Source organism: Heptranchias perlo, chromosome 6 (genome assembly GCF_035084215.1).
Source record: "Heptranchias perlo isolate sHepPer1 chromosome 6, sHepPer1.hap1, whole genome shotgun sequence".
Classification (NCBI taxonomy): Eukaryota; Metazoa; Chordata; class Chondrichthyes; order Hexanchiformes; family Hexanchidae; genus Heptranchias; species Heptranchias perlo.
The window spans coordinates 22,945,537-22,997,748 of NC_090330.1; the positions used below are offsets into that span (position 1 = coordinate 22,945,537).

The window sequence follows — 52,212 nt, forward strand, 5'->3', positions numbered from 1 at the left end:
TCCCCCCCGTGCACCGGGCGGAGCTGCAGTAATGGTCTCCCCCCCCCCGTGCACCGGGCGGAGCTGCAGTAATGGTCTCCCCCCCCCCCGTGCACCGGGCGGAGCTGCAGTGATGGTCTCCCCCCCGTGCACCGGGCGGAGCTGCAGTAATGGTCTCCCCCCCCCCGTGCACCGGGCGGAGCTGCAGTGATGGTCTCCCCCCCGTGCACCGGGCGGAGCTGCAGTAATGGTCTCCCCCCCGTGCACCGGGCGGAGCTGCAGCAACGGCTCCCGTGCACCAGGCGGCGATGACGCAATGCACCAACACTGTCGGCGCGGACGCTCTTGTCGGCTCGAGCCCTCTGCCCTGGAACGTTTCCGCATCGGTGTTCCGCTGCCATAGGCTCGTGCGGTTGCCACGGTGCCGGTACCGAATGTTCCGCGGAGGGAGAGCGCGAGACGTCCCGGGTCCGGCGGCTGCAAAATTCCAGCAGGTCCGCAGGGGCAGAGCATGGAGCCGGAGCTATTTAAAGTGCTGCAGATCCTGGCTGCTCTCGCCCTGACAGCCCTGGTCCTGGTGAGTTCTGACTGTGCCATTTTACTCCAAGTCTTTTAAAACTGACGGCCACATCAACTTTTGCAAACTTTTTTTTGTTGTCCCCCCCCCCCCCCACCCCGGGGAGTTGTCAGTTGTTATTTTCTAGATGACCACCTCCTGACGTATCGAATTCATGACTTTTTCAATGAGATCCAATAGCCATTTCTTTCCTTTTTTAAAAATTCTAACTGGCACCTAGCCTGCTCCTCCCCATGTGTGGTGGCACAAAGGATTGGATGGGGAATTCATGCACCGTTTCCCCAGACGGTGCATCATTGTGTCGAAGCACTTGAGCAGAGAGGTATGGTGTTTCTCCGTGGGAACAGTGGAAAATTGCATCCTGCAGCAAGTTCGTGCACCTCCAAATGACTTGCTTCAAAAATGGAAATCTGGGAGCAGGACAGCTAGGCTCTCGTCTCTGAATGGTATCCACAAGATCTAAATGGAGAAAAATGGCAGCTTCCACATAACATCCAGTTTTATCTCTCCCACCACTTCTCTTGAGCCCTCCACCGCCTCTGTGCTATCAGACGGCTTGTCTGATAACACTCCTGGATGAGCCATCACGTCCTCAAACTAAGCATTGCGTAGATTGAAGCCATCATCTTCAGTCCCTGTTACAAACTCTGTACCCTCACCACTGACTACATTTCCCCCACCAAGCTGAATCAGACTGTTGGCAACCTGAGCGGCCTCTTCAACCTCAAGCTGAGCTTCCGACCCCATATTCTCCTTCACAAATACTGCCTACTTCTACCTCAATATCATGGCCCACCTTTGCCGCAGCCTCAGCCTATCTGCTACTGAAACCCTCACCCATGCCTTTGTTGTCTCCAGACTCGACAGCTCTAAAGCTCTCCTGGCCGGTTTCCCATCCTTCAGAAACTTCAGCTGATTCAAAATTCTGCTGCCTAGATCTTATCCTATACCAAGTCCTGCTCACATCCCCCCTGCCCTTGCTGACCCATATTGGCTTCCCCAACACTTTAAATTTAAAAGTCTCATCTTTGTACTTAAGTTCTTTGTGGCCTTGCTCCTCCATATCTCTAATCTCCTCTAGCTCTGCATAAACCCCACCCCAATTTCTCCCTTCATCTGTCTCTAGGCCCTCATGCATTCCCCCTCCTTGCATTCCACTATCTGTAGCCCTGCCCTCAGCTGCTTATATCTCACTATATGGAATTCCCTCTCTAAACTCCTGCCTCGCCATCTAGAAACATAGGAACAGGAGTAGGCCATTCAGCCCCTCAAGCCTGCTCTGCCATTCAATTTGATCATGGCTGAGCTGTACCTCAACTCCATTTACCTGCCTTGCCTCCATGTCCCTTGATACCCTTAGCCAACAAAAATTTATCGATCTCCGTCTTGGAACCTCCAATCGTCCTAGCATCCACAGCCTTTTGGGAGAGAGAATTCGAGATTTCTACTACCCTGTGTGTGGAAAAAATGCTTCCTGATTTCCCTCCTAAATGGCCCAGCTCTAATTTTAAGATTATATCTCCTCATTCTTGATTCCCCCATCAGAGGAAATAGTTTCTCCAAATCGAATCCTTTTAACATTTTAAATACCTCGATCAAATCACCCCTCAATCTTCTATACTCGGGAATACAAGCCATGTTTATGCAACCTGTCCTCATAATGTAACTCTCTAAACCCAGTGTTCATTCTGGTGAATCTGCACCGCATCCCCTCTAAGGCCAATATATTCTTCCTGAAGTATGGTGTCCAAAACTGAATGTGGTACTCTAGATGGGGTTTGCAAAAAGGTTCTATAGAACTGAAGCATAACTTCCTCTCCTTTGTAATCCAGACCCCTTTAGATAAAGGCCAGTATTTCATTAGCTTTGTGTACTTGGACTCCCAAATCTCTCTGCTCTTCTACCATTCCTAGTTTCTCACCATTTAGAAAATACTCCCGTTTTATCTTTTAGTTTTGTCCTCTCCCTTAATCTGTCTATGTCCTTTTACAACTTCCTGGTCCCATCTGCATTACTTACTATCCCTCCTAATTTAGTGTTATCTGCAAACTTGGAGATATATAACTCTCTCTTCCTTCATCCAAGTCATAAATACGGTGAAAAGCTGAGGCCCTAGAATAGATCCCTGGAAAACCCCACTTGTCACATCCTGCCAATCTGAGTACATATCCTTTTATTCCTACTCTGTCTCCTATCTCCCAACCAATTACTAACCCATGTCACAAGGTTATCTCCAATTTCGTGCACTTTTATTTTTGCTAATAATCTCTTATGCAGAACTTTATCACCTTCCTTCTGAAAGACAACATTCATAGTGGCCTAGCTATTCCAAGAACTGAGACTACCTGAAAAGTACCCCCTACAGCAACAATGTCCTTTTTAGTGGAGTGATCTTTTCTAGAACAAAAGAAAGGCTGAAGATCAGCCATAATCTTATTGAATGACAGAGCAGGCTCGAGGGGCCATATGGCCTTCTCCTGCTCCTATTTCTTATGTTCTTAGAATATTAAATTAGTCATTTTAAACAGCTTATTGGAAGTGGGTATATATTCAAAACTGCAAGAGTAAGCACAGCAGCTAGTATAATAAGCAAAACAATTTTTAGGTACAAGAAAAAGTAATTAAGCTACCAATCTCATCAGTTTTTGATAACCTGACCTCACCACATTCCTCATTCCCTTCAGCAATGCATCTAATCGTCTCATCCATTTACACCACTTACTTTAGTGATTTGCCATCAAATGTTTTTTTAGAATCATACAACACTGGTCATTTGGCCCATCACACCTGTACTGTGTCTATGGCACTATTCAAAAAAGAGCAGGGTAATTTTCTCAGTGACTTGGCCAATATTTATCACCAAAAACTGATTAACTGGTCATTTATCTCAGTGCTGTTTGTGGACCCTTGCAGTGTGCAAATTTGCTGCCACATTGGCTTACATAGCAACAGTGTCTAGACTTCAAAAGTAATTAATTGGCTGTGAATCTCTTTGGGATATCCCGAGGACGTGAAAGGTGCTATATAAATATCTGCTTTCAAAAAAAAAATCAGTTTTTACCAATTTCCACTGATAAATTCCTGATTTTTGTTTTGAGTGGTGAATTGATAACTAATTTCTTCCCAAATTTGAATAAAAAACCTTTGTGAAATTTCCAATTTTTTTCTTGCCAATTATTAGGCCTATAGATGTGCGTGCATTGTATCTGCAATATCGGAATGTGATTTGAAAAGCCTTGTTAATGATTACAACCATGTTAAAAACAAAATGCTAATAGGGGAAATTATAATGGGGAACAAAGAAATGGCAGAACAATTAAACACATACTTTGGTTCTGTCTTCACAAAGGAGGACACAAATAACCTCCCGGAAATGTTAGGGAACCAAGGGTCTAGTGAGAGGGAGGAACTGAAGGAAATCAGTATTAGTAAAACAAAAATAGTGCTAGGGAAATTAATGGAGCTAAAGGCTGACAAATCCCCAGGGCCTGATAATCTACATCCCAGAGTACTAAAGGAAGTGGCCCTGGAAATAGTGGATGCATTGGTGGTCATCTTCCAAAATTCTATAGACTCTGGAACAGTTCCTGCAGATTGCAGGGTGGTAAATGTAACCCCACTATTTAAAAAAGGAGGGAGAGAAAAAATAGGGAATTACAGACCAGTTAGCCTAACACCCGTAGTGGGGAAAATGCTAGAGTCTAATAAAGGATGTGATAACAACACTTGGAAGGCATTAACGAGATTGGACAAAGTCAGCATGGGTTTATGAAAGGGAAATCATGCTTAACAAATCTACTGGAGTTTTTTGAGGATGTAACTAGTAGAATAGATAGGGGAGAACCAGTGGATGTGGTGTACTTGGATTTTCAGAAGGCTTTTGATAAGGTCCCACACAAGAGGTTAGTGTGCAAAATTAAAGCACATGGGATTGGGGTGAATATACTGGCATGGATTGAGAATTGGTTGACAGACAGGAAACAGAGAGTAGGAATAAACAGGTCTTTTTCTGGGTGGCAGGCAGTGATTAGTGGGGTACCGCAGGGATCAGTGCTCGGGCCCCAGCTATTCACAATATATATCAATGATTTGGATGAGGGAACTAAATGTAACATTTCCAAGTTTGCAGACGACACAAAGCTGGGGTGGAATGTGAGCTGTGAGGAGGATGCAAAGAGGCTCCAATGTGATTTAGACAAGTTGGGTGAATGGGCAAGAACATGGCAGATGCAGTATAACGTGGATAAATGTGAGGTTATCCACTTTAGTTCTGAATGGTGATAGATTGGGAAAAGGGGAGGTGCAACGAGACCTGGGTGTCCTTGTACACCAGTCGGTGAAAGCGAGCATTCAGGTGCAGCAAGCAGTTAGGAAGGTGAATGGTATGTTGGCCTTCAGGGAAGGAAATCTGCCGTCCTTACCCGGTCTGGCCAAAATGTGACTCCAGACCCATAGCAATGTGGTTGATTCTTAATTGCCCTCTGAAATGGCCGAGCAAGCCACTCAGTTGTGGGAGAACCGTCACCACACGGACTGCGGTGGTTCAAGAAGACGGCTCACCACCACCTTCTCAAGGGCAATTAGGGATGGGCAATAAATGCAGGCCTTGCCAGTGACGCCCACATCCCATGAACGAATAAAAAAAAAAAGAGGATTTGAGTACAGGAACAGGGATGTCTTACTGCAGTTATACAGGGCCTTGGTGAGACCACATCTGGAGTATTGTGTGCAGTTTTGGTCTCCTTATCTGAGGAAGAATGTCCTTGCCATTGGAGGGAGTGCAACTAAGGTTTACCATACTGATTCCTGGGATGGCAGGACTGACGTATGAGGAGAGATTGGGTCGACTGGGCCTATATTCACTAGAGTTTAGAAGAATGAGAGGTGATCTCATCAAAACATATAAACTTCTAACAGGACTAGACAGACTAGATGCAGGGAGGATGTTCCCGGTGGATGGGGAATCCATAACCAGGGTTCACAGTCTCAGGATACGGGGTATGCCATTTAGAACCGAGATGAGGAGAAATTTCTTCACTCAGAAGGTGGTGAACCTGTGGAATTCTCTACCACAGAAGCCAGTGGAGGCCAAATCATTAGATGTATTCAAGAAGGAGATAGATATATTTCTTAATGCTAAAGGGATCAAGGGATATGGGGAAAAAGCAGGAACAGGGTACTGAGTTAGACGATCAGCCATGATCATTTTGAATGGCGAAGCAGGGCCGAATGGCCTACTCTTGCTCCTATTTTCTATGATCTATGATCCTATGATTAAATCCCCAGAGGGTCGTGAATCTTTGGAATTCTTTACTCCAAAAAGCTGTGGAGGCTGAGTCATTGAATACATTCAAGGCTGAGTTAGACAAATTTTTGATCAGCAAGGGAGTCAGGATATGGGGGAAAGGCAGGAAAGTGGAGTTGAGGTAAAAATCAGATCAGCCATGATCTCATTGAATGATGGAGTAGGCTCGAGGGGCCGAATGGCCTACTCCTGCTCCTATCTCTTATGGTCTTACTACAGTCAATGATCACAATATATCACACTCAGCACATACTACAAAATTATATATTTGCATAAACCATTACATATTTTCATCAGACTTCAATATTTATGCTTCATGATATGATGGTAATAATGTGCTACTTTAACCATTAATTTCAGCGGTCAATATTTTGTAGTGCATAGTCCATCCATAAATACGATAAATGTTTTTTGACTGCTAAAAATAACGTGTCAGTATTTTGTGATCTTGGAAACGTTAATTTTGCAACTTCTTTTGAGGCCGTGTGTGGATCGTGTAAATAATGGGGTCATTATTTAGCTTAACTGTGCCTTCATAGTCTTTTGATTGTTTTCTTGCAGTATAGTGATGTTCAAAATATAAACTGATTTCTCTCTAAATGTACTCTGGTATTATAGGCTCTAATTTTCTCACTTTTTAATTAAAATAAAAACTGATGTCTCCATGCACACAATAGTTCTGTGAACACCACCCCCCCCCCCATTACAAATATTCCAAGCCCTCCACTCCCAAATTAAAATAAAATGATTATTGACTTACCAGAATTGGTCTGATTGTTTTAATGGGATGTCATCATGCAGCAGGAGTAAGAAAAATTATATAAAAACTGTCTGTAATGAGCATTTGGATTCTTAAAGGCCTAAGTTACTGGGCTCAGAACTGTAATATGTTTGAATCTCAACCAACCATTATTAGGTGTGGTTGTAAGTAATACCAAGGTATCACCTCAGACTGGCAAAAGGTAGGAAGTGGCGTTCCACAAGGATTAGTGCTGGGACCACTGTTGTTCACCATTTACATAAGTGATTTGGACTCTGGAATCGGAAGTACAATTTCAAAATTTGCCAACGACACCAAATTGGGGGGTAAAGTTAATACTGAGGAGGACTGCGACAAAATACACAAAGACATTAATAAACTTGCAGAATGGGCATGTTATTGGCAAATAAATTTCAATATAGATAAGTGTGAGGTGGTACATTTTGGTAGGAAGAATAAGGAGGCCACATACTGCTTAGATAATAGTCTAAATGGGGTAGAGGAGTAGAGGGATCCGGGGGTACAGGTACACAAATCACTAAAAGTAGTGACGCAGGTTACTAAGGCCATTTTTTTTTAAAAAAGCAAACAAAGCACTGGGGTTCATTTCTGGATCAATAGAATGGAAAAGCAGGGAAGTTATATTAAACTTATATAGAACCTTGGTTAGATCATACTTGGAGTACTGTGAACAGTTCTGGTCTCCATATTATAAAAAGGATACAGAGGCACTGGAGAAGGTGCAAAAACGATTTACTAGGATGATACCGGAACTGAGAGGTTATACCTATCAGGAAAGATTGAACAGGCTGGGGCTCGTTTCTCTAAAGAGAAGACTGAAGGGTGACCTGATAGAGGTCTTTAAGATAATGAAAGGGTTTGATAGGGTAGACGTAGAGAAGATGTATCCACTTATGGGGGAGACCAGAACTAGGGGCCATGAATATAAGATAGTCACTAATAAATCCAATAGGGAACTCAGAAGAAACTTCTTTATCCAGAGAGTGGTTAGAATGTAGAACTCACTACCACAAGGGGTTGTTGAGGCAACTAGCATAGATGCATTTAAGGGGCCACTAGATAAACACGAGGGAGAAAGGAATAGAAGGTTATGTTGATTGGGTTAGATGAAGAAGGGTGGGAGGAGGCTGAAGTGGAACATAAACACTGGCATGGACTTGGGCCGAACGGCCTATTTCTGGGCTGTACATTCTATGTAAGTGTGTGTCTAAGTATCATTGCCTGTGATATCTGCTCAATAAATCTATGACACCTGATTTTCAATGTTTAAGAACCTGGTTGATTTGAGGAGTAAATTATAAATAAGAACCTCTTATCTATAATGTGTTACATTGTATGTTTTACAACCTGTTTGGTTTTCTTGGCTTTTTTTTACAGCTGGTGTTTACTGCACATGTGACTGCCATAAAAATGCCAAATCTCACTCGTGGAGAGAAAGAAAAATTCTTCTTGAGTCTAAATTCTGCCGGGAAGGAATTGTTCCCTAGTATCCATGACCTTCCCACTAAAGAACTGTCTATTATTGTCCCGTCTTATAATGAAGAAAAAAGATGTAAGTTTTACTGACAAAAAATAATTTTTCAAATGCAGTGATTCTTGGCAAGACCATTACAACTAGAGGTGTGTTTTCTCTCGGCATAGGTTCCGATACACTGGCCCAGCTTTCAGAAGATGTACGCTTCCCATCTTTTGAACTGCATAATGTCCTGAAGTTAGAAATAATTTGGTGTCGGCCATGGCTCAGTTGGTAGCATTCTTGCCTCTTGAGTCAGAGGTTATGGGTTCAAGTATGACTAAAGTACAAAATCTAGGCTGACACTCCATTGGTGCATTGTCGGAGATGCTGTCTTTCGGATGAGACGTTAAACTGAGGCCCTGTCTGTCCTCTCGGGTGGATGTAAAAGATCCATTGACTATTTCAACGAAAAGCAAGGGAGTTCTCCCTGGTGTCCTGGCCAATATTTATCCCTCAACCAATACCACTGAAACAGATTATCTGGTCATTAATTTCATTACTGTTTATGGGAGCTTGCTGTGTGCAAATTGGCTGCCATGTTTCCTACATTACAATAGTGACTAAACTTCAAAGGTTCTTCATTGGCTGTAAAGTGGTTTGGGAGTTCCTGAGGTCATGAAAAGCGCTGTATAAATGCAAGTTACTTTTCTTACAAATAAGGATGATTGCTGTGTAGTGACATTGTAGATAAATTTAGGAAGCTTTTCTCTGGTTGAAATTTAAATTGAAATTGTAAATACTTTGAGAAAGAAAACTATTACGATTTCACTAGAAACACTGACCAGAGGAAATAATTTCCAACCTGTTGCACGTTAGTGACTAAAGGAAATCATTCTCAAAGGTGAATATTGCCAGGATAGAGGATTGGAATGAATGTCAGCATCAACCACTTCAACACAGCCAGCTACAGAGTAACGTTACCTCTCCCGTACCGCAATAATGCACCTTAACCCAGCCTCAGAAGAGCTCATTTTTCTGCCACACCATATATCCTTACGACCTTTTGATTGAGGTGCCCACTTAATACTTAATTGTTAGCAATTTTGCACTGTGGCCACAGGGTTGCAACTCCCCTAATTCATTTCATGTAGGACTCTTAGCAGAGAGAGGAGTTCGAGTCAAATAGTATGGAAAGGATTTCAACTTGGGTCCCAGAAATAAAAGAATGATGTTCTTAACCCATTGTGCTACCCAGAGTCTCCTCTTCATCAGTGCAATTAACATTCCTTTATTCTGTGCTTACTGTCAGTGTGTCTAGCTTCTTTTTTTTCTTCCCAACAGCTCTTTGAATGTAGTCAACAAATCTGACTAGAATTACTTTATTTTCAATGTTTTAAATTCCGGTATTTACACCAGCAGTGTCAAGATATCCTTCGGTTAAGAAAAACAGTCTCAATCAAGCCTATTTATTTTTTGCACCTTCCCTCTTGCAGGCTGATCCCCATTACATATTCTCTTAGAATGGTCCTGACTGACAGTGCCATTCACTGGGTCATGTGCAGTGTAAACAGATGATGATGTCTGACATTCCTTCTTCTTCCTTTTCCTTCCCCCAAAATAGTTAATTCTAATTTGTTATAAAACTACCACAATACCTTTGTGTTCAGTGTGAAGCTAGGTTGATAATATTTTGCACTGTGAAAGATGCTAATCTTTGGTTGCAGTATAATCAATGTAATTTGAGCTAAAGTATAGTGTTCCACTAACTTTAATATATAGAAATCTTGTAGAAGACCACCTTAGCTACAACCTAAATGTTGCCAGGTTCTCATGCTTTTTCTCTAATTGCAGTACCTCTGATGATGGATGAGGCATTAGAATATTTGGAACAAAGACAGGTATTGATGACATCATTGTTCCTGACCATTTGTTATATTCGTTACTTTGTGATTTTGAATGATGAAAAGTGCAATATGTGAATGCACAAAATTTCTTGTAGTTTTGTTTTCTGTTCAGAATGGCATAACGTGCTAAATGCCTTTTATTTTGGGAAACTGCTTTTATTTTTCTGTAATTATTTTTAATCGGTAACTTAATGGGAATTCTTTCCAGAAAGCAAAGCTCTTTGAATAGTGTGCTCTGAAACTCTGCTTCCGAGTCACCGCTTTGGCCACCAAGGAAAGTTTGCAATGCTGTATCTACTGCAACATGAGTCATTGAGATTTCCTTGTGACGAACACATTGCAACATATTTTCACGTGGCGATCTTAATGCTTTCAGTAAATTAAATTTTTTTAGCAACAGATAAAATCATAAAGTATCATGCATGTCCTTTTTATCCCTGATGTTTTTTTAAATACAATCTGAATTGAGATTAGACACTTAAGCATGGTACATACCAGAAAATTGCCCATTTGTTTTCTGCCCATTCTATGTCATTTTAAATGGAACAAACGGCAGCTGGTTTTAAAAAAAAATTGAAATAACATACGGAATACACTTGAATTTGAATATCAAAATTTAATTAGTATTTCAGCTTGAATAAGGACAGTCAAATTCAAATCCTCATCAGTATTTAATAGTTTATAGTTCATATAAATTTCCTATGAACAGCAGGTGGCAGTGTAGTAATGCAAATTGGTCATCTGGAAGGAAGTAGGATTATCCCCATTATGTACCCAGTAACAGAACAGTAACAGAAAGAATAGACGAGGGTATTGCAGTAGATGTAATATATTTGGATTTTCAAAAGGCCTTTGGAAATATATCGCCGTTCCTTCATCATCGCTGGGTTAAAATCCTGGAACTCCCTACCTAACAGCACAGTGGGAGAACCTTCACCAAACGGACTGCAGCAGTTCAAGAAGATGGCTCACCACCACCATTTCCAGGGCAATTAGGGTTGGGCAATAAATGCTGGCCTTGCCAGTGATGCCCACATCCCATGAACGAATAAAAACAAAAAGTACTGCATTGAAGACTCATGGCTAAGGTCAGAGCACGTGGAGTCTGGGGACAGGTAACAGAATGGATGGCAAGTTGGTCACAAAACAGAGAGAAGGTGTTAAGAATAGGTACTCAGACTGGCAAAAAATCGGAAGTGGTGTTCCACAGGGATCGGTGCTGGGACCACTGTTGTTTACAATTTACATTAATGATTTGGATTTGGGAACTGGAAGTACAATTTCAAAATTTGCAGACGACACCAATATAAAGGAAGAATGTGTCAAAATGCAAGAGGACATCAGTAAACTTGCAGAATGGGTGTGTAATTGTCAAATTTATTTCAACATAGATAAGTGCGAGGTGGTGCATTCTGGTAGGAAGAATAAGGAGATAAGGAGGCCACGTACTGCTTAGATAATAAGAGTATAAACAGGATAGAGGAGCAAAGGGATCTAAGGGTACAGATACACAAATCACGAAAAGTGGCGACGTGGGTTAATAAGGCCATTAAAAAGGCAAATAAAGTAATTCTAGAGGGATAGAATTGAAAAGCAAAGAAGTTATGTTAAACCTGTATAGCACCTTGGTTGTACCACACTTAGAGTATTGTGCACAGCTCTGGTCTCTATTATAAAAAGGATGTAGAGGCATTTGAGAGAGTGCAAAAAAGATTCACAAGGATGATACCAGAACTGTAAGGATAACCTTATCAAGAAAGGGTGAACAGGCAAAGACTCTTGTCTCTAGAAAAGAGAAAGCTGAGGGTGACCTGATAGAGGACTTTAAGATAGTGATGGGGTAGACGTAGAGAAAATGTTTCCACTTGTGGGGGAGTCCAAAACTAGAGGTAATAAATACAAAATAGTTGCGAATAAATCCAATACAGAATTCAGGAGAAACTTCTTTACCCAAAGAGTGGTAAGAATGTGGAACGCACTACCAAAAGGAGTAGTGGAGGCAAACAGCATATGTGCATTTTAAGGGGAAGGTAGATAAGCATATGAGTGAGAAAGGAATAGAAGGTATCCTGATAAGGTTAGATGAAGTAGGGAGGGAGGAGGCTCGTGTGGAGCATAAACGCCGGCATAGACCAGTTGGGCTGAATGGCCTATTTCTGTGCTGTAGTTTCGGTGTAAGTCTAACAAGGGTTGGCATTCGTTATAAAAGGAATCCAGTTCTGATCGCAAAGGGTTCTATTTTATATTTTAACTGCATCAGTGATTTCTCTTCTTTCTTGCCCCTCCTGATCATTACTTTATATGGGGTACCTTTATACCACTGTTTATAACTGTCGTAAATACTATTGTTATAATGAATGCTGCGTGTTGTTTTGAGTAAAATGTTAGTCCACTTGTAATTTTATAAAGTGAATATAGAGCAGATTATTGTCCAGGTAAAATGAAAAAAAACTGAACACTGAAAATCTGAAATTTAAAAAAATCAGGTTTGTCGACAGGATTGAAACATTGGAAAGTGATCTTGGGGGGGGGAAAAATTAGCTTTGTGTTAAGCACTGCTGAATCTCCCGTGTATCATGGAGGCCAGCTCTTAATTGAAACTGTAGTCAACAACAACAACTTGCATTTATATAGCGCCTTTAACGTAGTAAAATGTCCCAAGGCACTTCACAGGAGCATTATCGAACAAAATTTGACACTGAGCCACATAAGGAGGTATTAGGACAGGTGACCAAAAGCTTGGCCAAAGAGGTGGGTTTTTAAGTACCCTTAAAGGAGGAAAGAGGGGTTTAGGGAGGGAATTCCAGAGCTTAGGGCCTAGGCAGCTGAAGGCACGGCTGCAAATGGTGGTGTGATTAAGACAGAAAAAGTGTAGAACTTCATAATTTAAAGTACCAAGGGAGTCATTTGGTGCTTTGACTCAAGGGTGAGTACCTAATGGCCCAGAGCGATTCCATACAGGCAAGACCCTCAGGCCTGTATGATAGCTTGGCTTTTGAGATGGGCAGTTAAACTGTGTAAGGGTTCTTTCGGTTGGCAGTGGATGCCTTGTAGCCACCCAGAAACCATCCACCTTCAAAGTTTACAACACTAATTGGAAAACAGTCTGTTGACAGCGGCTTCTCAGAGTTAAACTTTGTAAGCAATTAGGCTGATGGAGGAGGAGGAGGAGGAGGAGGAGGAGGAGGAGAAGGATCCATGCTTGTACCGCTACTGCGAGGAGCTAGACTCATAAACAACCTTCTTGGTTTTCCCAGTTTGAATGGATGCGTGTTCATCTGTATGTGGAGGTTATCACAGAAATTACAGCATAGATGGAAGCCATTGGGTTCATCACACTTGTGCCATTGCAGCTCTTCAACTGGAGCTATCCACTCTCATCCCTTTCTCCTGTCCTCTCCCAGTATCCTTTTTATATTCTTCCTTTTCAAATACCTTCCAATTCCATATTAAATGATGCAGATAGACAGTAGAAGATGTGTAACATTTTTTGCTTTCAAATATAAAAACTAAGGAGTGATATTTTAAAATTTTATTGTATTTACCTTCTTTATAGAAGAAAGAATCCTCATTTACCTATGAGGTGATTGTGGTAGATGATGGGAGCAAAGATAAAACAACAGAGGTAAGAAATCTCCAAAACAAATCTTGGGAGTGCTTCCAGCAGCTTTTGCCTTAAATTAAGTACTTGGTGTCCTAAAGGGTTACACCGGGTACCCTAACTATTGTTTTGTTCTGTGCATTTTAACAAAATGGTTTCAGACCAGTGCAAAGATTTTCGTATCTGACCTGTCCTGCTTCTGCCTGTTGATGGTTTTGCGTTCTAGATTCCCATCTTCCTACAGATTCACTTTTACAACTCATTGCCAGAGAGGAACATCATGTGAAGTGATTTTTTCATTAATATCACCAACAATAATATCCAGCTATCATACTGTAGTAATGAAAAACTGAGATGCCCCCTCCCCATTTGATAGAGTCTGCACTAATGTCGTTTTTGAAGTGGGTTGTGTTCTGAATTTGTTGCGCAGCAATAAGTAGCATTCAGATTACAGTCAAAACTTGGAGTTTAGCTGAAGTGAAATATTTTTAATGGGTCAAATTGAATACATTGTACATTTTACAGATGAAACTGCCTATAATGACTGACTGTGGTACCCAATATGGTTTGTCTCATTTGTTTATTGTTGACCCGAGATTAAATGGCCGTGGTATGTATTGTTTAGATATTTTAACGGAATAATTAAATAATAAACAGTAGAGCTGCGAACGGAGATGCTGTCTAATTCAAATGTAATTTTGTGTCAGGAGGTTGGCAAAAATACCTATCGGCAATCCTTTATTGTAATACACTTTTGGCATTTCTGACAGTGGCTTTAATTACCCTTAACTGTATTTTGTACCTTAAATAAAAACAGCATGCTGGAAACATTCAGCAGGTCAGGCAACATCTGTAGAGAGAGAAACAGAGTTAATGGGCTCGATTTTCGGACGTCCGAGACGGCAGGTTCGTGGCGGGGGGGCTCCGAAAATCGGGGATTCCCGGGGCGGGTCCAGAGCCCAGCTCCAACCCGCCCACTTCTGGGTTCCCCAGTGACGCGTTTAGATGCGTGCGCAGCCCCCGCATGCGGAACTCCTGCCGGCAATTAAAGCCGGTGGGATCCCACTTAAACCAATTAATTAGATAGTTTAGGTCGTTTGCAGACCTGATTTGCAGGATAATTTAGGTGGGGTGGGATTTTCAACTCAACTGAGCGTGTTTCCCGTACTGGGGGAAACACTCTCAGTTGAAACGGACGTGTTGCAGCCACCAGCCCGTGGCAGCTGCAAAGGTCTATTTGACAGGTGGGTGGGGGGAGACCCTCACTCATTACAGGAGACCACTCTGTCACTTTGGACAAAATTTGGCCTCCACCACCCTCCTAACAAAATTCACAAACTTGCAACCTCAACCCCGGTGTGCAGACACATTTACCTACCTTGCGGACCCCTCAAACGTACATCTTCCGGATGGGGGCCGCCATAGCTGCAGTCATGACCTCCTCAGAGGACGAACAGCATCGCCGGCCACGCCGTCCACCTCTGACACGTGGAGCTCCACAACACAGTGCTCTGACACATCCACCTGCACAGCAGGAGGGAGGGCAACCGCAGAGAGAGGTGCGTCGCAGAAGGCACTACCCTCGCCACAGGGTCTACAGACCGAGGCTCAGCTTCCTGGACCTCTCTGAGCAGCAGTGCACACGGAGGCTCAGAGTCACCCGACATGTAGTCGTGGACATCTGCAACCACCTTCACGCTGAGCTGCTCCCGGCTGGCCCGAGCACCATCTTCTTACCTGTCGCTGTCAAAGTCACCACTGCCCTCAACAACTTCTCCGCATCCTTCCAGGGTGCCATCGGGGACATCGCCGACATCTCTGTCACCTGCACAAAAGAGCCCTGCAAATACACCTACTCTGCAGTGACACAATGGGCGGCATCAGGTGTTGGTCTTTATGGTGATCCTCAGAAAGGGCATTATTGCACAAACCAGACAAGATTTGTAAAGACGTGGCAGTAGTGGTGACAATATAATATGTAATGTGAGTTGATCAGAATTCAAATATAAGTAAAAACCATGACAAACCCTCAAACACCCTTGAGCATCCCCTTCATGCTCACGATACGTTTGCCTTACGCTTCCTACTACACATATGTGATGCATGCCCTGTGGCTGCAGCACAGGTAGTGGCAGGTTGAGTGAGGCTGACCGTAAAGAGATGCATGAGAGGGTGAGTATGAGACAGAGCCATGAGATTGTATGAGGATTGGGCTAAGTGGTAATGGTGGGATGAGTACTGGCGAGGTGAGTAAGTGCAGGTAAGATGAGGATGAGGTTTGAGTGGGTGTGAGGGGTGATGTGACAGAGTAGTGTTGGCAGTGCAGGAGGAGATGTGGGTTGGGGGCGGTGACGTGGCAGACGGAGTGTAGGGGAATGAGTAAGTGTACTCACTTCGGCTGACCTACTTAGGTCATTGAAGCGCCTCCTGCACTGTATGCAGGTGCATGATATGTTGATGGTGCTGGTGACCTCCTCTGCCACCTCGAGCCAGGCCTTCGTGGTGGCAGAGGCAGGCCACTTCCTCCCGTCCGCCGGGGAGAAGATCTCTGTCCTCTTCCTCGTCCCTACTCCCAGTAAGACCTGGAGTGAGGCATCATTAAACCTGGGAGCAGCCTTCCCCCTGGGCTGCTCCATGCTGTAATTTGATGCTGCAGAAAGGAGCCAAGTCAGTGGAGGACTGCCCCTTTAAATAGGGCTCCTCCAGCTGACAGCCTATGATGCGGCTGCGCAGCTTTCCAGCGCGAAACCCGAAACCCGGAAGGTAAGTGCCTTCAATTAGGCCGTGATCGCGTGCGGAGCATCCAGAATTCACTGGGCGCGTTACCCAAGCACCCATTCGAACCCCCCGCTGCCAACCTGCCTCCCTCCTAAAATCGAGCCCAATGTTTCAGGTTGATGACCTTTTATCAGAACTGGAAGATGCTGGAGATGAACAGCTTTTAAGCAAATACAGAGCCGGGGAAAGGGGGTGAGGTTCAGGGAAAGACGTTAAAATAGATAATTAGCGACAGGCTTCCTTCCCAAGATCAAACCATTTGCTGCCTGAAACATTTGACATAGGAAAGGGGAGATATTTTCATATCTCCCCTTTCCTTTAATATCAGTGAAAGGGAAAATGTATACAAAACTGAAAGGAATTTTTCACAATCTATTGGTTACTTTTGGGGAAGAGCCAGCTTTTTTGAAGGAGAATCGCATGTGTGATTAATTGTTGTGGAAAGTTTGCTGAGTACAGCAGTTGTTTGTGTGAATAATCCCATGACTTGAAAACAAGCCAATCTTTAATAGAGCCTATACATAATTCTGTCTTTTACTTTAGAATTTCGTTATTAAAACTGAGATAAACAACAAAATAAATAATTACTCTCCTGAATTCTGACATGACTGCAGCTATGTGGAAGAGCTAACTCATTATTGGAGAGACTCTGTAAATTGTCCTCTGTAAAGCCAGTAACAATGAATTAGTTGCTTAGGGCTGAATTTCAACTTTAAGCTGTTTGTCAATCAAATTAAAGCTGTTGTACAGTGAAGTGTTATTGCACATTCTGGTGACTTTGGATTCTGTGGCAAGACTAAATCTCTTGCAGAGAAGGTTTAGTAAAGTTATACGTGAAAGATTTGCCAGGTAGCTAACCTCATGACATTAGGTTTTTTTTCCCTAGATGACCTGAATTTTGTATTAATTTTCTTTAATATATAATGTTTAAATCTATTTATTGCAGGTTGCACTGAAGTATTCTAAGGTGCACGGAACTGATAAGGTGCGCGTACTAACACTCGTAAAAAATCGTGGGAAAGGTGGAGCTGTTAAAATGGTAATTTTTTTTTATTTCCTATAACCAGATCCATTAGCGATCAGAAGTTAGATTTGTTTTTTAACACCTGTGAGACTCCTATACGATTTGTAGTTGTACCTTGCAATTAATGTTTTTTTAGTTCAACCTTATATGCCCAGTAGTTTATATAACCTGTGCAATGCTTGGAATAGTGTAGAAACATTGGAGGTAAATTGAATCTTGAGATCGAAGAGGTCCTTTCCGATGCAGTTGCAGCTAACCTCTGCTCTGTTGTTTCCTTTTGATGTTGCAATTGAGATAGCAACAGGAGTAGGCCTATACTCTTTGGAGTTTAGAAGAATGAGAGGTGATCTAATTGAAACATATAAGATTCTGAGTGGGCTTGACAGGGTAGATGCTAAGAGGTTGTTTCCCATGGCTGGAGAGTCTAGAACTAGGGGGGCATAGTTGCAGGATAAGGGGTCGGCCATTTAAGAATGAGATGAGGAGGAATTTCTTCACTCAGGGTTTTGAATCTTTGGAATTCTCTACCCCAGAGGGCTGTGGATGCTGAGTCGTTGAATATATTCAAGGCTGAGAGAGACAGATTTCTGGACGCTAGGGGATTCAAGGGATATGGGGATCGGGCAGGAAAATGGAGTTGAGGTCAAAGATCAGCCATGATCTGATTGAATGGCGGAGCAGGCTCGAGGGGCCATGGGCCAACTCCTGCTCCTATTTCTTATAGGAGTAGGCCATTCAGCCCTTTGAGCATGTTCCGTCATTCAATTCGATCATGGCTGATCTGTATCTCACCTCCATCTACCCGCCTTGGTTCCATATCCCTTAATACCCGTATCTAACAAAAATCTGTCAATCTATTTTTAAATTTTCAATTGATCTAGCCTCAACAGCTTTTTGGGGGAAGAGTTCCAGATTTCCACTACCCTTTATGTGAAGAAGTGCTTTCTGACATCACCCCTGAATGGCCGAGCTCTAATTTTAAGGTTATGCCCCCTTATTCTGGACACCCCCACAAGAGGAAAAAGTTTCTCTCTATATACCCTCTCTAATCCTTTAATCACCTTAAACACCTCAATTAGATCACCCTTTAATCTTCTATACTCAAGGGAATACTCAATCTTGTTCTACTGCAAATGTTATACAGCATATCTGCAGCCAACCACACTGTGGCACAACATGCTGAAGTACCAGCGCATTGCAACATTTGAAACTCTACATTATACTTCTGCCATTGTTTAGAAATCTGAAAATATCGCACAATACTTGAAGAACAACGACCCTATTCCTTTTCATAGTTAACATACAATGGAATTCACTAAACACATTCTAGCTATTATAGTGAAGGTATATTAAGTACATTTTTATAAACCACAGAAATTTATGGGGGCATTAAAAAAAAATTCAGATTTCTGGCATTTTAGATTGTGTTCAAAGAGACACTGCAATAATCACAAAATATTACAACAAGACCATCATTGTACAGAAATTCCAAATTTACTAAAGGCCCACCCCACTTCTAAAGGTGTTCTGTGCCATCCTTGCCTGCTCTGGAGCTTACAACTATATCAATAACATGTAGATACAATATAACACAAACCACAACACATTTTATTTCTGTTTAGGGTGTGTTGAGTTCTCGAGGAAGATATATTCTAATGGCTGACGCTGATGGAGCTACTAAGTTTGCTGATATTGAAAAAGTAGAAGCCGGCTTGAAAGATCTCCAGCCAGTTCCAGTGAGTATTCTGTCCAGTGCTTAATGTCTGAACTGTGGAAGTAGAAAATGTTATCTGCAGCAAACTGCTTTACTGTAATTAAAAAGGCAAATTCCAGAAATATTATTTGGATATGGTTTATATTTTCCTTTCTCTCAATTGTGCACTCGGCTGGTACTCGAATGCAAAATGACTGTTTTGAATTGGCATCCGAAATGCAAAGGATACTGGCACCACCTCCATTGTCTTCAAAAGCTGCTTTCGTGCCCAATGTCCAGAATTCTGAACTCTTTTTTTTAACGCATATAAGTTGGTGTCCAAGAAAAAATGCTTCTAACAATGTGCAATGCAATACTCTGTATAAATGACTAAAAAAGGAATCTCGAAAACAATTGAGACTGAATGCTTCATGCAGTTGTGGTAGCAAATGCAATGGCCAGTCCTTTTGATGAGTTGTTTGGGCCCTTTAATCTCTAGGGAATTGTTATTGCACTGTTACCATAATTGATTCCTGTAGATTGTTCAATGAGAAATCTACTTCATTATAATCTATTTTGCAATAATTTGATTTGCTGATGCATTGCATGACTGCTAGGGATTCATGATACTGACTATGTAAGCTACTTTGACACTGATATGACTTGAAAATGACATCACTTATTTGGCTTTAATCCTGTTCTGGGAAACTGGCTAATTAAATTTACTTTGATCTCTCTTTCAGGATAACATGGCCATCTCGTGTGGATCTAGAGCACATTTGGAGAAGGAAACTGTAGCCAAAGTAAGTGTAGCTGAATAGCTGTAAGTAAAAGGATATGTGCTCTCTGGGTGCAAAAATATTAATTAAACAATTCTCATAATTGAATTTTAAGAATACAACTTAATGATTCAGAGATTACATTTGTATAGTAGAGTTCATTTATGGAGCCGAAACCACGTTAACAAAGCCATGTTTTTATTTGCACTCTTGAAGATAGCTTCAAAAAAATATACAGTCTCTTCCTTTAATTCAAAGTTGCTTAATTTGAATTAATTTGTTGATTCAATTTGAAATTGAGCAAAAAAATAAGCCTCCTGCTGAAAATGCATTAAAAATTTGTTGCTTAATTCAAACCTTTTACTCAATTATTGCTCAATGTTATGTAATTCCAGTGGGAGGGTTGTGGGCACCTCTTCCAACCTGACATCATTGGAAGAGGCTGGACTGGCAGGATGACATCACCCAACAGTTCTGCCATTCCTGCCAGCCAGGGGAAGTAGGCCATCATGAAGCAAGTGCACCGATACCAATATGGATTTGAGGGCCTAATGTCAGGTTGGTGATCAATTGTGGTTCAGAAAACAGCTCCTGATAAATTCGCGGCATTATTCTTTTAAAATTAAACACTTCAACCAAAGTGCCACTCTTACCATCCTGCTCTCTGCAGGGTGGTTGCCCAAGTAGTGCTGTAAATGGCATGGGTGCAATTCCTTTTTATGTAGATGACTCCCAACCCCAGGATTTGAGATTGGGTCAATGCCAGATCAGGCTGGTAGTTGGAAGTTCCACTCCGCCATACATCCAGTGGCGAGGTGAACCTCCAGGCATTTCAGCGTCCATATTTCTAAAGGCAACTCAGCTTTTGTCAATTTAGATATCATAAGAACATAAGAAATAGGAGCAGGAGTAGGCCATACGGCCCCTCGAGCCTGCTTCGTCATTCAATAAGATCATGGCTAATCTTTGACTTCAACTCCACTTTCCCGCCCGATCCCCATATCCCTTGATTCCCTTAGAGTCCTAAGATCTATCTGTCTTAGCCTTGAATATACTCAACAACTAATCATCCACAGCCCTCTGGGTAGAGAATTCCAAATATTCACAACCCTCTGAGTGGAAAAAATTCCTCCTCATCTCAGTCCTAAATGTCTGACCCCTTATCCTGAGACTATGTCCCCTAGTTCTAGACTCTTCAGCCAGGAGAAACATCCTCTCAGCATCTACCCTGTCAAGCCCTCTTAGAATCTTATATATTTCAATGAGATCACCTCTCATTCTTCTAAACACCAGAGAGTATAGGCCCATTCTACTCAACCTTTCCTCATAGGACAACCCTCTCATCCCAGGAATCAAACTAGTGAACCTTCGTTGCACCGCCTCTAAGGCAAGTATATCCCTCCTTAGGTAAGGAGACCAAAACTGCACACAGTATTCCAGGTGTGGTTTCCCAAAGCCCTATACAATTGCAGCAAGACTTCTTTACTCTTGTACTCCAACCCCCTTGCAATTAAAGGCCAACATACCATTTGCCTTCCTAATTGTTTGCTGTACCTGCATGTTACCTTTCTGTTTCATGTACAAGGGCACCCAAATCCCTCTGAACACCAACATTTAATAGTTTCTCACCATTTAAAATATACTGTTTTTCTATTCTTCCTACCAAAGTGAATAACCTCACATTTCCCCACATTATACTCCATCTGCCACCTTCTTGCCCGATCACTTAACCTGTCTATATCCCTTTGCAGACTCTTTGCGTCCTCCTCACAGCTTACTTTCCCAACTAGCTTTGTATTGTCAGCAAACTTGGATACATTACACTCAGTCCCTTCATCTAAGTCATTAATGTAGATTGTAAATACCTGAGGCCCAAGCACCAATCCCTGCGGCATCAATAGCTATTGATGTGATTTAAATTTTTTTTTTCTATTTTAGCGTTCCTATTTTCGGACCCTACTCATGTATGGTTTCCACTTTTTGGTGTGGTTTCTGTGTGTGAGAGGAATAAAGGATACACAATGTGGCTTCAAGCTTTTGACTCGAGAAGCAGCTCGACAGACCTTCTCAACTTTGCATGTAGACCGCTGGTATGTTTTTTCAATTGCCTTTAACAAAGTAGTGAATTATACTAAGATACAAAGTTAAAATTACTTTTTGCATATACTGTACAGTCTACTTCTGATTTGTTGAAGTTGCTTAATTTGAATTACTGGATAAATCAAATTCAAAGTTTTAAAAAAAAACTGCAGTACTGTTTTATTCCAGTTGTTTAATTTGATTGGATAATTCAATTTTTCTTAATTGCAAAAAAAAACTTTAAATCATCACGTCGACTGTATATAGAAAAAATAAAATGGTCTCTTTTTTTAAATGTAATAAATGTAAAATATAACGTGATTTGATCACAGAGCAAACCTTGAATAATTTGACTGTTACTGTCTTGAACATGCTCTCAAACGCTTAATTTTGTTTTTTTAACTTAATTTACTGTATTGAAATAAACTTTTGGATGCTTTTTGCAGCACTTCATAAAGTTAACTAAATAAAAATCATGCCAAGGTTGGCATCTCATGCCATTTCCAAATAAATTCCTCAAAGTGGAAAAAAAAATTATTAAAAAAAATGCAAAAGAGTACTGCCAAATAAAGCTGAAAAAGGGCTTCTGGTCACTTGTCAGCCAACTTTTGGATATATAAGAAAGCAAATATCTGATATAAAATTTCTTCTGTTTGAGGGGGGAAAGGATTCTGAAGTAGAGCACTTAAATCTAAACAATTTTAGCCTAGAGTTGAAAATCCCATGCTTCCAAGGTCTAAGACTTTAATTGGACCACCAGAAAATATCAATCTTAAGTCTTATGGGCCTAACTTCAACCTCTTGAATCTTTGGAATAGCTTCTCACTATCAGCCTCTAGTGGCTAAAAATGTCTGCAGTGTTGAGACTGTCCAGCATGTTGCACTTTAGGCTGCTGTAGTTAAACTAGAAAGTTTTATTTGATACCTAGACTGGACCATTGCTAGATCTGCTCTGAAGTTTTTAACTAGAATGGTGTCGGAATCCTGGTCTTTCTAAATTGAGCATGGTGCCCAAGTTAACATAAGAGATAGGAATAGGCCATTTGGCCCTTCGAGCCTGCTCCGCCATTCAATGAGATGATGGCTGATCTGATTCTGGCCTCAACTCCACTTTCCCGCCTGATCCCCATATCCTTTGACTCCCTTGCTGATCAAAAATTTGTCTAACTCAAGCTTGAATATATTCAATGACTCTTTGGGGCAAAGAATTCCAAAGGTTCACAACCCTCTGAGAGAAGAAATTTCTCCTAATCTCCATCTTAAATAGGCGATCCCTTATTCTGAGACTATGCCCCCTAGTTTTGGATTCCCCTATGAGGGGAAACATCGTCTCAGCGTTTACCCTAACAAGCCCCCTCAATGTTATATGTTTCAATAAGATCTCCTCTCATTCTTCTAAACTCCAGTGAGTATAGGCCCAACCTGCTCAATCTTTCCTCTTAAGAAAACCCTTCCATACCCGGAATCAACCTAGTGAACCCTCTCTGAACCGCCTCCAATGCAAGTATATCCTTCCTTAAATAAGGGGACCAAAACTGTACGCAGTACTCTAGGTATGGTCTCACCAGCACCCTGTACAGTTGTAGCAAGACTTCCCTGCTTTTATACTCCATCCCCCTTGAAATAAAGGCCAATATTCCATTTGCCTTCCCAAGTTCCTGCTGCACCTGTTTGCTAACTTTTTGTGTTTCATATACGAGGACACCCAAATCCCTCTGTACCGCAGCATTCTGTAGTCTTTCTCCATTTGTATGATATTTTGCTTTCTTATTCTTCCTACCAAAATGGATGACTTCACATTTTCCCACATTATACTCCATCTGCCAAATTTTTGCCCATTCGCTTAACCTATCCATATCTCTTTGCAGACATCTTGTGTTCTCCTCACAACTTACTTTTCCACCTATCTTTGTATCATCAGCAAATTTGGCCACAGTACACTCTGTTCCTTCATCCAAGCCATTGATATAGATTGCAAATAGTTGAGGCCCCAGCACTGATCCCTGCAGCACCCCACTAGTTACAGATTGCCATCCTTTCTTTCTGCCATCTCTTGAATATAGACTTCAGTGAGCAGTCATTCTTGAGAATGATGGGTATTTAACAATTAAATCTTTAGGTAACCTCATTACCAAGCAATATTGCCAGGTGAGTTGTGAAATTGCCTTTTGTCTTGATTATGTCTTCATCTGTGAAATGCTCCTCTATCAATTTTGTTGAAAGCCAATGTTATGAACTTGGTATTTGTGTTTCATGTTTGAAGAGTTTTCATAAATGTAGATAATACTATAAACTGGGTGGAAATTGACTGTTCTGTCTCAATTGTGGTAAATTCTGTACATTTTATATTATAAGCAGGATAAATTGTTAGGCTACCATAGCAGATGAACTGATACTTGAGAGCAAATTAGCTGTGCTGGTGATGGATGAGTTGGTATTCATTTGTCTCGCGTTTCTGGTAGGTATGGAAGCTGTATAAGTGGCATAATATCTCGTAAAAGAATCACATGCTATGCATTCCAATGTCATCTTAAACTGTACTAAAGATATCTAATTAATAATTCACATTGGATGATAAATATAACCTGCCTAGCAGTGCTAGTTTATTGTAGGCTCAGATTCAGTGGGCAATAAAGTTCCTACACAGAGTCATAAGAGCATAAGAAATTGGAGCAGGAGTAGGCCATACGGCCCCTCGAGCATGCTCTGCCATTCAATTAGACCATGGCTGATCATCTACCTCAGCTCCACTTTCCCACCCTATCCATATATCCCTAGATTCCCTTAGTGTCCAAAAATCTATTGATCTCAGTCTTGAATATACTCAATGACAAAGTATCCACAGCCCTCTGGATTAGAGAATTCCAAAGATTCACAATCCTGTGAGTGAAGAAATTTTTCCTCATCCCGATCATAAATTGCCGACCCCTTATCCTGAGACACTGTCCCCTAGTTCTAGACTCTCCAGCAAGGGGAAACAGCCTCATGGCATCTACCATGTCAAGCCCTGTTAGAATTTTATACGTTTCAATGAGATCACCTCTCATTCTTCTAAACGCCAAAGAAGGTCCATTCTACACAATATTTCCTCATAGGACAACCCTTTCATCCCAGGAATAAATCTAATAAGCCTTCGTTGCACCCCCCTCTACGGCAAGTACATCCTTCCTTTGGTAAGGAGACCAAAACTGTACACAGTACTCCAGGTATGTTCTCACCAGAGGTCCTATATAATTGCAGCAAGACCTCCTTACTATTATACTCCAACCCCCTTGCAATAAAGGCTAACATACCATTTGCCTTCCTAATTGCTTGCTGTACCTGCATGTTAACTTTTTGTGATTCGTGTACAAAGACACCCAAATCCCTCTGACTACCAACATTTCTTAGTGTCTCTATTTTAAAAAAATATTCTGTTTTTCTATTCTTCCTACCAAAGTGGATAATTTCACATCTCCCCACATTATACTCCATCTGCCACCTTCTCGCCCACTCACTTAACTGTCTATATCCCTTTGCAGCCTCTTGCATCCTCCTCACAGCTTACTTTCCCACCTAGATTTATATCGTCAGCAAACTTGAATACATTACACTCGGTCCCCTCATCTAAGTTATTGATATATATTGCAAATAGTTGAGGCCCAAGCACTGATCCTTGCGGCACCCCACTAGTTGCAACCTGCCAACCCGAAAATGATCCGTTTATTCCTACTCTCTGTTTTCTGCCCATTAACCAATCCTCAATCCATGTTAATATATTGCCCCCAATCCCCTGAGCTCTAATCTTGTGTAACAACCTCTTGTGTAGCATCTTTTCAAATGCCTTTTTTAAAATCCAAATATACTACATCCACTGGTTCCCCCTTATCGACCCTGCTAGTTATACCGTCAAAAGATTCTAATAACTTTGTCAAACATGATTTTCATTTCATAAAACCGTGTTGATTCTGCCTAATCATATTATGATTTTCTAAGTGCCCTGTTACTACGTCCCTAATAGTTTCTAGCATTTTCCCTGCTACTGATGTCAGGCTAACTGGCCTATAGTTCCCTGTTTTATCTCTCCCTCTTGAATAGCAAGGTTACATTTGCTACCTTCTAATCCATGGGGACCATTCTAGAGTCTAGGGAATTCTGGAAGATCATAACCAATGCATCCACTATCTCTGCAGCCACCTCTTTTAAAACCCTAGGATGTAGGCAATCAGGTTCAGGGAATTTGTCGGCTTTTAGTCCTGCTAATTTCTCCAGTACTTTTTCTTTACTAATCTTAATTATTTTAAGTTCCTCATTCTCACTAGACCCTTGATTCCCATTTTCGGTTTTTTTTTTCGTGTCTTCTACTGTGAAGACAGATGCAAAATATTTGTTTAACATCTCTTCCGTTTTGTTATTCCCCATTATAATTTCTTCTGTCTCCACCTCATACGGACCCACGTTTCCTTTCATTAATGCCTTCCTTTTTACATACTCGTAGAAGCTCTTACAATCTGTTTTTATATTTCTTGCTGGTTTACTCTCATTTCAATTTTCTCCCTCCTTATCAATTTCTTGGTCATTATTTGCTGATTTCTAAAACCCTCCCAATCCTCAGGCTTACTACTCTTCTTGGCAACATTGTAAGTCTCTTTTTAATTTTAATACTATCCTTAACTTCTCTAGTTAACCATGGTTGGATCACTTTTTTGGTTGAGTTTTTATTCCTCAAGGGAATGTATATTCATTGAGAATTATGAATTATTTCCTTAAATATTTGTCATTGCTTATCTACCATCATATCTTTTAATCTAATTTCCCAAACTACCTTAGCCAACTTGCCCCTCATCCCTTTGTAATTGGCTTTGTTTGAATTTAAGACCCTAGTTTCGGACTTAACTACATCACTCTGAAACTCTATGAAATTAATATCATAAAGAATGAGTCCATCACCTTGAAAGAGGAAAAGGGCCGCTAAAATTAGGGTTAATGGGCAAAATATTAGCCTGCTATTCTGCATCATGTCTAGACTGCAGGTAGTTGTACAGTACATTTAAAATTCATTCATTACAATTGTAGGTGGAGCAAAGACATTTGAGGATATGGAAAAAGAATGCAAGGATATTGCATGTATCACAGCAGTGAGGCTAAGCTAACTCATGAGAGACAGTCAGAACTGAATTTATGGAGCCTGCCTGCTAGGTTTGGTAAACACTGCGTTGCCCATTTCTTTCAGTTGTCTTAATTGTACAACCTTTTTTTGTGGATTATTCTGTTGCTTTTAAGAGCAATTCTGTTCCCTGGGACTATAAGAGGGAGAAAATAAAATCAGCCACACATCCTGCTCCTGATTGTCATCCAATGTTGGCAACTAAAAAGTACGCAGGTGCGGACATTGGGTGAGAGCAGAATCAGGCTTGGCTGTAACGCATTATACAGTTGAATAGTTTGCTGGCTTTAACTGTCTGGGGGCCCCCCTGTGAAGAAGGACCACTTGCCCAAGGTACCGGAGGATGACTAGAGCCCAGTGGAACTTTACCTCCGCAGGAATTAGCACCCCGATGAGAGAGAGGAAAATAGGTTGCAAAAGAATATATACTTTTGAATATTGTCTATCATCTTGTGTTCACGGTATTTTTTCTTAGTCAAACTATCCCCACGTACATTGTATAAACTTAAATAAATGCAGCTTGTCAGTGTTGCTAAAGCACAAAATTGCCAAATTCATTGCCCACCTTGTATCTGCTTATTTTTTTGAAAACCACTATTTCAGGATTTTGTTCATTTCAGATATAATGTACTGTGAGTTAATTGTTGTCAACTCAAAACAATTCTGTCTTAGAAAAAAATAATTGCAACCTGAGACTTTTTACCCAACCCAGCTTGCTTTTTATTTAAGATTCTTGTATAATGAAAACCTTCTAAGTCTTTGACATTTAATTAGTGTGATTTTTCTTACTGTATATCATAAAACAAAAAATTGCAAAAGTAGCCTTTTCAAAATAAGTTATATATGGCAAGGTTATTTTTCTGTGCTGTGCTTAAGTGAAACTGTTGAGTATTTCAATCTAATTCTACAGTGGAGCAGTATAGCAATTTGAAAGTTAACTGTAGATTTATCAGTGACATCCCTACCATTGTTACTATTTCAGTTTTGATGTTTTTTTAAAAAAAATACATAATGGAGAGGTATTTGCACGACCTTGTCACAATTATGAATGCAGCAGTTATGAACCATGAGATCTTGACATATATAGTAAGGGTTACAAATAACAAGACAACATTCTGGAAGTATGTTGGTATTCAAGTAGTGTAGTGGCTATGTTACTGGACTAATAATCCAGAGAACATGAGTTCAAATCTCACCATGGCAGTTTGAGAATTTGTATTCAGTTTTAAAAATCTTAAAATAAAAAAACTGGTACTAGTAAAAATGACCATGAAGTTGTCAGATTGTTGTAAAAACCCTAATATCCTATAGGGAAGGAAACCTGCTGTCCTTCCTCAGTTTAGCCTATATGCAACTCAAGAAGAGGGCCCACCACCATCATCTTAGAGCAACTAGGGATGGGCAATAAATGCTGACCTTGCCAGCAATGACCACATCCCAAGAATGAAAGAAAAAATGGAAAACTAATCAATTCTCTGAGAGCTGGCTAGATGGGAAAAAAAAAATAGGAAACCTGGAATATTTCATCTTTTATTTGAAAGGCGACGTCTCACTTTCAGGGAGGTTTTAGAGACAGACCAGCTCACAAAACTACTGTTTTGGTGTCACCATAATGGTTACCAGGAGTGTTCATGTAGCAAATGAGATGTCTGGTGCAGTACAAACTTTACTGTGCACTTTTTTTCCAAGCCTTTTACTAATTTAATTTCTGCAGTGTAAGGTGATGCTGACCTAAGTTTTCGCGTACAACATTGATGAGAGTGACTGCAACATGGGCAAGTGATCGGTAGTTTCTTTTCTTGCATAAAGAAGAATCTGCAGGTTGGCAATGGTATCTGTGTTGGCTGGTGCTTGAGCAGCACATGAAAATCAAAACATTCTCAAATCATTTGTCGCTCAGAATCTGTTATCTGGCAGATAACAGATTCTATCTGTAGTGAACTGGTGTCAGCAAATATTGGTGATGTATGCATTTCAATCATATGAATGAAAAGTATCAGTGTGTAATAATGTAAACAGTACTTTTCCCATCTTTAAATTGCAATTAGTTTTAAATATAAACAGATCTATATAGGAAAATACCCTTCCTTGTATTTAGAATTTGGCTGAGCAATAATGTTTTGCATCCTGAAAAAAATTCAATGTGCAACTGATCAGTTTTCCCTGAAGAGGAAAGTCCTATGTGGTGACTTAGCTGAGAGTTATTGTATTCGTTACACTTCAGATTGGTAAATTCAAGAATCAGCATTGTTGTAAAAAGTGAGCATCTTAAATGCTGCGTAAGGTTACTTATTTCCACCAGTATTTTGCCAGGTTAAACATTGTAGCCCAGTGCCAATAGCGGAGCAATCCATGAGTTGTGATTACTTGATGGGTGCAGGTTAAAGCAGTGGATGACATTTTCCTTTTGGTCACTATTTATATGATTAATATTTGTGCTTTCAATAATGGAATGATATTGAGGCTTTGCACAATGATGCAAATTTTATATCTCTGCTGTCAGTTTGTGGTACCCTTTGCTTATTAAGTAACTGTTCCTCTGATACATTGCCACATTGCTGCCATCTTTTTAGAGCTCAGACTTGGGAAGAAACCGGGAGCCAACAGTGACGGCCCCATAATGTGAGATAAACAGTCATTGCATTTGTATTGTCAGTGCGTTTATTTATTGAATGGCTAGTTATGGCATCACTTCTGACCATGCAATAATTATAAAATGCAGTTACACCCAAGAAATTATGTGGCATTCAGGAGACCGGTCAGACTTTCATAGATGTTTTGTTCCATTTTGTGATATATTTTTCTGCACTTCAAGAGATTGTCATCAGGACTTTCAAACTTGCACCATGGAAATTCCCAATTGCAAAATGGTAAGCTTTGGTGACAAGAATTTAAATTGATTATTATTTTTAGAATAAGATCCATTTTACCTGGTTCAAAAGTGCAATAATGAAAAAGAAAGACTTGCATTTATATAGTGTCAGAAACATCTCAAATTCACACAATAAATGAAGTTGTAGCCAGTTGGTATACAGCATGATTCCACAAACTTCAATGAGATGAATGACCAATTAATCTGTGTTTGGTGGTGTTAGCTGAGAGATATTGGCTAGGACTGTGGGGCAGCTTTCCCTCCCACTCTTCAAATAGTGCCACAGTATCTTTAACGTCCACTTGAACCACTGGATATTCAAAGAACGGCACCTCCAACAATGCAGCATTCCCTTACCCGCTCAAGTGCCGGAGTGGCTCAATTCCACAACCTTCTGGCTTAGATGAGAATGCTACCAACTGACACTAAGCGGGTGATTTTAAACCCCAAGAACCGGTGGGTTGAGGGCGGGTGGATGTTGAAAATAGTTGTTTTTTGGGTCGCAACCACAACCCGACTTTATTTCCGGGTTTAACATCGGTGTGTAAAAGTACAGGCTTCCCACTGGGAATGCAAAGTCTGAAAATTTTGCGGTTGCGACCCAAAAAAACAACTATTTTCAACTCCCACCCGCCCCCAACCCACCCGTTCTTGTGGTTTAATATCACCCCCTAAACATCGAAGCAGGATAAAATGGGAGCTTGCCCATTGAAAAGTTGACAAATAGAACGGTAGATCAGCAATGGGAAATATTTAACAGGAGATGAAAAGGGAACAAATCAAATATATTCCAGTATGGAAAAGGGGAATGTATCAAAGAAGAATTAAGAAAGGGAGATTAGATCAAATTTGAAACTTAAAAAAACACTTACTGTTTACAAGGTAGCTAATTTTTTTAACAAGCAAGCACAAGTATAAAGAATACGGAAAAACTACAAAACAGCAACTGGCATTTATGTACGGGCTTTTAATAAAAAAAACCTGCTTCACAGATAGATGTAGATATTAGTAGCTGTAATTAATTTAGCACGCTCGTCACTCGCTTTAGAGATCAGCAGAATCTGTTGTTCCCTTCATGGGTCACTTTTTTTTATTAAGGATCTGAAATGACTCTGTTTCACTAGAGGGAGTGAGGGTAATGTACTTTGATCAATTCAAACAGGAGTTACTTCTTTCCACTACCTTTTATGGGAGAAAAAATCTGAAGAAAGTCACCCAGGGTTGTTATCATTGGCTATTCCTAAGGGTCCATTCAAGACCAGTATGAACAGACTTAGGAACATGTTGCCAGGCTTCCATCTTAAACAAAGGGTTGGAGGGAAGAAAGAAGGAAAAAAGTATATGTTTTGGAAACATTGTTTTGTCCCATTTTAAATGTACTTCCTTTTGTGTATACAGTGAATATGCTACTTGCTTTAAATTCTTAAGCAGGGAATCTAAAATTTTTGCACAAACTTACAATTTTTATTCCACTTTAGGGCTTTTGACGTGGAACTCCTGTACATAGCCCAGTGTTTAAAGATTCCAATTGCAGAAGTTGCTGTGAAATGGACAGAGATAGAAGGTAAGTTATTTACATGACTAGCAAAGTAGAGGCTAATGGTGGGGGGGTGGGGTGACTACTAATAACTTGGTATTTAGGGCCAAAATAAATTGGTTTTCATTATCAATGCCATGATTAGGGCTATTGGCCTCTTAATTATGTAATATCCATATATACTGATTTAGAAAGAAGCGCTCATCTATGTATGTCCTCCTGTTGTCAGCTGTTCCATCAGGGAATGGTGTCAAGCCGAAAGTAAAATTTAAGGCTGTTTATCCAGCTTTCCTAGCAGCAAATTTAGAATTTGCATTGGTAGAGATGTAGAAGCAAAAGACTTGTTCTCCTCAGGTGGGGCATAGTATCGGGGCCAGAGAGGGAGAACTACATGAATGTAGTATTTTTTTTAAAAATAAATAAATAAATTTCAGTAGAATGTTATGAACATCCCTCTTATGTTTTTAGGTTTTTACTCTAGATATTATTCTCAAACCATTCCCATAGGTGAGCTTTTAATTCCTATGACACAAAATGTGATTTTTACCAGTCCAATATCCAGGTGGTTTGTAGCAAGTCCAAGGATCGAATGGAAAAGCCTCATTATTGTGTTTCAGCTACTAGTTTTTTGTAATTTCATCTCTGGGTGTGTGTGAGGCTAGCAAAGCTGCATTATTCTCCATCTCTAATTGCCCTGAGAAGATGGTAGTAGGTCACCTTGAACCACTGCAGTCCTTGTGGTGATGGTGCTCCCACAATGGCATTAGGTAGAGAATTCCAGTTACGATGACCCAGTTATGATGAAGGAACAATGGTATATGTCCAAGTCAGGATGTTGTGTAAATTGGAAAGGCCCAAGGGAGTAATGGCGTTCCCATGATCTTGCTGTTCTTGGCCTTCTGGATGGTTGAAGTCATGGGTCTGGAAGGTGCTGTCAAAGTAAGCCCTTGCGTGATCATCCTGGCAGCAAAATAAGCGTTTTAGTAGATTACGGCTTAGGCTACAAACTGGAACATGAATATATTAAACAATAAATGGATAATGGAATAGAAATGGCACACTGTAGATTTACAGAAGTTACAGGCATAACTTCTTGGAAAACAGAAATAAATTGCAACCAAACACACATGCTACACGAAACTGCATTATAAACTGGACCAGACACACAAGGTCTCTGAATATTACTCTTTACCAGTGGGTTACAATACTTGACCATCCATGGGGTGTCTCTTATCTATTGCTCTCTAGTAGCTTCACATGGACTACCCAATTCTAACAACATTGAGAAATACTACTGAAAAAATGACTGGGGCAAAATAAATTTTAAAATGTGCCTCAAGAGCTGGCAATCAAACATATATACAAATAAATCCTTCAAGAAAGGCTATTGAGGCTTTAGAGAGGTACAACACCGATTCACTAGGATGTTGCCTGGTATAAGGAATTACAAATACGAAGAAAGGCTTGAAAATTGGGTCTTTTTTCATTTGAACAACACCAGTTATGGACCAATGTAACATAAGTATTCTATTTGGCACTCCAACAGAACATTTCTGAGACCACCTTTTTAATTTTTGCCTGAAATTGGATCTGTAGTTCATTTGCTTTAGGAAATAATGGTTTTGAAATTGTACCCACCACTGCCTGCCTAGTCCTTGAAAAAAGTTCAATTTCATAAAGAACTCTAAATATGTTTTATGTGTATAATAAACATTTGCCAATAAGTTGCCACGGTAAATAAATACACTGGTGAACCCACTGAATTGGAAGCAGACCAATATGTTTCCTATTTTCAAACACTCCTGTTTAGCTACAGGCCCACCAGTCTTACATCAATTTGAGCATTCAGTTCAACCTGTCTATTATTTATCCTCCACCAAGACAATGCCTTATCAGTGTTAGAAGTGATTTTTTTTGGGGGGGGGTGGGGATGCCTCTTCACTTTGCTTCTGTTGCATTTATTTAGGAGCATTATGCTTTTTTTGCATTTTATTTTAATGTTGCTTTATATATTTTCTTCCCCACATTTACTCATTTCACCACGTACCATTTCACTGATTTACAGATGCTTCTGCTGGAAGGTTGGGTGTGCCTTTTGGAATTCCTTTTGCTCTCAAGGAGCTAGAGGACAAGGATGAGCTCCAGAAAAATGATGAGGGAGGTCTGCCTATACCTGGGGCGAGTTATACAGATCCACTGTTAGCCGAGTACATAGATCGATAGATGCTGCCAGAGCTACTTGCTTATGTCCAATAAGATGTACCTTTCCACTTGACCAGGCCTTTCTCTAGTTTAAAAATGTGTCCTTGCGGGGCCAGCTTTATCAGCAGAAAAGTAGTCTTGCGTGGTTGGAAGTTAAAGTACAATGTACAACAGACATGTGCACAACCTACATGCCAAGCTGGGTGCCAATCAGTGTTTTATGCAGACAGGTTATTTTAGAATGACTTGAGGTATTATGGCCTTGGAAGATCCGTGTGGCAAGGCTTTTGATTCTATTTTGCATATTAAAGGTGTGCCTTACTGAGTTGACAGGTATGCATGAGATGCAAAGAAAGAGCTGTAAGGTCGTGTGAGGGCTTGGCATGGGTGAGGAGTACTGGAACAGGTTTGCAGGCAACAGTTTGTGGCATGCAATCTTGGGTTCTCTACGGGATACATGGTACTGTTAAGTAGTTTTTGATTACCACATTTCTTATTCTGTCTCCAGGTTCTGCAGATAGAGTACATATTCTTAGCCTCAATTGCTCTAGTAATGGAAAATCTACCTTTAAATTTCCAGTCCTAATTAAATTGACCACCTGGTGTGAGAAATTAAACATCATGCTGGTGCAATAGTAGTGCTTTTTGAAAATTAATGGTATAAATCAAGTTTATCTTTCATCTAAGCCATTTCATACATGACCTGGGACTGCTTCGTGTTGAAATGGGGAAAATAATTTTCCCAGTATGCCAGTCATTGTCAGATGTTGGATCATCTTGACCTGGAACATGGTTGCATTAAAAAAAAATTGAATAGACAACAAAAATGCATTTTTCAAAGTCTTCTGAACAGTGAAATGTAATTTTGTGAAAAGATATAAAGTAGTGTAACTCCATTATTCTGGTGTAAATGAAAGCTTTTGAGAGCAAAATCATGGTTACTATCATAACCACCTTTTTTATTGTTTTACCATCTTATGAAAACATTGTGTTCTAAAATTGCAGATTTTTTTGTAAACCAGCAATACAATACATTCGTGATAGCCAAATACAGTATTCAATGTGATCTTCTCTAATTTTATATTGTCTGTCTTGTATTGTAGGATCTAAACTAGTTCCCTTCTGGAGTTGGTTACAGATGGGTAGAGATCTTCTCTTCATTCGATTACGTTACTTTACTGGTGCCTGGAATCTGGAAATGCCCAAAAAAGTCAACTAAGTTATTGCACTGTAACTGTTTGAGAAGATGGAAGGCTACATCAAATTACTGAAATTTAATCAAGGGACAGAGTGACACAAGATGTTTTATTGTAGATAGCAAAACAGTTGTTCATACTGCAGTCCTTTGTTTTGTAAATTGCATGCTGGTGAATAAAGTGGAAACTTTCTATATATGTTGTATTCTTGGTTAAATCAGAGATAAAATGTCATGAATGACCAAATAGAAACAGTGGAGGGAATATGTTTAACGGTAATAGTTTACTGCTCTCTTCTATATCACTGTTACAATAAGGTATCTTAGTTTGGCTCATTCTGCATATGGCATTAAATTAACAAAATGTACATTTTTATGCTGTGTATTTTACGGAAACGTCTTAAAATGGCACTTTCTTTGATCTTGTATAATTCAATTGCCAAACTCGGAAATTGCCGTACCTCATTATGATGGATGAAGCATGGGTAAATGATAAAGTTGTACTTGTGTTTTTCTTATTTTTTAAATCTTTTATTTTGTATATGGACTCTTCGGTTTGATCATTTATTAACTGTGGAGCTGTTTTGGATTTTTTAAGCACAAATTTATTGACTGAGATTGAAAGTCAAATATAGTGGGACTCTTATTAAAGGAGGGTTATTGCCCATTAAACATACGTGGTTGATTCATGTAAATTAAGCTAAAGTTTAAGATATTTATTTGAAAATACTGGAACTTATCTGAAATCTTTAAACTTGAAATAATTTTTTATTCACAGTACTTTAATTAAAAAAAACTAACTGTTAAATTTGGAACATCTATCCTTGTTTTCTAAACAACTGCATATAGATTTAAAGTTCCAAATCTTGGTACCTACTGTCACTAGAATTACAACATATGAAGTAGACACGCCTACTATTTTCAGAACATGAACGTGTGACAGTTTACAGGCTGTGAGACAATATTTGTTTTTCTTTCAAAACATCTGTATTCAGTATTGGAGGCATTATATAAATATCTGAAACTAATATTTGAGTCAGAACAAGATGCAGGAAATGGGCATTACTTAATGTGGTAAACACAGGAAATTGAAGAAATCCTAAAGCTCAAGTCAAATTGGGTCTGTTTATAGTTAGAGACTATTTCTAGGTGTAGATACAGTCATAAGTGTAAAAATCAAGCCAAGAATTAGTTAGAGGTATAAGGATGAGGGGGAACTACAAGCTAGTTGTCTAGATTAGCACAAAAATACAAAATGCCCTGTGTACTCCATCAGATAGAGTGCAGGGACAACAGAATAGTGGTACAATCACAACAGTAGATTTCATGCCACAAAATTCTTATGCATAAAATCATTACGAATGGGGAAGGCCACTCAGACTATCTTAATTGATCCATCCAGAAAGACCCCCCCCCCCCCCCCAACCTGCCTCTTGCAGCATCCAAATGTTTCTTAAATGATTCCAGGATTTTAATCTCTACTACTCTTCCTGAAATTCTATTATCTATTTTGATTACTCTTTATTTGAAGAAGAATTTCCTGATACCAGTCCTCAATTTACCTTTTATCCATTTGACCTTACTCTCACAATTTAATTTAAAGTAATATTCCAGATTAACCTTTTGTCCATTATCCCTATTTTTTATATACCTCTACAAGATCACCTTTTTCTTTCCAGGCTATAAAGCCCAAATTTCTCCAGTCTTTCCTCATAACTCAGATGGTTGACACTAGGATCATCCTACTGGCTCCTGTGTACCATGTCTCTTGCACTTGAATGTTTACATGCAAAGGATCTGTCCATTTTTAAAGCTGACTTCTCACTGCTGTACACTGAAAGGAGATTATGTGGCCTTGTGTGTCACCTTATAGATAACCTGCAAATAGTGTTTTCACAGACTTATACATGAAACTAGGCATATCCTCCAGATTTCAATAAATTTTACTCCAGATCAACTAACTCAACAGTAAAATCTTGCTGAGAAAAATTGCTGTGAAGTATTTACATATGTCAGTTCCAAATTTGGAACCAATGTAGGACCCACCACATCTCGGGTTCAACAGATTCCAGAGCCCCCCAAAGTTTACAATGAGTTGTCCAGGATACATTAAACCTAACCCAGCATAATTCACTCTTGTAAACTCACCTATAGTACAAATGGGAAATTATGAGCTTGCCAAATAGCAGCAAGCTTAGCTGGGCCATCCAGACCCAAAAGATCCTATACTCAGTCCCTGTCTTGTGTTGAATTACCTGATTTTAACTGTGGTAGTGATACTACAACTGATCTCTCTCATCCTAGGTTAGGGCAGGGCAAATCAGACACTTCTTACTCCTGATCACAATCAGCAATCCTGTGTTATAAGGTGCTTATGTGGACTTCAGGCAAGAATAGGATCAGGCTTGACTCTTCTTCTCCTATTGTTGAATAGCTTGCTGGTGATTACTATTGAGGCTCAACATGAATAATAGACACTGGGATGACATACTGGAGGACTATTGGTGCCCATGTAGCTTACCCCTTCAAGTAATCAATGCATTCAGGAAATGGATTTCGGCCTGTTTTCAGGCCCAAATTAAGCATACGCCAGAAGCTGAAGGCTCGAAGCTCACCTGAAATTTGGCCTCTGGCCTCATTTTAATGATATAGGTGAACTGCTGGTGCCTGTTGCACCTTCGGAGTTGAAGTTTGGGCCTGGTGCCTTGCAGGTAAGCCCGGGAGAGAGGGGGAAAGAAGAACAGGAGCGGAGCGATCTCAGGCCCACAGCAGCCCCCACCTGCTCCTCCTGGCTCCGTTGGAAAGCAAGTTTAAAAAAGAAAATACGTATCTTTTGGTGGTGGCCGCAGCAATCCCACTAAAACCTAAGCAGAAGAGGCCTGACACCTTGCTGTGGGGTCATTAAACAGCTGTTAGGCCCCTCATTAGAATATGAAAGAGGACTAACGCCTGTTTAAGGCAGCATCTGTGATGCCTGAAATTCGTCCAATGCTAGTATGGTGTGAGATGAATTTCAGGTGTCCTTGGGGCACAGGGCATAGCCCTCCAAAATTGGTCATTTTTACCCCTGCTTTCCACTTGGTGGTAGACATCCAGCCATTGCTCTGGAGCAAGGATTGCCCCATTCCTATTTACACATATATATTACTGTAAAACATAGGTCCCTTAGAGGATGAGACCGGGAAATTAATGGTGGGAAACATGGAGATGGCAAAAATGCTGAACAAATATTTTATTTCAGTCTTTACGGTAGAGGACACTAAGAATATCCCAACACTGGACAAACAGGGGGCTCTAGGGGGGGGAGGAGCTAAATACGATTAAAATCACTAAGGAATTGGTACTCAGTAAATTAATGGGACTCCAGGCGGATAAATCCCCTGGACCTGATGGCTTACATCCTAGGGTCTTGAGGGAAGTGGCAGTAGGGATTGTGGATGCTTTGGTAATAATTTTCCAAAATTCTCTGGACTCAGCAAAGGTCCAGGCAGATTGGAAAACTGCTAATGTAACACCCTTATTTAAAAAGGGTAGTAGGCAGAAGGCTGGAAATTATAGACCAGTTAGCCTAACATCTGTGGTGGGTAAAATTTTGGAGTCTATTATTAAGGAGACAGTAGCGGAACATTTGGATAAACATAATTTAATAGGACAAGGTCAGCATAGCTTTATGAAGAGGAAGTCATGTCTGACAAATTTGCTTGAGTTCTTTGAGGACATAATGTACAGGGTGGATAAAGGGGAACCAGTGGACGTAGTGTATTTAGACTTCCAGAAGGCATTCGACAAGGTGCCACAAAAAAGATTATTGCTCAAGATAAAGAATCACTGGATTGGGGGTAATATTCTGGCATGGGTGGAGGATTGGTTATCTAACAGGAAGCAGAGAGTTGAGATAAATGGTTCATTCTCGGACTGGCAACCAGTAGCCAGTGGTGTTCCGCAGGGGTCGGTGCTGGGTCCCCAACTCTTTACAATCTATATTAACGATTTGGAGGAGGGGACCGAGTGTAACATATCAAAGTTTGCAGATGATACAAAGATGGGAGGGAAAGTAGAGAGTGAGGAGGACATAAAAAACCTACAAGGGGATATAGACAGGCTGGGTGAGTGGGCGGAGATTTGGCAGATGCAATACAATATTGGAAAATGTGAGGTTATGCACTTTGGCAGGAAAAATCAGAGAGCAAGTTATTATCTTAATGGTGAGAAACTGGAAAGTACTGCAGTACAAAGGGATCTGGGGGTCCTAGTGCAACAAAATCAAAAAGTTAGTATGCAGGTGCAGCAGGTGATCAAGAAGGCCAACGGAATGTTGGCTTTTATTGCTAGGGGGATAGAATATAAAAACAGGGAGGTATTGCTGCAGTTGTATGAGGTATTGGTGAGACCGCACCTGGAATACTGCATACAGTTTTGGTCTCCATACTTAAGAAAAGACATACTTGCTCTCGAGGCAGTACAAAGAAGGTTCACTCGGTTAATCCCGGGGATGAGGGGGCGGACATATGAGGAGAGGTTGAGTAGATTGGGACTCTACTCATTGGAGTTCAGAAGAATGAGAGGCGATCTTATTGAAACATATAAGATTGTGAAGGGGCTTGATCGGGTGGATGCGGTGAGGATGTTCCCAAGGATGGGTGAAACTAGAACTAGGTGGCATAATCTTAGAATAAGGGGCTGCTCTTTCAAAACTGAGATGAAGAGAAACTTCTTCACTCAGAGGGAAGTAGGTCTGTGGAATTTGCTGCCCCAGGAAGCTGTGGAAGCTACATCATTAAATAAATTTAAAACAGAAATAGACAGTTTCCTAGAAGTAAAGGGAATTAGGGGTTACGGGGAGCGGGCAGGAAATTGGACATGAATTTAGATTTGAGGTTAGGATCAGATCAGCCATGATCTTATTGAATGGCGGAGCAGGCTCGAGGGGCCGATTGGCCTGCTCCTGCTCCTATTTCTTATGTTCTTATGTTCTAAAAGCTTGCTAGATAACACCGAAGTTCTTCTGTGCACCATCACTTTCTTTTCCCCGTTCAGTATGCGACTGCAAACTACCAGGTTGCCTTTTACTTTGTGACTGAATGTCATGCTTTAGACATTTAAATTATTGGCTTCAGATTTATTGTGGTATAAATCTCCTGTGTAACCTCACCCTATCTAAGTCACCCTATCTAATGAAAATGTCAAAGTCCTGCCTCAGACTTTCTGTCTCCACTGCAACTAATCAACTGATGTCATCCAGCTGTTGCTTTGCCACCCCTAGGTGCCATTTTGGATTCTGCTTCCTCCCATCACTCTGCAAATTAATACCTACTAAAAAAAGCAGAATGCAAAGGAATAAATAATTCAGTGACTTCCAGAACATTCTTTAATGTCACTTTCCTAATGCATTTCTCATTTTCTTCTGTAGTATAATTTGTTTCTCTTTTTTTCTTTATTAGCAATATACATTGACAACATTCATAGTGTATGGAAAATTTTGCCCTAACTTTTTACACAGAAATATGTGGTTGGGATTTAGTGTTCTTACTTAAAAGTAAATAAATTGAAGTGCATGTGATACCAGAGCAGGGTTGTGCAATTACTACTTTGTAATGTAAACTGATTTTTTGATCTGTATCCTGGTGCATATAAAATAAATGGTAATACTACATAAAGTACATGGACATATGACACCATGTACCTTTTTGTCCTGCATATGTGTCCTGCTGTGTCTACTATATAAACAGACTTGGCATATAACTTTAAGAAAAGTTGTAAAAATTTTAGGGAAATAAACTATTCAGCATATGTACAGCAAATAGTCAAGAGTGGGGTTTAGGCTGTAATTTAATATTGGTTCATAAAGCACTCAACTCTTGCTGTGGCAATTTATGATGTCACAAGAATGGTTTGATTAAATTATAGACTTGTAATTCACTGCTAGAATTCTGTAGAAAAGATTAATTTGGAATTTGTGTCTAAAGTTAATTAATTTATTGGTGAAGTTACCATTTTGGTTCTGAGTCGCCATGACATAAAAACAATTAAAATATGAGAAAGAATTGCAGCTGGTACCCTGCAGTCCAGGCAAGAATTATCAATTAGCTTCTGTTTTATCTCAGAGACATCAATGACTTGACACAGTACTACTAAACAAAGCTAATTTGTTGTACATTATGTATGGATCATTCCAGTTCAATTCTAGATGTGATCAATATTAACATAGCAATATTGAACTTCTATATTCAAAATAGTACTGGAGGAAAAAAGACAACCATCAAATCTAAATTATGAAAGTTGAGTGGCATTATAACAAAAGCATATGACTTCTAAACTGTTGGCAGATTAAATGATCTGTAAAAACAGTTCAGGTACAGTTACGTCCTCTTGTGATCACAGCAATTGATCTGACTGTTCATTGGATATGCTTGTAAGTTTCTATTAAGAATAATAAGACATCCAGTTGTTACTGTGTCAACAATGGGCCAGATTTTGCTCTAAAAATAACGACAAGCCTAGTAGCGGTCAACATTATTTCAGTGCAAATCGGACAGCAAATTCCGGTGACCGCACATGCGCAATTGAACGTGGAAATCTGGAAGTTGCTGTCCGAGATGCCCTGCTCCTCCAGAAGCTTCTTGGGAAAGAGATCTCGCTGGCTGACTCACCGTTGAAATGACTGCAACACCACAAAGTTCCTCTACTGCCCTGATGGAAACTAAGAAATCACGCCAGGAAAAGGTATGTCAAGTTTTTTAAATCTAAGCAAACTTTTAACTTTTTTTTATATTCTAAGCAAACTTTTAATGGCGTGGTAAGACTTAATGACTGCCAAAAAGCCCCCCTGGCACAGAAAATTTACTTTTACAAGTGTGGAGTCTCATTCCTTCACATTTTAATTGTTCGTGGACATTTAAAAACAAATTTTAAAATTTTTTTTTTACTTTTTCTTTCTGTCTCTTTTATCTCAATCTTTTAATTCAGTATTTCTTACCCTTGCTTCATTTTGCTTTCTGTAACTGATTTGACATTGAATTTACTATTCTGACTTCCACTTCCTGGTTCCGTGACTGCGGTGCTTATTAACATGCTTCCATCTGATTGGTTATGGAGATACACAGCAGCTTGCCCTGTTCAGATGCCCAGGAGAGGGCGCCATGCTGGATTGAGGACCCAATATGAGGAACTTGCCATGCAAAAGCCCATGAAAAGTCTATGGGCAACTTCAAGTCTAACAAGTGGCGGGCACCGTTCATTCACCACTCAGAGCAAAATCCAGCCCATTGTCTTTTCTTCCCTCTAATTTAAAGAGTGTCGGCGAGAATTTCCTCAGGGGTCCTCTCAATTGGCCGATATAACATCAATGGAAGATCAGTAGAAAACCCAGATAGACACTTAAACAGGATTTCCACTAAAGTTAAAGCAGTCAATTGGGGGAACACCCCGAGGAAATTCCTGATGTCTATATTTTCTTGTTATTAAAGCTGTGAAAGTTTACTTAGTTATGAGGGTGAAGAACATCTTCCAAGTTAGAAAATTGTACAAGTGCCATTTGGAAAATGCACACTGAATGCTGTTTTCAAAAGACAGTCTTCAAAAATATCAAAATGCACTATAACTAACTATTGCAATTAGTTCACCAGACAGGTCAGTTTAGTAAACAAGTTTACTTTCTGGCTGTTAGAAAAATCATTAAAGTGCCTAATGGTGCAATTTCCTTACCGTACTGCTGCCATCCGCAGCCCCAATTTTGGTGGTACTTTATAAGGTGTAGGAGGCAATGCCCTTGTCTTGGGGGGAATCAAGTGGTTTTCCCTAGTGTTCAGAGGAAGCAGTACCAGGGGAACAAAATAATCACTTGCCCCTACATAACCACCTCACTTTTTCTGGCAACAGTCGGGCAATGGACTCAGCCTGGTTATACAGAATAGTGATCTGGTTTCAATATCTCCGGCCTCTATGAACCAGTATTGAGATGATCTGGCAACCAGCAATCCCGTTGCAAATCACGACATACAAACAATTGCATGCATATAGGCTTCCACACATGCAGTCGTTTGTTGCTGCCAGGGTGGTAGAAATGGAATGGATTCCACAGAACTGGGAGGTGCAGGATATTACAGAACTGCTGCTACATCTTCAAATGATTCCATAATATAAACACAACTTTAGAAGGTGATAAAGATCTCGCCCCTTTATTCTTGGTCAATCAGATTTTTTAAAAGTTTAGCTTGGTGTTTAACGATTGTCTAACCATTCTTCTGCTATTATGATTTTAAGTGTTTTTCCCAATTGCTATATTTAAGTGTTTGGACAAGAGGACTCTTTTGTGCATCTATATGTTTATATGAATGTTAGTGTCTCTCACATCACCCAGATAAAGGCTTCCTGGCACTTGCTTGACCAGAGAAAGGAAGATTTAGTCCTGTGAAATTGTTTCTGTTTTAACTATTATGCTGCTGACATAAGTTAAGTTAGATTTCCAAATGTCATATAACTCTGCAGTGTATTTGAATATTGGTTACATGGTTATTGTCCTGTATAAACATTTAACTATTGAGGAGGATCTCTACAACTCACTCACAACAGTACAACCTAAAGTAGTACCACAATCCCTTTGCACAAATTAAATTTACTGCATTAGCAGTAAAGTTGTGACTTATTTTCTTTTCCAGGTTGAAGATGTGGCATATGTTGTTTAGATACCTGAATAATTAGCTGCGATTTCATAATGTCTGCAGTGAATATTTATAGAACTTACAGGACATCTCTTAAACATGACTGCATTTTAAACAGCATGCAGCTGCACAATGTTAACAGAGATCGTAAGCTCTAAAAATACCAGTTCTCGACATTGCATTTCCATTGTACACTCTGATGGCCTCGTGCCAGTGAAAATATCACTTTAGATTTCACACATGGTGAAAAGTACAGAAACAAGATTTTCGTCATATTCTAATCATAAAGCAATTGGAAACTTTGAGGGAAATTAAGTACCTCCTCTATAATGCAGATCTTAGAATGATTACAGCGCAAAGGAGGCCATTTGGCCCATCGAGTCCATGCCGGTTCTCTGCATGGGCAATCCAGCTAGTCCCACTCCCCCACCCTTTCCCAATAGCCCTGCAAATTTTTTCTTTCAAGTACTTATCCAATTCCCTTTTGAAAGCCATGATTGAATCTGCTTCAAGCAGTGAATTCCAGATCATAACCATTCACTGCGTAAATAAGTTTTTCCTCATGTCGCCTTTGGTTCTTTTGCTAATCACCTTAAATCTGTATACTCTGGTTCTCGACCCTTCCGCCAATGGGAACAGTTTCTCTCTAACTAGTCTGTCTAGACCCCTCATGATTTTGAACACCTCTATTAAATCTCCTCTCAACGTTCTCTGCTCCAAGGAGAACAACCACAGCTTCTCCAGTCTATCCACGTAACTGAAGTCCCTCATCCCTGGAACCATTCTAGTAAATCTTTTCTGCTCCCTCTCCAAGGCCTTCACATCTTTCCTAAAGTGCGGTGCCCAGAATTGGACACGATACTCCAGTTGTGGCCGAACCAGTGTTTTATAAAGGTTCAACATAACCTCCTTGCTTTTGTACTCTATGCCTCTATTTATAAAGCCCAGGATCCCGTATACTTTATTAACCGCTTGCTCAACCTGCCCTGCCACCTTCAACAACTTATACACATATACTCCCCCGGGGTCTCTCTGTTCTGCACCTCCTTTACGATTGTACCCTTTAGTTTATATGCTCCAACTACCACTAAGCCAGACAGGGGGAGTTAGAATCAAAGCCACAGATTTGTTGAAGTGGTGGGGGGGTGGGCAGTTAAAATTAAGTGGGGGACTTAACCACTCCTTTCAATTTGACCAATTTTAAATTACATGCGGCAAAGACACCCGCCCCAAGCCGGAGGGGTCCTCTTTAAATACACAGATCGGGCTCCGATGATGTCATTGGGGCCCGATCCGTGATTTTAACCTCAGGCCTAAGCAGGGGAGAAGTGGTGGCTTCCCTGTCAGGCAAAACTTGTCAGGATCCAAGTCAAGGGCCAAATGAGGCCAAAAAAGGTCCGCTTTTATAAATTTCTTTCTGTTTCCTTGTGGGCCCTACAAGGAAACCTTAGGCCTCCCTTGCCCCAGCTTCTCCCTCCCAGCAATTAACACAGGCTAAAGTCCTGACAGAGATAGGAATAAACAGGCCATTTTCAGGTTGGCAGGCTGTTACTGGTGGGATGCTACAAGGATCAATGCTTGGGCTTCAGCTATTTACAATCTATATTAATGACTTAGATGAAAGGACCGAGTGTAATGTATACAAGTTTGCTGACGACATAAAGCTAGGTGGGAAAGTAAGCTGTGCAGAGGACACAAAGAGTCTGCAAAGGGATATAGACAGGTTAAGCGAGTGGGCAAGAAGGTGGCAGATGGAGTATAATGTGGGGAAATGTGAGGTTATTCACTTTGGTAGGAAGAATAGAAAAACAGAATATTTTTTAAGTGGTGAGAAACTATTAAATGTTGGTGTCCTTGTACACGAAACACAGAAAGTTAACATGCAGGTACAGCAATCAATTAGGAGGGCAAATGGTATGTTGGCCTTTAGTGCAAGGTGGTTGGAGTACAAGAGTAAGGAAGTTTTGCTGCAATTGTACAGGGCTTTGGTGAGATCACACCTGGAGTACTGTGTACAGTTTTGATCTCCTTATCTAAGAAAGGATATACTTGCCTTAGAGGTGGTGCAATGAAGGTTCACTAGATTGATCCCTGGGATGAGAGGGTTGTCCCATGAGGAGAGATTGAGTAGAATGGGCCTATACTTTCTGGTGTTTAGAAGAATGCGAGGTGATCGCATTGAAACATATAAGTTTCTGAGGGGGCTTGACAGGGTAGATACTGAGAGGCTGTTTCCCCTGGCTGGAGAGTCTAGAACTAGGGGGCATTGTCTCAGGATACGGGGTCGGCCATTTAGGACTGAGATTAGGAGAAATTTCTTCACTCAGAGGGTTGTGAATCTTTGGAATTCTCTACCCCAGAGGGCTCAGTCGTTGAGTATATTCAAGACTGAAATCGATAGATTTTTGGACTCTAATGGATTCAAGGGATATGGGGATCGGGCAGGAAAATGGAGTTGAGATCGAAGATCAGCCATGATCTTATTGAATAGCGTAGCAGGCTCGAGGGGCTGTATGGCCTACTCCTGCTCCTATTTCTTATATTTTTATGACATTTCAGCTGACAAGCAGTATCCGTAATACAAGTAACAGCAGCTCACAAGTACTAATCTCAGTAGTTTATCCTTCTCCCAAATATGAAATGCAATTCGCATTATCCTTGTCCTTATCCTTTCATCTTTGTGTTTACTCTTTGCTACCTTCTGCTGTAAACACAATCCTAAAAATGAATCCTAATGCTCACACAATCTCTAGCACAGTTCATGTAACCAGGCCACTGCACATAAATAAAAACTGATTGATTCATCAGTGGGAGACTGCGAGTCTGCTACAGTCTTTTCAATAATGCTAATTTTTGGACAGGTTAATCAGTGTTTATATAAAAGTTACATTAAAATTACAGTGTCATTGAAAAGATTTTCCAAAGCAGCTTTTAAAACAAATGCCTGCTTGTCTTGCACACCAAGTAGTGAGAAGATATTCCATTTGTTTTACTGATGTTGGGTATTTCTGTCCATCAATAGTAGCCCACGTTCATCTTGCACTACAAATTTGGTCAGCAACCATCTGCCAAGGCTTTTTGATAACCCAAGTAATTGTGAAAGATCACCATTTTGGTCCTCAAACATGCTACTGCGCCAGGATGCTAGAATACAGTTCAGCTGAGTAAAAATGATGTAGTTAACTACAAGTAAGGAGCAAAGACCCTTAAAAATATAATTTAAGCTGAGTCTCCTGCAATAATCCATTGTTTTCTTGTATATTTTCCATATAATGTGCTGCATTAACGCAGAGAAGTGCGGAGTGATACATTTTGGCAGGAAGAACCAGGAGAGGCAATATAAATTAAATGGTACAATTCTAAAGGGGTGCAGGAACAGAGAGGCCTGGGGGTATATGTACACAAATCTTTGAAGGTGGCAGGACAGGTTGAAAAAGCGGTTAAAAAAGCATACGGGATCCTGGGCTTTATAAAAAAAATTTTCCACATCATTCACCTGAGGAAGGAGGTAGCCTCCGAAAGCTTGTGAATTTAAAATAAAATTGCTGGACTATAACTTGGTGTTGTAAAATTGTTTACAATTTATAAATAGAGGCATAGAGTACAAAAGCAAGGAAGTTATGTTGAACCTTTATAAAACACTGGTTCGGCCACAACTGGAGTATTGTGTCCAATTCTGGGCACCGTACTTTAGGAAGGATGTGAAGGCCTTAGAGAGGGTGCAGAAAAGATTTACTAGAATGGTTCCAGGATGAGGGACTTCAGTTACGTGGATAGACTGGAGAAGCCGGGGTTGTTCTCATTACAGCAGAGAAGGTTGAGAGGAGATTTGATAGAAGTGTTCAAAATCGTGAAGGGTTTAGATAAAGTAAATAAAGAGAAACTGTTCCCATTGGCCGAAGGGCCGAGAGCTAGAGGACACAGATTTAAGGTGATTGGCAAAAGAACCAAAGGCGACATGTGGAAAATCTTTTTTACGCAGCGAGTAGTTATGATCTGGAATGCATTGCCTGAAGGGATGGTGGATGCAAAATCAATCGTGGCTTTCAAAAAGGAATTGAATAAGTATTTGAAAGGAAAAAATTTACATGGCTATGGGGAAAGAGCAGGGAAAAGGGACTAACTGGACTGCTCTTACAAAAAGCCGGCACAGGCTCGATGGGCCGAGTGGCCTCCTGTGCTGTAACGATTCTATGCATTACATTTGTTGTTGCTTCGTGACATCTGTAAGCAAGGTAAAAACAAGCAAGCAGTATATAGTCATTAGCACAGACAGTTTGTTATAATGATAAAGAAAGAAGAAATAACTTGAATTTATATAGCATCATCCACAACTTCAAGAATGTCCCAAAGTGTTTCACAGCCAATGAAGTCCTTATGAAGTGTAGTCTCTGTTGTAATGTAGGGAAATGCAGCAGCCATTTTATGCACAGCAAGGGCCCACAAACAGCAATGAGATAAATGACCAATTGAACTGTTTTAGTGGTGTAAGTTGAGGGATAAATGTTCGCCAGGATACCAGGAGAACTTTTCCAAAGAATTACATGGAATATACGGCACAGAAACAGGCCATTCAGCCCGACAGGTCTATGCCGGTTTTTATGCTTCATGTGAGCCTCCCCCCACCCTTCTTCATTTAACCATATCAACATATCATTCTATTCGCTTCTCCCTCCCTCTTGTGTTTATCGAGCTTCCCCTTAAATACATCTATGCTAGTTGCCTTAACTACTTCTTGTGGCAGCAAGTTCCACATTACCACCACTCTCTGGGTGAAGAAGTTTCTCCTGAATTCCCTATTGGATTTATTAGTGACTATCTTATATTTATGGCCCCTGGTTCTGGTCTCCCCCGGAAGTGGAAACATCTTCTCTACACCCACCCTATCAAACCCTTCCATAATCTTAAAGACGTCTATCAGGTCACCCCTCAGTCTTCTCCTTTCCAGAGAAAAGAGCCCCAGCCTATTCAATCTTTCCTGATAGGTATAACCTTTCATTTCTGGTATCATCCTAGTAAATCTTCTCCAGTGCCTATATATCCTTTTTATAGTGTGGAGACCAGACTGTTTGCAGTACTCCAAGTGTGGTCTAACCAAGGTTCTGTACAAGTTTAGCATTACCTCTCTGCTTTTCAATTCTATCCTTCTAGAAATGAACCCCAGTGCTTGAATTGCTTTCTTTATGGTCTTATTAACTTGTGTCGCTACTTTTAGTGATTTGTGTATCCGTACCCCTAAATTCCTCTGCTCCTCTACCCCGTTTAGACTCTTATTTTCCAAGCAGTATGTGGCCTCCTTATTATTCCTACCAAAATGTACCACTTCATGCTTATCTATATTGAAATTCATTTGCTAATTACACACCCATTCTGCAAGTTTATTAATGTCTTCCTGTATTTTGTCGCAGTCCTCCTCAGTATTAACTAAACCCCCAATTTGGTGTCGTCCGTAAATTTTGAAATTGTACTTCCGATTCCCAAGTCCAAATCGTTCATGTGTATGGTGAACACTTTTTTATTTCAAAATATACTTTATTCCATAAAATTTAAAGATACACAGTCTACACACAGTTCAAAAAAGGGCACAAAATGCAGCACAGCAGTTCAAAGCAGTACAGATTGTATACACTATGATCTTATTGTTACAGTTTTAAAACACAGTACATATTTTCAAATACATTCTGTACATACGGGGGGGGGGGTGTCTTTATACAGTGGCCTTTCCCCATAGAGCCTTTGCGTAGGTCACACCTCCTTGACCTTCAAGTGTGCCAGTCAGCAACACTCGGTCGTGAACAGCTCCTTCAGCTGGAAGACCAGCATGTTTCGGGCGGACCAAAGGGCCTCCTTCACCAAGTTGATGGTCTTCCAGCTGCAGGTGATATCTGTCTCGGTGAACTTCCCGGGGAAAAGCCCGTAGAGCACAGCGTCCTGTGTTACTGAACTGTTTGGGATGACCCGGGACAGATACCAACGCATCTCTCCCCACACACTCTGCACAAAGGAGCAGCCCATCAGAAGGGTGAATGATGGCCTCCTCCCTGCCACAGCCTTGAGAGCAGCTCGCAGTGGTGCTGAGGTTCCGTGTGTGTTGGAAGGACCGCACTGGGAGGGCTTTTCTCACCACCATCCAAGCTACATCCTGGTGCCTGTTGGTCAATTCCAGCAACAAGACATTCTGCCAAATGGCATCGACCGTCTGGTCGGGGAAGAAACCGATTGAGTCCACCCTCTCCATTCCTTGCAGGACTCCTGGAACGTTTCATGTCGACCACTGTCTGACGGCCTTGTGGTCAAAGAGGTTCCTCCTCAGGAACTTCCCCACCTGGGACAGTTGGGCGGGGTCGGTCCAGTTGGACGGAATTTGCTGCGCCTGCTCGACCAGCGTGGCCATACCCAGCCTTCTCAGTTTAATGGACAGGTAGAAACTCAGCACATAGTGACATTTGGTGTTTGCGTACTGGGGCTCTATTTATATCCCGAGGCAGCCACGCACGAAAGTGGCTATCAGGAAGAGCGGCGTTGGGAACACTCTTCCCCCACCTTTGTCTGGGGCTTGTACAAGGTGGTCCTGCGGACACGTTCTACCTTGGACCTCCAGACAAAGTGGAAGATAGCTTGGGTGAATATGACAGCAGAGTTGTGGGGGATGGGCCAGACCCTGGCCACGTAGAGCAATACCACTAGTACCTCACACCTTATCACCAGGTTCCTGCCAGTTATGGAGAGGGATTGTCCCACTCAAGCTTCCTAATACCCCTAAGCTTCTGTTTGGCCTTGGCGATCCACTCCTCCCAGTTCTTTGTGCAGGCAAGGGGCCCCCCGAACCAGATACCCAGCACCCAAGGAAGATGGTAGTGGTTGTTGGAGGCCAATCATCTCAGCCCCAGGACATTGTTGTAGGAGTTCCTCGGTGCAGTGTCCTAGGCCCAACCATCTTCAGCTGCTTCATCAATGACCTTCCCTCCATCATAAGGTCAGAAATGGGGATGTTCGCTGATGATTGCACAGTGTTCAGTTCCATTTGCAACCCCTCAAATAATGAAGCAGTCCATGCCCGCATGCAGCAAGACCTGGACAACATCCAGGCTTGGACTGATAAGTGGTAAGTAACATTTGCACAGACAAGTGCCAGGCAATGACCATCTCCGACAAGAGAGAGTCTAACCACCTCCCCTTGACATTCAACGGCATTACCATCACCGAATCCCCCACCATCAACATCCTGAGGGTCACCATTGACCAGAAACTTAACTGAACCAGCCACATAAATACAGTGGCTACAAGAGCAGGTCAGAGGCTGGGTATTCTGCCAGGTGACTCACCTCCTGACTCCCCAAAGCCTTTCCACCATCTACAAGGCACAAGTCAGGAGTCTGATGGAATACTCTCCACTTGTCTGGATGAGTGCAGCTCCAACGATACTCAAGAAGTTCGACACCGTCCAGGACAAAGCAGCCCACTTGATTGGCACCCCATCCACCACCCTAAACATTCATTCCCTTCACCACCGGCACACCGTGGCTGCAGTGTGTACCATCCACAGGATGCACTGCAGTAACTCGCCAAGGCTTCTTCGACAGCACCTCCTAAACCAGCGACCTCTACCACCTAGAAGGACAAGGGCAGCAGGCATATGGGAGCAACACCACCTGCACGTTCCCCTCCAAGTCACACACCATCCCAACTTAGAAATATATCGCCGTTCCTTCATCGTCACTGGGTCAAAATCCTGGAACTCCCTACCTAACAGTACTATGGGAGAACCTTCACCACATGGGCTGCAGCAGTTCAAGAAGGGGGCTCACCACCACCTTCTCAAGGGCAATTAAGGATGGGCAATAAATGCTGGCCTTGCCAGTAACACCCACATCCCATGAACGAATAAAATAAAACTTTCAGGTCATCAGACCCAACGGTGATGTTCACATCATGCTGCCAGGCACTCCTCAATTCTTTTGGTGAACTCTGATACCAGAGAACCTTATGTTGCAACCTCTATCTTTGAGTATTGAGCCAATCTTTGCAAATATGATTTTTAAGGCCCTTCTATTATTTCTCCCTATGTCATTTGCCCTTTTATGGATTACTAACACTGACTGCATCTCTACCTGAATCCTTCAGTATCCCTTTTAACCTCTCCTCAGTGTGTACTGCTCTAGCGCCAAATTGATAGTTCCTTATGATACACTTGGCTATCCACTTCCACAAGCATAGCTCTATGACTTGCAAACTGCCTTGCCCAGGCTGTTCTCTCTGCCTTTCCAACTAGCTTTTCTTATGGTCTTTATTACCTTCTGGACTGTTGGGAAGTGTCGAGATCTGCTCGCTAATAAAGGGGTCCCGACTGAAATTGTGCGCATAAAGTTGGCGGGCTGCCCGATTCCAGACGCAATCGAATCATGTTGAAATGAGGAGTTGAAATCGCCCGGACCTTATGCTGGCAACGTTATGGGGGCTTCCTGGTCGCTGCAGCCCCCGCCCCCGCCCCGCCCCCCGTGTCGGCCCAATTCGTGCTGAGTTAAAATTGGGACTATAATCTCTTGGATAGCTCCCAGTGCATGGGAGAGGAAAATCTTCCTTAAAACTTTTTCTTTTAAAAAAAACTTAAGACTGCAAAAAGTTATTCTTCGTAACAACGTGC

The 52,212-nt window shown here is 41.0% G+C and overlaps 1 protein-coding gene across 1 annotated transcript; it reads left to right on the top strand.

The window, feature by feature from the left end:
* The first annotated feature begins 331 nt into the window (after positions 1-331).
* alg5 (ALG5 dolichyl-phosphate beta-glucosyltransferase) lies at positions 332-35,584 on the top strand. Its single transcript, XM_067985924.1, has 10 exons — positions 332-556; positions 8,020-8,194; positions 9,950-9,996; positions 13,559-13,627; positions 17,328-17,420; positions 19,028-19,141; positions 19,842-19,901; positions 21,816-21,967; positions 31,453-31,538; positions 34,817-35,584. The coding sequence occupies exons 1-10, from the start codon at positions 491-493 to the stop codon at positions 34,930-34,932; spliced, it is 978 nt and encodes a 325-aa protein (XP_067842025.1). The 5' UTR covers positions 332-490; the 3' UTR covers positions 34,933-35,584.
* Positions 35,585-52,212: the final 16,628 nt, after the last annotated feature.

What these genes read in the sequence shown, in the direction of transcription:
- alg5 (XM_067985924.1), top strand. Translation starts at nt 491, where the DNA reads ATGGAGCCGGAGCTATTTAAAGTGCTGCAGATCCTGGCTGCTCTCGCC. An exon ending in AATATTTGGAACAAAGACAG is followed by an intron (nt 9,997 to 13,558) that starts GTATTGATGACA and finishes CCTTCTTTATAG; the next exon opens with AAGAAAGAATCCTCATTTAC. An exon ending in AGAAGGAAACTGTAGCCAAA is followed by an intron (nt 19,902 to 21,815) that starts GTAAGTGTAGCT and finishes TTTCTATTTTAG; the next exon opens with CGTTCCTATTTTCGGACCCT.